The 72,089-nt window shown below is 34.5% G+C and overlaps 2 protein-coding genes across 2 annotated transcripts in view; both read left to right on the top strand.

Moving 5' to 3' along the window:
- The window catches only part of LOC125828321 (ATP-dependent Clp protease ATP-binding subunit CLPT1, chloroplastic-like), an 11,050-nt gene extending 6,739 nt beyond the window's left edge, over positions 1 to 4,311 (top strand). Inside the window, exons 5-6 of the mRNA XM_049507636.1 lie at positions 3,854 to 3,981; positions 4,053 to 4,311. Coding sequence (XP_049363593.1) covers positions 3,854 to 3,981; positions 4,053 to 4,085 — 161 coding nt within the window. The 3' untranslated portion in view covers positions 4,086 to 4,311. The remainder of the gene's footprint in view (positions 1 to 3,853; positions 3,982 to 4,052) is intronic.
- A 9,123-nt stretch (positions 4,312 to 13,434) lies between these two features.
- Positions 13,435 to 61,350, top strand: LOC125828312 (cleavage and polyadenylation specificity factor subunit 1). The gene is made up of 26 exons (XM_049507625.1): positions 13,435 to 13,804; positions 13,901 to 14,047; positions 14,596 to 14,749; positions 15,742 to 15,874; positions 18,893 to 19,038; positions 20,555 to 20,650; positions 20,751 to 20,803; positions 22,668 to 22,799; positions 23,107 to 23,158; positions 23,278 to 23,397; positions 24,005 to 24,139; positions 28,203 to 28,331; positions 36,991 to 37,068; positions 39,765 to 39,905; positions 40,053 to 40,147; positions 44,952 to 45,148; positions 46,073 to 46,863; positions 47,156 to 47,236; positions 47,317 to 47,382; positions 52,102 to 52,179; positions 52,489 to 52,710; positions 53,430 to 53,561; positions 53,655 to 53,831; positions 54,758 to 54,937; positions 56,276 to 56,661; positions 60,904 to 61,350. Exons 1-26 carry the CDS (start codon positions 13,497 to 13,499, stop codon positions 61,016 to 61,018), a joined length of 4,344 nt encoding a protein of 1,447 aa, XP_049363582.1. The 5' UTR covers positions 13,435 to 13,496; the 3' UTR covers positions 61,019 to 61,350.
- The last annotated feature ends 10,739 nt before the right edge of the window (positions 61,351 to 72,089 follow it).

The raw sequence follows: 72,089 nt of genomic DNA, 5'->3' as shown, positions 1-72,089 counted from the left end.
AGGTCTAACCCGTTCACTTTAAGAACTTTTAGGGTCGTTTGGTAGAGTGTATAAAAAATAATGCTAATAATAGAGTGTAGTAGCAATACTTGCATTAGTTGTACATAGATTATTTCTTATGCATTGTTTGGTTTGATGTATTAAAAATAGCATGTATTGTACCCTTCGGGGTGGCCCAGTGGTTTGGGCTTGGGACTTCTATGTTGGAGGTCTCAAGTTCGAAACCCCTTGCAAGCGAAAGCAAGGGGTTTGCCTTCTGGGTCGAGCTCGTCGCACCGGGCTTGCCTAGTGCGGGTTACCTCTCCTATGTGGTTTGCGAGCTATTGCATAGGGGCGGGGGTTTTACCCTGCGCATCTAAGGGGTAGCGGCTGCGGGTTTCCCTTGTCATAAAAAAAAAAAACATCTATTGTACAAAAATATCCTCCACAATTATGGTGAAAAAGATGTAAAAGTGCTTTGAGGGGTATTTGTGTCTTTTAAATATTAATGCATGCATTAAATCCCTTTGCATTACTAATACCTAGAAATCCATGGTATTAGTAATACACTCCCCAATACACAATAGAGTGTATAACTAAACAAGGTATTACTAATACACAAAGCTAATGCAAGCATTATTTTTGTTAATACACTCTACCAAACGACCCCTTAAGGTGTACCTTTTTCTTTAACTTTATGCCATAAACTCTAATAAAGTTCTTCATCCGCAAAAAGGGGAAAGCTTTGTTGAAGTTGATTTATTTTATGTATTCATTTACTTACAAATAGCATTTGTTATTCATGGACACAATATGTGCAAGCATATCCTTGTCCTTATTTCCATTTTATATAAATTTGTTGTGCTGAGCTTGAGGCAAATGGCTATACATTTTTCCCGTTTGTGACTCCTCCTTTAGTAGTAGTATACTCTCTTTAAGCTGCTCCATTTGCTAATGTTATTCTCGGCCTGATTTTGGAAGACAGACTGTACTAATGGAGTAAGACCATCTCAAACAGTAGTTTGAAGATTATACTCTTCACTTATTTTTATTTCATGTGATACCATTTGATTGAACTGAAGTTTGAAGTGTTAGTTTTTGCATCTTGAAAATTTGAAGTGATTTAAAATAATATTTATCAATGGAAGGCAGTGAATTATTTTTTGAGTTAATATTTCAAAAGAAAAAATTAAATTATTTGTGTTTTGTTAGTTTAATACTTAAAAATATGAGGTGGTGTTGTTACCTCAGAATTATAACACTTTCAAGAGTTAATACCTAAAAAAAAACTAATTCTAAATTATCCATGTTTTGTTAGTTTAATACTTCAAAATATGAGGTGGTGGTGTTACCTCAGAACTATAACATTTCCTAGCCAAAAAAAAACCCTGCAGTGCCAAATGGCATGGATAGTTGTCACGTCCCGAGCCTATACCCTGGACGTGGCCAACACTCGAAAACCATTACTGATCCCCAAGTGAACCCTTGGCCTGGCTAACTACTTAGCGGAAGACTTACTCAAGCATTTTTAATTTTAAATAACTAAAGGGAAACATTTAAGTCAAATATTGTCTTATGGGAATACTGTAAATAGTACTCCCTCTGTCTCAATTTATGTGACTTACTTTCCTTTTTAGTCAACCCCAAAAAGAATGACACATTTCTATATTAAGTAACAATTTAACTATAAAAGGTCTATATTACCCTTAATGAAATGATTTACAGCCACACAAATTTCTATTATTCATTTTGGACCACAAGTTTTAAAAGTCCTCCTTTCTTTCTTAATCTCCGTGCCGAGTCAAATTAACTCACATAAAATGGGACGGAGGGAGTAATAATTTAGCAAAATATCTAAAAATAAATATCGAGAGACTCTCTAACATTGTCTTTCTATGAAACCTCTAGTGTCTGAGATAGGCGTCGAGACAAACCTATGGCAACCTTAAATAAAACTTCTAAAGCAAATAAATAACTGGAGTCCTCCGAAAGCAAGGAGGCCTAACCAAAAACTGGTAAGACCTGGGTAATATCAACGATGTGCCTGCACGTGTATATGCATCGTAAGATGATGCAGGTCGAATGACATCAGTACATTGAATGTACGAGTATGTAATAAGGCTGAGTGAAAATAACTGGACTAAAAGACTGAAATATAACTCAACTGACATGAGGTAAAATCATTTAAGCTTCACAAATAAAATGCAATAATGGCAAATACTGAACTAAACTGAAATATATAATACAAATACTCTGGTATGAATATATGGATCGTCTTGGAATCAATAGATTAGTCGGTATTAAACAAGAAAGTCACTGAAAAACGGACCGAAACATGTTCATGCGTCAGAGTATTAGATTTGATGACTGAAAGTGGTTACAATCTGAGAAATAAAAGTATATAGGTAGGGTTGAAATGATGACACAACTCTATTGTGAAAGAATTATATGGGTAGGGTCGGAATGATGGCACGACCCTATTGAAAAATAAAAATTATCTGTGTAGAGTCGGATTGGCGACACTACCCTACAGAAAAAGAGAAATCATATGGTTAGAGTTGGATTTACGACATGACCCTACTGAAAAAGAGAAATTATATGGGTAGGATCGGAATGATGGCACGACCCTACACAAATAAGTAGTCACCTAATAAATGATGCTACGCAAATTAGACATAAAAAAGTAGTCGTTGGAAAGATTGCATGGTGCTACACAAATCGGATATGAGAAAGTAGTCACCGGAATGATGGCATGGTGCTACACAAATTAAATATGAAAAAATAGCTACTGGAAAGATGGCATGGTGCTATACAAATTAAATATGAAAAAGTAGTCACTAGAAAGATGGTATGGTGCTACAAAATTAGATATAAGAAAGTAATCACCGGAATGATGGCACAATGCTACACAAATTAAATATGAGAAAATAGTCACCTGAAAGATATACGGTGACCCAACTTTTGCTAACATAATCGTTGTCCAGACGGATGGTATATATGGGTAATAGTCACCCGCCGGCAGCGAAAGCTCTTTGATTCTCTACCAAGGTCGTAGAGACTCTGATACCATGTGAGGAATATTGGAGAAAAATATTTCTGAATTGTGTATCTACATTATACCCATTTATAGACACTAAAAAACAATCCTTGACCAAGTAGAAAACTATATATTATTCTTATTCTTATTTCTATTTCTATTTTAAGTAGGATTGTATATACCTATTCATATTCTAACCATAACAACTCCTCATATTTTAAATTTAACTAATAAAATGTGGATAGTTTAGAGGGGGTTTGAGGTATTAACTCTATTTTTATATCACCAAAATGAAAAAAATGCATAAATTAGGATATCTAGAGAATTCATTTTTGTTTTCCCCATCTTGAAGTAATAGAACCACATCATCTAACGGCCTTGTCATCTTTAAATTTTCTGAAGGTAACGCGCACCACTGGTTCTTGAGAATTTCTCGGTTATACAAAGACAGATTTGCTAACTCTTAACTGTGTCATTTTAAAAAAAGAATCAATGTTGCATCAAGTATCCAAGCCACTCTTCATATGACCTAAAGCCCGTTATACAAATTTGTTCACCTGTTTCTTACATCATCTAACACATACACTGAACTGTTATCTTTATCCACCACCGTGACACGTTATTATGGAATTGATAAATTTTGTTTTAGTGTAGAGGGTGAAACACCATAATTTCAGAATGACTACATACCATTGGAAATGCATGATGAAACACACACAAAAAGCTAAAACTGGATGCCTAACATTGAGCTAAAAATGTCAACCCAGGTTCATTTATCTGGGGATATGGCAAGTGTCATTAGACTCTTGTTTACATGTATTTGTGATGAATTTACAGGTGAAGATGGGGAAATAACCGTCACACATATTGCTCTTGGTATTTGGTCAGTAAAGGAATCAGCTGGGCATATAATAATGTCTACACTTGGTTTTGATGACGAGAAGGCTAAAGAGCTGGCCAAATTTGTAAGTTCCAAGCTAGATCTATTTTTCTTAGTTCCTCAATGGGATTCTTTACATCCTTTTCTTGCTTGCAGATGGACAAGGACATTGAGTTGACCTATAAATAACTAGTATTGGAAGCACAAGCATTATTTGATGCATCCTTCCATCACAATCTTCAGCTAGTTTCTCCTGCAGAAGAGCTTAGTAACAAATGTTCATGGCCTTGTAAGCAATTTTCCCCCATACACAATTACCATTTATTTTAACCCGTTTTCGGTAGACGACATTTTGTTATCTAAACGGCTGGGAAATTAACGCCATCAATTTCAATGTTTTAGTATTCCCCAAAAATGCAGTAGTCTCTTTGATCCTCCTTTTTCTTTGGTTTGGAGAACTGTTTTCATTTAAGGTACAGAATGCTCTCCGTTTAAAGATGGTGATTCGAGTGCCTGGGGAACAAAACTATAGCTTGATATTTTCAGTTTTACTGATGAGATCAAATCAAGTGAAATTTGATCTAGTAATACAAGTTCCTAAATGAAGTCTAATATTTAGTTTGAACACCTTATTTCAGCTTGGAGTAGTAAATTCTGAACAGAAGTTACAAGCTTACATTTTACTCGTAATTCTCACCCACTATATCTTTATGAATAGTTGTAGACAATGATCACAATGCCTCGATAGTCAGCATTGGCAATTTGATCATGTAATAACAGTCTTGATATTTTATCCTCTTAAGAAAAGTCTAACAGACATGGCCTTCCTAAGGGCTGGTCTTGATTAATTTTTTTGTCCAGCTCCGCTTAAGAAAATTTTGATGTTTTCCCATAAGGTAGAAGTTCAGGGCATTTTAAGATCGTGAACTTACTCAATTAGCCAAAAGTTGGAGCTTTGGTATGTTATTTACTAGACATTCAGGATATTTCAAGACATTAAACCTATTCACTTGACTACAAGTTCTATCTTATAGGCAAACATTAGAACTTGGGCTTGATGGGCAATATAAATTCGTTTCAACAAATCTTTTCAGGTTGAGGTCATTTTAAAAATATTTTACTAAGGAAAAATAACTTAGTTGTTCATAAGGAGCAAATTAATTACACACTATTAACATTACCAATTTTTTAGAAAAGGAACAAATTTATCACACACTCATGTCCTTTACTTTGAAGCCACTTAAATTATATAGTATATAAAGTATAGAAACTCCAACAATTTGGGCGTTAATCTTATTCGGGAAATTTCTCAAAATATAATAATTTTAGATTTTTCAGAATTTGCGAATACATTATTCCTTTGCCGGATACGTAACAAACGATACATGAGTTGTGTATAGATTTAGGTTTGAAATAATTGAGGTTAAGTATCAACAATAATATTTGTATCAGATGCATTATATACAAACAAAGTTGTAATGTATTTGATAGAGGTGGAGTGGTGATTCGGATGTTAAAACAGAGAGAAAGGAAATGGAATTTTTTTGTAATTAATTCAAATTGTGGTGATTTTTAAAGATTATGTTATCTTAATTTGATAATTACGTTAATTTCCCTAAATTATAACTACACATATTCCCCATTGTACCATTTTGTAGCTAATTATCTCCTTTTTCATTTCATTTTATTTTTTAAAAGAGAAAATACATAATTACCCTATCAAACTTAGATCCTTTTTGAAATAGACACTTTAAGTTTGCGGGAACCTATTACGCCACGAAATCATTTAACCCATTTTCTCAGCAATTGTAATTTCATACTAGAAAACCGCAATAAAGAGTAAAATTGCAGTCCCAAACCAATACAAAACTGACACATGGCATTGCCAAACCAAAGTGAAAAAAAAAACCACGTTTCTTCTTCCCCAAACCACTATTATGGTTGTTGAGGGCTCTTCTCAACAACAAAAGTTGGTTCTTTACCACGGAAGCGAATTTCTTTATTATATACTCTATCATTAAGTTCTAGCAATCCATCTTAAGGCTTTTTATTAGAAAAATCTACTTAACAACAATATAATACTTAACCAATATAACACCTAATTTTATCTGTCATCAAAGAAATTTGAACTCATTTCCGTTCATATAGTTTTTCAAGATCAAAAGTATCAAAGAAACTACCAGTACGAATTTTAAAAAATGTGAAATTTACTACTTTCAGAATACACACAAAGCTAAAAAGGATTAAACTGTATTTTTGGAGAAAAAAATTGAAATCAAACACCAAACAAACAACAAGAACACTAAAAAATAACATAGAAAACTTACACATAAATATATATTTACAAAGAAATCCAGGAAAAAAAATCTTTTGAAGTGAAGCAGGCCGGAAGAATTAGGAAAGATTTTTAAGGGTTAAAATGTGAGTATGTCAAGGTTTTACCTGACCCCACTATTAAAAATGTAAGAAAAATAAAAAATATTATTTTATTTGGGAGTGAATAACACGCACAGGTTATGAGAATTGTTGGAAATGGTTGGATGAAATAACAGGACCCCGCAAATAAGGATCCGTTTGGCCATAAATTTCTCAAATAATATTTGGAGAAAAAATTGGCAAATAGTGTTTGTCCATATAATTTGTCATTATTTGGCAAATATTCCAAATTCCCAAATACTAGTTTTTTCTAGTATTTGGGCCAAATCTCATTATTTGGGATCTTTTAAAAATTAAAATTTTACACCAAACTTTTGTTTTTTACAAAAACACCCTATATAGTAGTTGCTTGCGTTGTATTACATAATATTTTACGTGAACATCAAAATAATGATGAAATATTCAGTGAATATGAAAGTGATGTTATGGTTGTTGATGAAAATGATGAACAATTGGCTCAGGGTAACAAAGTCATGTGTTTTGTCTACTTCACAATGTATGGAATGATGCTTGTTGCATTCACTTCAAACTATCATATTGCTCCAGTGTCATGGACACTACTTGTTATTTGTTGCAACGAATATTCAGTTGACTTGTAATACAACATTATGGTTAGTTTGGATAGTTTTTAAAACTTATGGGTATAAATCATATTTTTTCTAAAAAGCGAAATATGTTTTCCAAATACTATGGCCAAACACATATTGAAATTTCACCCAAATAATATTTGCCAAAAAAATTTGGAAATCTATGGTCAAACGCTAGCTAAGTGTCTACTTTAAAAAAGGGTAGAAGTTTGATAGGTAATGGTGTATTTTCCCTTTTTCAAAAAAAATTTAGGCTTAAGTCATACACGACCCTTTAAAGTTGTCTGCATAATTCACTTAGACATTTTATCTTGGGCTTGTTCCAATTGTACACCTTCATTAGTTAAAAAAATATATCTATTGAACACTATGTGACAATCAACTAAAAATAGAAAGTATGTGTCATACACTTGCTAATGATGTAGCATAGTAACAAATAAAAAAAAAGACATGTGGCATTTCGTCCATAATAAAAAGTAAAAAATAAATTAAAAAGAAAAATAATAGAAAAACTATGTTTTTAACAAAAAGAAAAAAAAAAAACTCTTCTTTCCCTCATTTCTTCTTTTCAAGATAACCCCACCCAACCCACCCATCCACCCTGCGTCCATCCTTCCGCTTTCTTTACCGGAACACGCGCAGAGTCGCCGCGACTAAAATCAACGATAATCATCTTCGTTCCACCTTTTTTTGTCTCAACGTATTTTTTTCCGCTCATACACTTGTCCCTCTCGTTTATTCCGATATCCATCAACATTGTAGTTGTTATTTCTCTCAATCTCACTTTTTTTTTCAATCATCAATTCAGATTCTCAATTTTTTTTTCTTCTTCTATGTTGTGAGTTCTTTAGGATTTGAATTTTTTAACAATTTGAAAGAAAATAATTTCATATTCCTATTAGCCTTGCCGGAAAAAATAGAATTTTGTCAAAATTATTTTTGACGCATTTGATTTTAGTTTTTGATAATATTAGTAATTGTGGAATGCCGCTAGTAAAAATAATCATCAAGAAGTGTATGGGAAAGGGGTGTGGCGGGATCATGGCAAAGAAATTTGGCCGGATTTTTTTTTAAATAATATGACATTGAAAAATTTAATTGGGGATGACACAACCAATAATTTAACTAGCAAATTAAGTTTACCAGATTCAGGTTTTCGTTTTAACAAAAAATGAAAAAAAAAAAGTAGAACGAATATGAAGTGCAAGAGATTTTTAAGATGATGTAAAGAAGATGACAGGTAAAGGGGTGTGGGGTGGGGTTGTTTCTTTTTCTTGATTAAGAGCTTATTCTTTTATTTTATTTTTTATAGTTATTTAGTTAATGTATGCAGGTGTGAAAAAAGTAACAAATTATCTATAAAAAAAATTAAAAATTAAATAGGAACCTATTCACGAGCTCAACAGCGGTGAGGTACACTTATTTTGCCACGTAAGCACTTTGTATTTAATATGTATATGTTTTGAACAATTTAAGTGTTCAATAGATACAAGTCCTAGTTAAGATGTCTAAGCGAATTATGCGGACAACTCTATGACTAAGCCAAACTTTTATATACACCTCTACATGTTTTGTTTTTTTCTCTTCTTTCCTTCATTTTTCTTTCTTTATTCAAAAATTATGTTTTATCTTTTTTTCTTTTTTCATCACAATCTGATTCATATTCTCTGGCGCCTTCTTTCCGTACTTTTCTGTTTTCCATTTTTTCTTTTTCATTTTTATCTAGTGCTCATTTTTCTAATTTTATTTAATATTATTATTATTATTATTATTATTGTTATTGTTAATTTCTTCGTTATCTAATTTCATTTACTTTTTGCTCTTTTTCTATATCATTCTCTTTTTTTTTTTTAAATCATAGTGAATTTTCATTTGGATATGCTTTGGTTCTTCCGTGATACATTTTTCGGTCCACTATGATATTCGTATGGTATATATCATATACGGATATGACATCATCGAATTTACGCTTAATTTTGGTATTTCAATTTTATATCAATTTTAACAAGTTAATTATTGTAAAAGATAATTTTGATTTTAATAAATAAGCTAAATGGAAAATTTTCTTAACAATTTCTTATTGTAGTATATTAATTTTATTTATTTATTTTATTAATCTAAAAATAAATTTATTTATTTTTTGAAAGGCAAAAATCTACAAAGGGAGACAAAATTTAAAAGAGATAAACTAACAAAAAATGAAAACAAAAACAAAATAGAAAAAGAAGAAAATAAGTATTAAAATGTTATGAAATGATTTATTTCTAATAACGGTTAAAAGGTGACAAAAAGATAAAATAATAAATGAGAAAAAGAAAATCAATAAATGAAAGGACAAAATAAAGAAGAATCCTACACTGCTTTTGTGTGCAAACTAGAAGCATTTTCTGTAAATAGTTGGATCGACTATGTATTTGTGATATTAGTTCAAGAGGGAGATTTGTTTTTGATAGTTTGTGTATTTTACTATTTGTTTATTAAGCGGGACAAAATTTTAAATCGGATATTTTAGAAATATTAGACGCACTTTCCTCTATATCGTCAATTAATGAAGGAATTTTAAATTTTTCTTGTGTAAGTTAAAAAAGAAAATTATACATATATAAACGTTTGAAGCTATTTGATATAAATGAATTTTTCAATGTAACTGATCGCAAAGGCAGTTCAAAAATTATTTTAGGTCACAAGTTTAAATTTTTTATTTTACTTAGGGAAAAGGGTCTCTTTTTTCTTTTTTCTAAATAAAACAATTATGTACCAAAATCACTAAATTTTATTATTTTTGTTTCTATTTATGGGCCAAGTTACCTAAAGTATTAAATAAAGAGGAAATTTCACAAATAACCACTAAAATAAACTGAATACTTTGGGGATAGTAGACACACTTTCCTCTTTATCGTTAATTATGAAGGGGTTTTATAATTCTATTGTGTAAGCCAAAAGAGAAAATCATACATATAAAAACTTTTGAATCTATTTGATATAAATTAATTTCAACGTAATTGACCACAAAGACAATTCAAAAATTATTTTAGGTCACAAGTTTAATTTTTTTATTTTACTTGGGGAAAAGGATCTCTCTTTTCTTTTCTAAAAAAATAATTATGTATCAATTTTTTGTTTCTACATATGGGCCAAGTTAAATAATGTATTGAATAAATAGTAAATTTCTTAAATAGCCATTAAAATAAACTTAATTACATTCCATAACTATTATTTGCTAATTATGATTTGTAGCTACATGTTAGAGGGAGGCGAACGAGGATGGGAGAGGGAGAAGATAAGTGAATTGTATATGTATGTATGTATATCTGTCAAATGATTATATATATGTTACTGGTATACATATGTATTTGTATATCTGGCGAGAGAGATTAGAAGAGGGAGGAGAGATGTGAGCGAAAGAGGGCAAAGAGTGGAGAGGGGCGGATTATATATGTATATATGTCAGATAATTGTATATATGTAACTGGTCTACATATGTATTTGTATATCTGGCGAGCGAGATTGGGAGGAGAAAGGCGAACGAGATCGGGAGAGGGAAAAAAGTGGAGAGAGAGGCTAATTGTATTTGTATATCTATCATATAATTGTATATGTATAAGTATAATTTGTATTTGTATATGTGTAAAAGAGGAGAGAGGCGAGAGAGAGGTGACATAATTTTAACTAAAATTAAGCTGCGAGTGGTAACTAATGGAAACTACTACAGGTGTCAAATAGATTGTTTGAGTTGAAATTGGAAATATTAGAATGAGTTGAAATAGAAATTGGATTGAGTCTTGACCCACCCAAGTTTACTTTAGGCTCGAATGGGCTTAAAATGGGTTAGGTCCTGACCTGTCCAATTTGTCCCGCTTAATCTCAATAATTTTAATCTATTGTTATTAAAATTTTATAACCACATTTTGAATTTCAACTTGAGAAAAAATTTAAAAAGGGAAAAAGGACAAATATACCCCTGAACTATCGTAAATGGTATGCAGATACCTTCCGTCATACTTTTGAGACACTACTGCCCCTGCCGTCCAAAAACTATTGCAAATATGCCATTCACTCTAACATAAGACTAAATAAGGACACGTGACACAATTTTATCTATCGACCCAATATTTTTAAATGTCATATCGGTGGATAAGATTGTGGCATGTGTATGTCCGTTAGTATAAAGGGTATATATGCTTTACTTTTTGAACGGCAAGGGCACCAATATCCAAAAGTATGACAGAGGTATCTGCATACCATTTACGATAGTTCGGGGGTATATTTATCTTTTTCCCTTTAAAAAAAAAAGTTACACATGGATAGATTAAAAAATATAAAATAGATAGTAATTCATACATTCAATATAGGAACTATAATGCAAATAAAGAGTTTTAAAACGGGTTGAAATTGAAGATTAGTTTAAAAGTTGGTCAAACTTACTTTTAAGTCCGTTTTTGACTTCTGAAAATGTTTGATAAATATAAAAAATATCTTAAAATAAGTCATAAATGATTTAAAAATAAGTTAGGAAGTGTTTAACAAGGTAAAAAATGACTTAAAATAAGTCAAAACCAAAAGTTGTTCTCCCCCTACTTTTTTTTTTTTGATTTAAAAATCATTTCAGTTTTATTTTTTATTTTTGACTTAAAAACTACTCCTTTTTTAAGCTACACAAATGGGTTCTACATCAGGCTCAATTGAGAATTCTCTTAACATGGGTTAAGACTTGAATGCGTTAAGATTGAACCCAATCCTAAAAATTATAGGCAGCTTACCTATAATTGAGCTCATTTTTGACACCCTTAGAAACTATAGATATGCTAGTTAATACTCCCTCCGTCCTATTTTATGTGAGGTAGTTTGACTCGGTACGGAGTTTAAGAAAGAAAGGAAGACTTTTAAAATTTGTGGTTCAAAATGAATGATAGAAATTTGTGTGGTTGTAAATTATTTCATTAAGGGTAAAATATACATTTTATAGTTAAATTGTTACTTAATATAAAAATGTGTAATTCTTTTTAGGACTGATGAAAAAGGAAAGTAAGTCACATAAATTGAGACAAAGGGAGTAACTAGTATATGTTTGATTATCTGCGTAATTTTCCTCAAATAAGTTTCAGACTTGACCCATTTACAATCAACTAAAAATTATTTATTTAAAAAATACTCACCAACTAAATAGTCGTAGTTAAATAAATAATTCAAAATTACCATTTAAAATTTACTGGACTCAAAATGACCTAACGGGTCGTTACAAGAAAAACTTCAAATCGTTAAGAATCAGTAATCCGACAATTAAAAATAAAATCAAAATCCTTATCAAAATCGCTAAACCAATATTTTTTCCATGATTTGGTTTTGATTTTGAACAACCCGAGACAACCATAAGCAAAAGTATGAAACTAAATCATAAGTCAAAGACTTTATATATTTAATGATTTAAATATAATTTATTAATTTATCATCGGGTCATCGGTTAACTCGTTAAGAAAAACCTCAAACCTTTAAGAACCGATTATTAAATAGTCAAAACCGCTAAATTAATAGTATTTTTTTAAATTCACGTTATTGATTTCAGTTTTATTTTGAACAAATCTACTTTGAGACAATTAAAAATAAAAGTATATAACTAAACTCCAAGTCAAGGACATTATATATTCAATGATACACAATATAATTTATTAATTTATTATTGGGTTATCATTTAACCCGCTAAGAAAAAATTCTCAAACTGTTAATAAAAAAAATCAAAATCGTTAATAAAAAAAATCAAAATCGTGATCAAAATTATTAAACTAATACTTTTTTTCAATTCGAATTATTAATTTCGGTTCGATTTTGAATACCTCTAATTTGATATAATAAAAAATAAAAGTATAAAACTAAACCCTAATTCATGAACTGTATTTGTCCAATGATATTAATATAATTTATTAATTTATTGTCGAGGTTGTAGATTAATCCATTGGACAAATAAAGTCCATGAATTTTATGGGGTTTAAATTGGTTTTGATAAATTAATTAGTTTTTTTAATCGAAACCGATATATTAATTGTTTTTTTATTTGGGTTGTTGGTTTTGATTGAGTTTTGGACAGTCCTACTTTATATGACCTCCTTTATTAGTTGTTATGTTATGTTATGAAATTGTTCTAGTTGAACCGAAAGTCTTTCAAAAATAACATTTTATCAGGAAGTAGTAATATCTGCGTACATTCTTCACTCTTCACAACTAACTGATAGAATTTCACTGGGTATGTTGTTATTTGTGATGTTAAAACTAAAATTTTCAGTACATTTTTCGCTCTTCAAAACTTATTTGTGGAATTTCACTGGATATGTTGTTTTTTGGTTTAATATTTCAAAACTTAAATTTCACGCTCATGATTAAAATTTTGTCAATTGTACATTGAAAAACTAGCTGACTTCCAAACCAAATTGATAATTAAGTACGTATTTTCACGGTCACTGAACCTTCAGTTCACTCATCCTCCTGCCAAACCAAAAACAAGGGTTTAAGCTTTCCCCCCCCAAAAACCCTAGTCTTCACTCTTCAATTCGCCAAGAAACGGTTGCAGTAGAAGCTGAAAGAGATGAGTTTCGCGGCGTGTAAGACAATGCATTGCCCCACCGGCATCGAGAATTGCGCCTCCGGCTTTATCACTCACTCAGCCGCCGAAATCACCCCTCAAATTCAGACAGCCGACGTCGATTCCGATTGGCCAGCCACCAAGCCAGTCGGCCCCATGCCGAACCTTGTTGTTTCAGCTGGAAATGTGCTTGAACTTTACTTGATTAGGGTTGAACAAGCATCATCCAGGGATGCCGCCGAAGTAGTGAAACGTGGTGGCCTTATGGCCGGTATTTCTGCTGCTTCACTTGAGCTCGTTTGCACTTATAGGTATTTCAGTTTGAAATATCAAATCATATGAATTTGTTTTATTTGGATATTTTTACTGTTTCGAAAACTTGTCTTTTTCTTGTGTAACATGTGTAGGTTACATGGAAATATATATTCAATGGGTGTGATAACAGCAGGAGGAGCTGATGGTGGGAAAAGGAGGGATTCAATTATCTTATCTTTTGAAGATGCTAAAATGTCCGTTCTTGAGTTTGATGATGCCACTCATGGGCTTCGGACCAGGTAACCTGCACCTAACGCATTTAAATGAGAGATTGAGCCAAAATAACAGAAAAGATGTGTAATGGAGTAGTGGAGGTGCCAAAGATGGCAGGCACCACAATTATTAAATGAAAAAACACAAACAAGAAAAAAAAAAGATGAAGTTATTGTTGACGTCTTGTCAAGGTGGTGAACTTGTTAGCTTTAAGCACCTCCCATGTTATTCTGTTTTAGAAAACTCTGAGAGCTACCCAATTTTCATGTCTATATGCATATCTTAATGGGCTCTTAATAAAGATCCAAGAGCCTGCAATTTTTTTTATATGGCTACCTATAACATGAGTTCAATGTCATACTTGCTCTTATGTTTTTTTTTTGTGCTTTATAGTTGGAGAAATCGTAACTTTATGAGATTCATCACAATAGTAACTTTAAACGTCTACCCTATGAATTCTCAAACCATTCACTGAACATTAAGTATATTTGCCTTTGCTTCCTGTTTCTTTACTATTTAAGCATGAAAAACTGAGAAACTACATTAGAATCTCCTTTTTCTTCCTTCGTTCCAGCTCAATGCACTTTTTCGAAGGTCCAGACTGGTTTCATTTAAAAAGAGGACGAGAGTCATTTGACAAAGGTCCTATTATCAAGGTTGATCCGCAGGGGAGATGTGCTGGTGTCTTTGCTTTCGAACAGCAGATGATAGTCCTCAAGGCTGCTGAGGTTTTCTTTTGCTGTTTTTCCTCTCCTTTCCTTAGTTAACCTGAAGTTTAAATTGTGTAACGTTTTGAAGATGCATCTATCCCAATTAATCCTTCTGAAACCCTAACTGTTCTGGACTAATCATGCTCACACCATTTACTGGTAGATATTGCTGGCCAGCCTTCTTCCAATTATCTTATTCAAAAGTTACCATTATAGGCTTGTATGCACAACTACCTACCGAAATTTGAATCAAAATTACTTCATAATGTACTTTGACTGATTATTTTATTGGGTTTCGTAAGGGGATAGTTTGACCAATATTATTTATGAGGTAGCTGATTAATCTTCACACACAATACTAACAAAGAACTGTTTCAATCAAGTCAAAAAGAAACATATTTGGTGTTAGTTGCTTTGCTTTGTCAATGGTCTGTATATTCTTGATATTTGCGGGGGATTTAATGTATGGTATTGTGTTTAGCATAGTCACCAAGGGGATGATGTAGTGGATGAGGCGTAAGAGTGACCATTTGGAGATCCCAAGTTTGAATACATCTGCAATACTGGATGTTAGCCTATCTGCTAAAGTTTGGTGAGCAAGATTGCTTGGGACAAAAGCCTGGTATTTAATTGCTGGAGGGTAGAGGGGAGGGCCCATTATCCAACCGAGTTTCGGACCGTGCTCCATTGCCTACGGGGATTCCTAGGTTTAAAGATAAGATCACTTGGGAAACTTGTGGTAGTTTGTTGGACATGTTTCCCAGTGGAATAGTTTAGGGGCACACAAGTTGGTACAAATTCACCAATACCAAATTATGAATATCATCTTTATCAAAAAACAAAATTATGAATATCATGTGAAAGTGTTGTAAGGTTGTGGGAAATCTGTGGGTTCTTTTTGGGTGATTAAAAAGATCAAATCAATATGTATGAATTATTTCTCTTTCCATGGATGTGGTTTGGGTCGTCACAATTTGCTTATATTTTCGAGTGATGTATTCTGATTTTAGGTCAACTCTAGCTTAGCTGGTGAGGACAGTGCTTTTAGTGCTGGAGGTGCCTCAGCTCGCATTGAATCATCATATATCATCACCTTACGAGATCTTGATGTGAGGCATGTCAAGGATTTCACATTTCTTCATGGTAGGTATACCCTAGCTGTTTCTTGTGTATCGTTTTTTATAATTAAATTTTTTGCTTCCTCATTGATTCTTATTACTGTTCAGAGAGTACTATGACAAAGTCGTGATTTTGCTAGTATTACAAGAATAAAACTAAGGTTGAAAATTAGACAATACTGGAGTTCTGTTTTCCACAATGTTTACACCTGATAAACTTTGTTATAACCTGTATAACTCTTATCAGACACCACGACTGGTCCAACATTTTTGTTCTCTTCTGTAGTAGAATGATATCTCTTGGCTGTGAAAATATACTTCGTTAGTGCCTCCAGAGCGTTGTCTAGTTGTAAGAGTGTAGCTTGTGATATGTGGGGTAGGTGCATGCCACATGAGTCTCAACCCTACTGTGAACCAAAAACATGGTATTTAAGTGGAAGAGGGTAGAGGGGTGGACCCAATATCCTCCAAATTTTGGATTGTGTGCCAGCTGGTCATCAAAGATTTTTTTTTTGATTGTTGTTGTCACAATGGAAATTGATTCAGTTGAACTCTATTTGACGCGAAAAAGATTAATTGACTTAATGTTACCTGCCTCAAAAAAAAAAAGATTAATTGACTTCTATTTCTTTTTTTATTTTTTTTGACAAAGGTAACATAATTGACTTCTATTTCTTTCACAATCTTAATCTTTTCCTATCTAATTATTTTACTGGCCAAATACATAGGAATTCCCTAAACATGGCAGGATGTTTCAGTTAGACACCTCAACTAAAGAATCGACCTATTAAACACCTGAATGATACTCAAAATGTTCCAATTGAACACATATTTTCTTATTCTAAACAACATAAAATGCGTGAATGCAACTCACTGTGGCAAAAGCAGGTTAGCAAAGGGAAAAAAGTCAAAATCTGAAAAGAAAAAAAAGAAAGAAAATGAGTTGAGTGAATAAAGCTCCGGTGCTCTCCCTTTCTGGCAAAGTTGCAGATCTGTAGAGTTCAAAGGAATGCTTAAAGAATTTTTTGACAGCTTAGACAGCAGCTACCAATGGTCGGATAAAACTCTGTTTAAAATCAGCCATTTTGAACCATGGGATGGTCTTCAAAACTCAAAAATCTTCTCTGTTGACAAATTGCTCGTTGGAAAAACTGGTACTTTCGGCCATTCTGGAAACCTGGAAGTGATGGAATCTACTACGTTAAATCTGCATACAACTACCAGAATAGGGAAAATGCACATTTGACCCGTGGCCATGGAAGTTCATCTGGAAGACCAAGGCCCTTTACAAAGTCTCATGTTTTTCTTGGCTTGTAGCAAGAAAAGCATGTCTCACTCAGGAAAACTTCAGGAAGAAGGGGATTTCATCTGTGCTTTGGATGTTGCATGTGTGGTGAAGCCAGAGAAAATAGTAGTCGTCCAGTTCTACATTGTCCTAACTCCTATAGATGGACAATTGTGGCAACTTTTTTTGAACTTGGTAGGACTAAGATGGTCTATGCTAGCAACAAGCTGTGATTTATTGAATTGCTGGAACTCTAATGGTAGTGCAGTGTGACAAAAGAAGTGGTGGAAACTTGTCCCAACTTGTATACAGTGGACAATTTGGAAGGAGAGGAGATATAGAATTTTTAAAGACAAAAGCAGTTCTGTGCAGAGAGTCAAGATGAATGGTATTTTTTTGTTTCATTTTTGGTGGAAAGAAAAAACTATGCAGAGAGGTTCAAAACTCAGCGGAGACAAAAAACATTAGGTGATTCTTCCCATATGTTCTAGCCTTGGTGGACATAGTTACCTAGTACCTGGTGGGAGATGACAAATATCATGTGGAATTAGTCGAGGTGCGGACCATGGTCATAAAAAAAACTATGTAGAGGAGACTGAATCAGTAGTTGACATGATAAGTTCCTTGTGAAAGGGTAGTCTTAAGATGCTTGGGTTTTTGTAATTGTAAGTAGCACTTTTATGGTGCATATCTAGTATGTATATATACACACACACACGTTACCAGTTTCAAAAAAGTGCAACTCAAGCTCTTCCATTTGGTAACCCACTCACAAAGCTTAATGTGTTTTTACCATGGAACTTTTTGAATCTTGAAAATCCTTTTTCTCAGCAAGCTCCGATCGGATGATATGTCCATTCCGGTCCTGCCGAGAAATCACCTATTAGCCATCTTCTTTCGTACCCTCACCCATACAGGAAAATCATGTCTGTCCCAGCATATATCTGGTGGACAATCTGGAGAGAGAGAAACGCTAGATGTTTTGAGAGCAAAAGTTGTGATCTTCAGAAGATCAAATTGAACCGTATCAAACTTTTTTGTTTCTGGTGCAAACAGATGTACCTAGAGGATACTGAGTCAATTATTGAGATCCTTGGCACTATTTAGATTTTAGATTCAGATATCCTGTTTTGTTGATAAGTTGTATTATGGTTTTTAGTACAACCCATGTACTGGTTTTTTAGTCAATACATACGAATGTTACCTTTCTCAAATAAAGAAATATTGGAGAAGAACGGAAATCTAATTCTCCAGCAAAATTAAAAATTTTCCAGCTAAAGCTCAGGTACGTTACACGAGACTTTCCATCACCGAGGTTTGTTCAATTGACACATACAATTCATGTGTTTAATAGGTTGAGTACTTAGTTGAGGTGTCTAAATGAAATATCTGGACAAGTTTAGGGAGCTTCCTATGTAATTTGGCCTATTTTATTTTCTAACAGAAGTCCATGTCGGCCTTCAAATCTTAAAGCTTATCTTAAATGTCCACTGTTAATATAAGAGTAGAAATATGAATAATATATACAATCGTACTTAGAATAGGAATAGGAATAGAAATAGTATATAGAATCCTACTTGGAAAAGGATTATAATGTAGTGTCCTAGTTAGAAAAGGAGTCTAATGTAGTGTCTATAGATAGGTCTCAATGTAATGTAGACGCACAATTCAATAATATTCTTCTCCTATATTTCTCACATCCACCATCTGCAGTTACCACTGTAGCCAGTTTGAACTTTGAAATGTGCCTTTATGCAGGTTATATTGAGCCTGTCATGGTTATCCTTCATGAACGGGAACTCACTTGGTCTGGGCGCGTCTCTTGGAAACACCATACTTGTATGGTCTCTGCCTTTAGTATTAGTACAACGTTGAAGCAGCATCCACTGATATGGTCAGCCGCTGTAAGTTACAATGATCTTTGTTGCCAGCATTATTTATATATATTCTTATTAGCTTGAAGCAGAGAGAGAAGAGGCAACAAAGAAAGGAGATCACTCCAGTAAGAGCTATTTCTTGATGATGACTGTATCACAGTTCTTTCTATTTTGGGGTTTGGGTTTGTTGAGGGAAATAAGGTCAAGAATGCTGCTAAAGTTAAAAAGTCCTACCCCTTCTGTTTCATTGAGGTATCACTGTAATTACACTTGATGCAACCTTTAGCTCATAGTACTTCTTTTGATCTTGTTTGTCTTCCTTCTTTATTGTGTTTTCTTTTTGTCAGTCTAATTACATTAAGGTATAGAGTTGAACTTTCTAAAATTGAGAAGTAGTCTCTTATCCCTAATTTCTTTTTGGTGCATCCATGGAGTACCAGTTTGTAGAGAAGATTGGTGAAGTTTATAGAAAACCATTTTGTTTTGTAGTTTTCTACCTTTTGGAATACCTTTGGTATACATGCACTTTTTTCGCCCAAATGTTAATACAACTTGTTAACTTGTCAAAAAAGAAAAGAAAACAACCTAAACCTGAGAGTAACTTTGTTGTTGCCACTGATTAGTCATTTCCTGTGGTGCAAATATTTCTCATCTTTTGTTTCCTGCAGTACAACAGTAAACCACATTACTTAGCAAAAGAACAATGAATTTATTTTATTTTTGATTTGTTTCCTTTGTTTTGTTAAGTCTGTTAAACAGTAATTTTGAGCTTAAGGTTCTATAGTGTGGAGCACAAGATGTTTCAAACATGGCCTCGGTAATGAAAATGTGATTCCAACTTATCACGAGAGAGTTGATTTGGTGGACAGCGGGTACTAAAAGGCTGATGATTCAAATATATATCATGAAATTTCACAAAAAATATTTGACGAGAATAATGCAAAAGTACTTTACCTCTTTAAAGGGGTCGTTTGGTATGCGGGATAGGATAAGCTAGGATATCCCATGTGATTATTTTATCCCACCTTCTATACGGGATAGCAATCCCACCATTTTAGCACAAATGGTGGGATACTATATGGGATTAGCTAATACCTCAAACTAAACATGAGGTAAAGTTAATCCCAAATCCTATCCCGGAATTATCATATCCTTATCCCATGTACACCTACCAGAATTATGGCATTTCTATTCTGCAACTTTAGAAAATGTACAACGGTGAACTTGCTGTTTCATTTTCTAGAGAGAACTTCAGCCTGCTGTTGGTTTTATGACATCTTAGGCTGAGTTAAATGTTGTATTAACTCTTTGTTTCTATTATCCGAATTGTTTTCCATTTTCCTTAAGTTTTTCCTCTCTCATGTTCTTCTTGCCTCTTCACAACCTGTGCTGAACTGTGTCACTAAGACGACATTCATTTTAATTTCTCATTTCAAGACTTTGACATGCTCACTTCTGATAACTATCAATGTTTGCTTGAACCTTACTCCATTTAATTATATATTTCCTACAGTAGACTTCATTTACTTTTTTTTTTCTCCAGAATCTTCCTCATGATGCATATAAACTTCTTGCTGTGCCATCTCCTATTGGTGGAGTACTTGTAATTGGTGCAAACACTATCCATTATCATAGCCAGGTCTGTTATCTTCGTGACACACTGCTTATTCCTTCATGATATTCTTACAACTTTTTGGTACTATGTTTCATGTGCTGACTTTGATCTGCCTATTTTGCAGTCATCTTCTTGTTCGTTGGCGTTGAACAATTTTGCCTTCTTTGGTGATAACAGGTTTCTTCCTGAGCTCTCAGTATCTCCGCCCTCTCCCTCTCTTTTTTTGCTTACAAAAATCATTCACCCAGGCTTTCACCCCCTGTTGTGTGTGTGTGTGTGGTGTGGGAGTTTGGCATAAACTTGTACCATGTTTATTAGTAGAGAGGTTACGAGTGGGAGGGGAACATAAGGCTAAATACCTCGGTAACAAGGTGGCTTGATACAATCAATTTAAGAGTAAAACTACTATAGATGCTCCTTTCAGACACAATTCAATAATATTCTTCTCCAATACTTTCTCACACATACGTTGCACTCTAGAACATTTAATTGAACACTTTAAAGGCATGCCATTGTGAGAAAATAGCATTAGTGAAGACATATCTTAACCCACCTCACTTTCTTCCTTATGAACAATGTGTGCTCCAACTCAATCCAAACACGTCAACGACCCACCATCTAAATGGGTAACATTATGCCATATCAATTCATACTCTTTTAGAGTTCAACAATATCTATAGTCACTTGTTTCTCCTTTACTGAAGAATCTCAACTTTATGAAGTTCAACATCTAGGTTTCATGTAAGTTTCTAACTTTGTAGTGTTTTTCATATCCCTAACACCCTTTATAATCTCAACTCATAACAACATTTAAATATGGGGTGAAGGCATTACCTTTTGCCTTTTTAGTTCAAATCCTAGCTTAGCCCCTTTTTGTTTTTCTTAGTTCTCTTGCAAATCTAAATTTTTTTCCAAGGATTCTAATGTTAGGGCTAGCATAAGAATTGTAATTACACCAAAACGCTGTTAAAAACTTACCTCGATGTTGGTAAAAAATTTTGGGATAAAAGAATGACTTCCAAGTCGTGCCCTAGCCTGGGGTTTTGTTTTTGAACCAAAAATCCTGGTTCAATACCTATAGACTTTCCCAGGTGTGCTGCTGCGCAGCTACGTGCGCTAGTGCACAATTTTGGCTGTGAGCTACCTCTGATGCACTCTCAAGTGTGCTATAGCGCAGTAAGTGCACAGGCTGGTTCCGACACACAATAATGTTTTTCACATACTCCAAAGTCTTTGATACCCTTGTGTGGGCTGTGGTTCTCATACACCTCCATGCTTCTTTTCTTACTTCATTAAAGCTATAATTAGCCTGAATAAACGTTCAAAATTATGGGGTTTTACAAAGATTGCCAGAAACGATATAGGAAGACAACAATCCATGCTGTCAACCTATATACTTGCACTTCCAGGTATGGACATCTTGGAACGTAGACAACATAGCATAGGGTTCAACATTGGGTCAACCAAGAGCAAGGATTGGTAGGGATGGTTCTAACTTTGCTACATTTAAAGAACTGAATCTTAAGCTTAACTTAGCGCTAAATGTTAGCTCACAAGGCAATGATTGTCCAAATCATATAGGGAGAGACAATCATTGTATCCTTAACAAGTGTGGGACTTTTAACAGCTATAATGGTCTTGAAAATGGTGGTTGTTTGCTTCATAAGGCCTAATTCTCACAGGTAGTCTATGGATTTGTCATATTTGAATTGATCTTCGAATTGTTAAATGAATTAGATTCATTTTTATGTGTTTTGTCATCCAAACTGCCCATTTTGCAGCTATGATATTTTCTATGTGCTTGCTGTTTCTGATTTACAACTTTCTTTTTACATTTAATTTGGTTTCATTTGTACTCCACTATAAGTGCTGTTCTTTGATGCCATTTTCATGCTCTTTACCTTTTCTTTAGTAATTGTGCGCAGATCCATTCCTTTGATTGCTCATTCAATGCAGTGTGTTGATTTGTTTAGTTCCTACAATGAGAATAGGTCCCAAACCTGTATCTAATTTTGTAATACGTCCTTGCGATTACTTTCAGTCAAGAAATGCCAAGATCATCTTTTAATGTGGAGTTAGATGCAGCTAATGCAACTTGGTTAACAAGTGATGTGGCAATGCTGTCGACAAAAACAGGCGAACTACTTCTTCTAACGATTATATATGATGGGAGGTAATGTCTTTTCATCCTGTTATCCACTAATTTTAGGAACTGGAAATCAGGAACTCATCACTATTTGCATTTTTTGTTTTTTCGAGACTTGTTTATTTTGTTGACTTGAGAGTTGAGACAACATTCTTTCTTATCCTGATACATTGAATCTAAGTGGTAATCTAGTTGAACATATACAGTTTTATTACTTATCATCAGGAGTCACGAAATTTTCTGGCTTTACGACATTTTTACACTGTTAATCGTCTATTACCTAGACTTTGAAGAGATGAACTGGGATTTTGAATTTATTTTAATTATTTTGCAGAATTGTCCAAAAGCTCGACCTTTCAAAATCAAGAGCTTCAGTACTTACATCGGTTGGCGACCTCTTGAATTCTATATACACACACACACACACACACACACATACATATATTATCTAGGGTGTTTATGTGTGTGTTTATTTATTTATTAAACGTTTTTCTTGTATTTTTAGGGAATTACAACAATTGGAGACTCATTATTCTTTTTGGGCAGTCGCCTTGGTGATAGTTTGCTCGTGCAATTTTCTTGTGGTCTTGGAGGGTCAAATTTGCCTCCTGGGGAGCAGGAAGAGGTTTGTGTCCTGATTTTTGCTGAAGTAGCTTCCTGATTTTTTAGCTGGTACCTTTTTTTCTTCTTCTTCTTCTTCTTCTTCTTCTGCTTCTTCTTCTTCTTCTTCTGCATATTCCTTACTTATACGCACTCTGTTTTTTTATACCTACATTATAAATTTATACCCTTTTGATTAGCTATCTTTGTTCATTTTCTTTTTCCTGAATGCTTTACACCAGGTTGCTCCAATGATCCCACTGCCGTCATAAAAAAATATATGGCTCATCAATACTGCAGTCCCTACCTTTTGCTTACTCTCTCCTATTCTTTTTATTTTTCTTGAAAATTATTACTTGAAAATTATTTTGCTTTATAATTTGAACTATTTTTACTTGTAATGAAAGTAATATGTTAGAAAGAACATTTAAAATGATACACATTCATCGAGGGTGTTACTATTCCTAGTCGTTTAAGCTCCTCAGTCCATGGGGGTATTAGTAGGCTAGCAGCCTTTTCCAGTTGCTCTTCGCCTACTAAGGGTTGGTTCTACTCATTTCTTGCCTTTCTGCCTCTCATCCAGTGGTACTGACTTTGTTTTCTGGAAACCTATTGCTATTCTACATGTGTAGGTTGGAGATATTGAAAGTGATGCTCCTTCTGCAAAGAGGCTAAGAATGTCATCCTCGGACGCATTGCAAGACATGATTAATGGTGAAGAGCTTTCCTTGTATGGAACAGCTCCAAATAATGCACAATCAGCACAGGTGAATTATGTTCTCTGCAAACTATTCTGTTATGATATATGATTTTAATTGAGGATAATTAGTAAAATGACAAGAACATGTTTTTGTATCAAGTACATTTTTGCACTCGGGTGACATCATTTGATAATTTTGTAAGCAGTGTTGTCAAAAGAGTAAAGCACAAAAAAGCGCTAAAGCGTCAAGCACACTAAAAGCATGGGCTTCACTGGAAAACAACACACTATGAAGAATATATATATGTATATATATTGCTTATAGTTAGGGGATTGGTGGGCCAAGTCGAAAATGGGTTGGTCGAAAATGAGTTAGGTGAAAACAGAGAAAATATCCGACTCGACCCATATTTGGTACGGATAATAAGTATTTCTCTTTTTAGGGTGTGTTTGGTATGAAGGAAAGTATTTTCATGTTCTCCTAGGAAATATTTTTTTGGTAAATGAGTGGTCTTGAGTCTATGTCAGGAGGCCAAAATCCGGGTCTCGGGTTGGAATTGGGAGTCAGGGTAGTGTTCAATGTCTGGACCCGTTTCGGAAGGTGAGGTTTAAAGAAGTCATATTTTCCTTATTGAAGGGAGGTTTTTTCTTAAATTCAAGGAAAATAGTCTTTGAAAAATATTTGAGCCTACCAAACGTGAGGAAACTGAAAATTGTTTTTTTAAAGATCTTTCTCTTCATACCAAATATAGCTATTGTAAGTGTACTTTGTTGAGGGTCTACACTCTTACATACTTTAAGGAGAGTGCAATTGGTGGATACCCATGAGTTATCCATATTTTGTGGTGGATAAATGGGTTGATCCATATTTGACCCACTTTTAAATGATTGGATGACTAACTCATTTAAAAATGGTTGAATTGAGCAGATAACCATATATTTTACCCATTTTACCACCCCTACTCATAATGAAGTATAAGTTCATCAAATCATCAACTTAAGTCTTAGTATGGAAAGATAAACCCATTCTTGATTTTACTTCTATTCACTAAAATAATATTTTGCATGCAGTTTTAACTTTTAAATAATAATATACAACATAAGGTAGACAGATCCACTGCCCATTTCAATTCCGAAATTCAAAAAAATAATGTAAGGCATTTTGCATGGAATTATAATTGTTAAATAATGATATACAACAAGAGTATAAAGGTGAACACCATTGGGTGCAGCACTATGGCCATGACTTCAAAAAAAATATTTAGTCCACCATTTTGTATCTTTATTATTGTCCCCTCTTAGTCTCTTTACAACTGTCATATGTATAGTGACAGTTATAACAGTTGACACCATGGATGGACAAGTGTTCCGTTGATTTCTACAAAATTTCTACAATGAAAAAAAACAATACAGATATAGAATTTCAGTATCAGAGCCATTATTTTTAACTTCACTAGTTTATCCACTTTATACAAAAGGAAAAAAGGCAAAATACCAAATCAAAAGAAAAAGTCAACTAAGTCGGAAGATATTTTTTTTTTTTTGGGTTTATATCTCTTACTAAAGATAGATATGAGATGTGGGACAAGGTGAGAGTGGCATCGTAGAGTGTCTCTATCTTCTGTTCTTGAACTGTTCTGTTATGCTTTTTCTTGAGCCGATGGTCTATCGGAAAAATCTCTCTACCTTCCAAGGTAGGGGTACGGTCTGCATATACACTATCCTTCCCATACACCACTTGTGGGAATACATTGGGTTTATTGTTGTTGTTGTATCTCTTATTAAAAATAACAAACAAAAAGAATAAAAAAATGAGTAGGAGAGAGAGACATATAAAAAGGACAAGAGAGAGAATCAGAGAAGAGAAAAAGCTACCCATGATGAAGGCTTGTTCCGCTGCACTTGTCCCAAGTTTAATTGATTTTAACTTTTTCTTATAATTTCATCCATTCTTTGTTTTAAATTTTTGGGCAGTCTAATTTTCTCCCTTGATTAATTTTCTATATATCCTTTGCGATTTTCCATAAATATGGTCTAGGAAAGTCTGGCAGACTAACTTAGAATTTTAAAAAAAGGAATTGTTAAGGGCCCTCTGGCACGTGCACCTCGCTTGAGGTCATGCAGAGCGGCAAAGTGCTTGTGCGCTTTGCTTTTGTGCACTTTAACTGTGCTTTTGCTTTCACTGCTGGTAGGATAAGTTAAAGAAAAAGGATTATTTGCAGATGACATTATATTTGTTGATGAGACATGTGGTGAAGTTAATAATAGGTTGAAAGTTTGGAGAGAGGCCCTAGAGTCTAAAGTTTTCAGGTTATGCAGGACTAAGATAGATTACCAGATTACAAGTTCACTGATGTGACGCATGAGGCAGAAGTGAAACTTATGATCGATGCACTAGTCATACCCAAGATAGAGCTTCAAGTATCTTGGGATCATAGTTCAAGGAGACGTGGCAATTGATAATGATGTCGCGCATTGTATTGGAACGGGTGGGTAATGGAGGCTTTGCGGTACCGTGCAATACGAAGCCCAAAGGCAAGTTCTACATAATAGTGGTTAGGCTAGCACTATTGTATGGGGCAGAATGCTGGCCAGTCAAGAGTGCACACGTTTAGTAAAGTAGCGAAGATGAGGATACTCAAATGGATGCGTGGCATACTAGGAGAGATATATATTAAGAACGAAATTATATGGAACAAGAGGAAAGTGGCCTCCGTGGAAGACAAGATGAGGGAAGCAAGACTAAGATGGTTCCAACATGTGAAGAGGAGGTGCGATGATGCGCCAGTGAGGAGGGAGGTTGACTGTAACAGGAGTTTGGAGATGTAGAGATAGGCTGAAGAAGAACTGGGGGAGGTGATTAGACAAAGCATGTCATAACTTTAGCTGATTGAGGACATGACATTAGATTGAAAGTTATGGAGGTTAAAGATTAAGGTAGAAGGCTATTAGGCATTCGAGTGTTGTCATACTTCTAGCTGTATAATTTAAGTATCAGATAGTTTCTTTTTCCCCAATGTGTATTAATATCTATTTGCTACACTTGTTTTGTACAATTGCTATTTTGTTGTCTCTTTTTCTTTCGTACTTTCCCCTGCCGGTTACATTTGTTTTGAGCCGATGGTCTATTGGAAACAACTTTTCTACCTTGTGAAATTCTAACCTCCCCAAAATCCACTTGTGTGATTATATTGGGTGTGTTGTTTGATAAGTTTAAAAAAAGGAAAATAAAAATCTTGGACTGTGTCCAATGAATTGTCCCTGCTTTCATTTGGTGAATAGTTTGGCAGGAGAGGAACTGCTCTAAATGTTTTAAGAATGTAGAGAATAGTATGTAAATGATCAAGCTTAAATCGTCTCTTGATCCTGTGTTTTTGATGTAATCAGATATACTCAAGTAATACTGTTTCTATTATTGATGTTTTAGATTCAATTTAGTCATAGGACTGTAGAATTTGGAATCTCTTTTGTATATATGGTTTCAGTATGTACTGTTTTGATCATGATTTATATATATACTGTTACCGGTTTCAAAATAAAAAAGGAAAAAGAAAAGGGAGACATGTTCTGAAGCATTGTGTCAGTTGATGGAGCTTTGTAATGTTCAATTGTATTGTTATATTATTGTTACTGTTCTGAGGATATACCATACTGAAGTTGCATATAGCTTTTGTCTCATCATGTTTGTGTATCCAGCTTTTAGAGGTCTTTACATGACTTTTTTCTTTTCCCACGTTTGTCACATTGGAGAGATTTGCTTAACATGTCTCTGTTTTGTTCATTTTCCTGTTCTATCATGTCTATTAATCATATGACAGCTTAGTACTTGCTAAAAAAAGATCATGAAACCCTAGTATACTTGCCGAATTTTTGAAGCATTGCGTCTTAATATGGGAGAACAATAAGTTGACAGGAATAATCTGGTATTTAAGTGGAGAAGGATAGAAGGGCAACTTTAGAAGGCTACGGTTGGTCCCAGGGGTTGGCCCCATATGGATTTCTAGATCATAAAATAAGTTGTCTATGATATGATTGCAGAATGACTTCTGGCTATTTTGTTCCACCGTCTTTATCATTAATATCATCTTCTGTTATTACTCATCATATTACATGATTTTCCGTGGTCGCAGAAGACATTCTCATTTGCAGTGAGAGATTCCCTGATCAATGTTGGCCCTCTAAAAGACTTTTCGTATGGTTTGAGAATTAATGCTGACCTGAATGCTACTGGAATTGCAAAGCAAAGTAATTATGAACTGGTTAGTTCTCTTGTTGAAAGCCCACCCAGCTTGAATCCAGTTATTGGTTGAGGTTTAACTTGTTTTTTCTTTGTTTTGAGGTATGCACTTACAATTGCTCTGCTTAACACTAAAATACTCTACCAGCTTGTCGTCTCTCTACCATTTTGTAGGACTAGTTTGTCTTCAGTATATGAGGCAATCTGTCTTGTATGTAATGTTAAAGGATCAGAAAACCAGCATAAAGTTGATTATTCGGTGGTATCATGAATTCTGTTTTCATTGGTAAAATACTATCTTGATGTAGACTTGAATGCGCTGAAAAGCTGAATTAGAGGTGTTGGCCTTCTCATTTGTATTTAAAACAAAGTTTTGAAGAAATCTTTGTTTATAAGCTAGGAATACTTTTTTTTTAATGAAGTAATTAGTTCTATTGCCGGCATCAAGTATATGCATAATAGTTACAAAAGCTTAGTAGCAAAAGGTCAGCTCTCCTTTACATTGTTAATTAAGAGTCAGGGAGCTGACAAAGTTCAGAAATGAATCAGGGGAATCTAGAGGGGATAAATAAACCCAACTATACAAAAACATGGGGCAATTAACTTTTAAAGATTGGTAGGTAGTTGATATTCCATCAAAGCATCTTCTATTCCTTCGTTCCAGATACTCCAAAAAATGGCTGCAGGTATCATCTTCCGGATTCTCTTGATGCTGCTATCAACTTTCCAGCAACTCCAGCTTATCACAACATCCCCGATATTCTGAGGCATGATCCATTTGATGCCAAAAAGAGCTAAAAACATACTCCACACGTCTGCTGCTATTGGACATTGTAGAAATAGGTGGTTGTGTGTTTCTGCTTCCTTCATGCACATATAATATCTGGTAGCCATCTGAAACTTCCTTCTGGTCAGGTTGTCTTGGGTCAGGCAAGCTCCATGTAGTGCAGTCCAGCTGAAGCAGCTAATCTTAGGGGGCAATTTGATCTTCCATATAAGCTTCCTAGGCCAGTGGTCTGTAATTGCATTTTGTGGGCCTAGAAGCTTGAATGCTGCTTTAACTGAGAACTTCCCACCCTTTTTTCTCCCCAATTGAGTTGGTCTGGTGTTTCATTGTTAAATGCAACATTGTGACGTGCTGCTAGTAGGCTGACCAACTCCTCCATTTCCCAATCCTGGATGTTCCTTCTGTGGATGATGTTCCAGGAATTCCCTTCTCTATATTGCTGAATAGTAGAGTTTGGCCCCCTTGCTATCTGGAACATGTTAGGATAAGCAACCATTAAAGAGGAGTTGCCTATCCATTTGTCCCTCCAGAAATTGATATGTTGTCCATTCCCTGCTATTAAATGTTTGTATTGAGAGAACTCCTCCCATAATTTGCTTATACTTCTCCAGACACCAACTCCATATGGCTCTGTTGAAACATTAGAACACCAGTGGTTTAGGGCTCCATATTTAGCAATAATCACATCCTTCCAATGGCTCTGCTCCTCTTGAGTGTATCTCCACAGCCACTTCATAAGTAGGCATTTGTTGTGTAGTGCTAAGTCTCTAATGCCCAGACCATCTAACTGTTTTGGTAACAAGACTGTTGGTCACTTGACCAAATGGAATTTATGGCTTTTGCTATTCCCTTCCCATAGAAAATTCCTTCTGGTTTTGTCCAGTTGCTTCAAAGCCTTACTGGATATGGGATGTACTTTTTCTTTATATACTCCCTCTATTTATCTGGCACCATTTCCTTTTAGTTTGTAACAAGAAGAATGTCACCTTTCCTTATTTGGAACTATTAATGGCACCATCCTCATGTTACCTTTTTTGGGTCCCACTTGCACTTTATTGTGAAGAAAAGTCAACTAAAAGTAAGCATTATAGTGACTTTAATATGGGCAATAAACATAACAAAGTCTTCCCTTATTTCTTAAACTCTATGTCCTGTCAAATGGTGCTGCATAAATTGTGACAGGGAGTAATAATATCATCGATGGCGAGAATTAGATCCTGATGTCATGATTGACCATCTCTATTCATTGTACAAATTTTATATTACTCATACACTTTTTGATGTACTGTTAACCGACACTTTTCTGGCATGCATTAATAAGCTTTTATCGTACCTTCAATTTAATAGATTGGGCAAAAACCTCAGTATACAGTAGTCAAGTAGTAGACAAAAGATTGTAGGAGGTTTTACATTAGTCAAGTTGTGTAAAAGAAATGGTAGAAACTAACAAAACATGATTCTCCACAAAAATATCCAATCATTAGTACTCCCTGGAATCATGTGGACTCTCAAAAAGTTGACTAAAACCATAAAATACACTTAGTGTGAGAAATATAAGGGAAGAATATTATTGAATTGTTGTTGTTGTCTACATTATTACATTGAGATCCTATTTATAGACACTAGAATACAATCCTTTACTAAGTAGGATACTATTTACTATTCCTGTTCTTATTTGTATTCCTATTCCTATTCTAAATAGGATTGTATAAACCTATTCCTATTCTAATAGGATTGTGTAAACCTATTCCTATTCTAATAGGATTGTATAAACCTATTTTTATTCTAACACTCCCCTTCAAGCTAGTGCATACAATTCATGTACCTAGCTTGCTACAAATGTAATTAACACGAGGACCGATGAGGGGCTTGGTGAGATATCTGCAAGTTGATCAACCGACTTCACAAAATTGACAATCAATCTTAATGTGCTTAGTCTTCTCATGAAATACTGAATTTGATGCATAATGCCGATAAAACACAATGTTGGAACTTCCCTAACCAAGCTTGCAAAGACTGTTTCAGACCATATAGTGACTTACATAATCAACATACAAGGCTACTAAACTCCCCCTGAGCAACAAAATTAGGTGGTTGCTCCATATAGACTTCTTCACATTGCAGTGGTCGTTGTAAGTGCTCAAAATGTAGTATAAAGTATATGGATCATGTTGGAATCAATAGACGAGTTGATATTAGACAAGAAAGTCACCGAAATTGGCCGGAACATGCTCATACACCAGAGTATTAGATTTGATGGCTAAAAGTAGTTACAATCTAACAAATAATATTATATGGGTAGGGTCGGAATGATGTCAGGACCTAACTAGAAATTAAAAATTATATAGGATAGTTCGAATTGATGGAACGACCCCATTGAAAAAGAGAAATAATATGGGTAGGATCGGAATGATGGCACGACCCTACTGAAAAAGAAAAATTATACGGGTAGGGTTGGAATGATAGCACAACCCTACGCAAATCAGATTTGAGGAGTCACCGGAAAGACGAATGAAACTATGCAAATCAAATCTGAGTCACTGAAAAGACACAACTCAGATATGCAACTCAGTTATGAGAAAGTAGTTCGGAAAAATCCACGGTACTACACAAATTAAATATGAAAAGTAGTCCGGAGAGATGTACGGTACTATGCAAATAAGATATGCAAAAAGAGGTAGTCATCGGAAGGATGGCAAGGGTGCTACACAAATTAAATATGAAAAGTAGTCGCCAGAAAGATGGCACGGTGCTACGCAAACCAGATATGAAAAAGTAGTCATCGGAAAGATCGCACGGTGCTACACAAATTAAATATGAAAAAGTAGTCACCAGAATGATGGCACGGTGCTACACAAATTAAATATGAAAAAGTAGTCACTGAAATGATGGCACGGTGCTACACAAATTTGATATAAGTAGTCACCGGAATGATGGCACGGTGCTACACAGATTAGATATGAGAAAATAGTCACCAGAAAGATACACGGTGACCCAACTTTTGCTAACATAATCATTGGCCGGACATGCGGCATATATGGATAATAGCCACCCGTCGGCAATGGAAGTTCTTTGATTGTTTACCAAGATCGTAGAGGCTCTGATACCATGTGAGAAATATAGGAGAAGAATATTATTGAATTGTTGTTGTTGTCTACATTATTACATTGAGATCCTATTTATAGACACTAGAATACAATCCTTTACTAAGTAGGATACTATTTACTATTCCTGTTCCTATTTGTATTCCTATTTCTATTCCTATTCTAAATAGGATTGTATAGACCTATTCCTATTTTAATAGGATTGTGTAAACCTATTCCTATTCTAATAGGATTGTATAAATCTATTTTTATTCTAACACTTAGTATGTTCAAGTGTATTGTCAACCGCTTGGAGATCTCTTGTTTCTCGTCGCAAAGGATCCAATCTGTGCCAAAGGAACGTTCCCATGCTTTCTTTCTCTTTCTCCTACTTTTCCATTTGATGACCTTGTTGGTCAGGATATCCTTTACTCTCCATGGTGCAAGGTTTGCAACTGTCCTCCATTAGTCGTTTGCTGCTTGATGATGGATCAGTAGGTGAATCATGTTATCTCCCTACGTTCTTACACATGTAGCTCCAATTATGTGCAGACTTTGCCTCTTCTTGATAATGTATTACGTGGATATATCCTAGCCTCTAGTCATGTGAAGAAACACATATTCATTGGAGCTTTGGTTATCCAAATTGTGATATGCAGTAGTAATCCCAGTGTTTTGGACGGCGAGAGGTGACAAAAGGCGACAAGGGCCTGCCTCGCCACGCGGCGAGGCGCTCGCCTTTTTGAATCGAGGCGCCAATTAATACCAAAAATTAAAAATATTTAATTGCATATATAAATATCCAAAATCTCAATAGCAATAAGTCAATACCATATATTAGCAAATATTTCAATTCAAAAACTAAAAGTAGATACTAAAAGTCTAGAACTTTAAAGACCCAATAATTCAAAAGACAATACTAGTACTCTAAAAGTCTATTCTTCTTCAAAACTATCCAACTCTTGAAGTTCAACATCCTCTACATCATTATATTGCTCCTCATCTCCTTCCTCCTCGTAGTCTTCATCAATTAGTGTCCGAGTCCTACTTGAAGTTGAACTTGTAGATGTAGTTTCTACTCCTTTTCCCTTGTCAAGTGCTCTTGATCTTGAAGAAAGTCCCCTAAGATGATAGATACTCTCATCAGCTCCAATTGCCGTAGCAACATTACCCCAAGTAAGATCATCATCCTCATATACTAGTTCATCTTGTTGATCTTCGGGGTATCCAACTAACCATTCATTTGAATCATCAATGTTATCCAAGCGAATTGGATCAATGAGATCACAAGCATCATAACGACGTTTCAATGTTCTATTGTACTTAATGTACACTAGATCATTGAGATGTGATAGTGCAAGCCTATTCCTCTTTTTGGAATGAATCTGCGCATAAGTTATAGATACTAACTAATAGATATTGATAATAATATAATATGGAAATTAGGATATAATTTTTTTACTTACGTGTTCAAACACTCCAATTTCGCTCACATTTGGATGAGCTACAAGTTAGGCTTAATACTTTCATGGCAAACTTTTGCAAGTTTGGTGTTTCACTACCAAATAGTGACCACCATTCAACTATAATAAAATAAATTTAAAGGTTAATGAGTATAAATAAGTCAAATAATTTAAGTAAGAGCTAAATCAACTCACTTACCCGGTGACCTTGTGTCTCTAGCTCTTTTAGCCGGACCACAACCAAATAGTCCATCCGCCATTTTGTACCTAGGAAGCTCAGCGAGTAGTAAATCTTGTATTGCTGTATCGGGGATCATCTTCTCAACACATGCATAATACTCCTAGTAAAGTTCCCTCTTCTTGAGCTTTATAATACAATCCTGGGTTCAAAACATGGCCTGCAGCATGCAAAGGCCGATGGAGTTGGTCTGATCACCTTGCATCAATAATTTCAAACACTTTCTCATATTGCTTCTTAATTCCACGGACACCCCGTTCAATAGTTTCTTTGGCTCTATCCATTGCTTCATAAATATAGCTCATTGGTGGTTTTTTCTCCCCATCCACCAAACGAAGCACTTTTGTCAAAGGGCCACAAACTGTAAGTGCTCGAACAACATCATCCCAAAAGTGGGTAGAAATAATAAGATTGGCAACTTCTTTCCCCAAAGTTTCCTTTGCAAATTTACTTGAAGTCCATTCGGTTGAGAGGGCTAAAGTTCTCAAGTTTTTTCTTTGCATGTACATAGCTCTCAAAGCTAAGAAGGCCGTTGCAAATCTTGTCTTAGCCAGTTTCACCAAATTTCTTTCGTTGGTGAATTTTCTCATCAAGTTTAACAACAATGTCCTTTGACTAATGTAAGAATGGATTTTGATGGCCTTCTTAAAAACTGTTAAAAGTAAGATTATAGTAATTAGTAGCTAATAAGTATTAAATATTGACTATAAAGAAAGTTAGAGGATAGGAGAGTGATATTACCGGAAGCATATGGCTTAACCTTGAATATGTCACCAAACATCAAGTTGATGCAATGAGTGGCACATGGAGTCCAATAAATGTGTGGGTACGCACCCATCATCATGCTTCCCGCTTTAACATTCTCACTAGCATTATCAGTGACAATTTGTACAACATTTTCCGGTCCAATTCTTTCAATAGTGCTTTCAAACAACTTGTACATTTTGGTGGAATCGGTAGATTCATTGCTAGCATCAACAGAACCAAGAAATACACTACCGATTGGAGAATTCACCAAAATATTGATGATCATTTTACCATTTCGTGCCGTCCATTTGTCCATCATAATGGAACATCCAAAACTTTGTCCATTGCACTTTATGCTCATCAACAATTTTTTTCACTTTCTCCACCTCTTTTTTTAGGTGAGTAACTCTAACTTCATGGAATGTAGGAGGCTTCATTCCGGGGCCATGTTGTCCTACTGTCTCAATAAATTTATCAAATGATTTGCGATTGACACAATTAAAAGGGAGCCCCGCATCATACATCCATATTGTGAAAGCACTTACCGCACGCTCTCTTAGAATTTTCTTTGTTTCATCAATTCCTCCTCCTTTTTCAAAGCCTCCTTTTTGTGTTGATTTCTGCGGAAAATAGAGATTCATAGGGCCTTTCATCACATTCCGCGCGGTGGATGATGCACCTCCACTAGAAGATATCTTTGGAGTTTTGGATGGAGGCATCATTTCTGCATATTCATCCATATCATCAACATCATCAATATCAATATATTCTTCCGGCTGCCTCACTTGAAATTTGGGATTATTAGCGATTTTATTTTGCATATAAACCCTTACTTCTTCTCTAATCGCCAACGGACAAGCTGTACATTGTTTAACATTCTTGAAACCACCCACTAAATGTTGCTTGTGTCGAGTTATTCCACCATTAAAAGTACTCCCACAAAAGTTACAATTAACCGAGTCTTTCGTTGCTCCTTGAGTACCATAATTCCATCCAATGTCCCTCTTTTTGCTAGCATCCCCCATTGAATTCAGTCAATTCACTGTTTATGGACAAATGAATAAATAATTATAGAAGAATTAATTTTTAAAAAAATTTATAGACAGCAACCAGTGAAGGCAGTAAGCAGTAACAGTGAACTGTGAACAATAAAACAGAGGAAAAAAACAGAGCAGTGAAAGGCAGCAAGCTACTGTATCTCAAAAAGAAAGAAGAAAGTGAAACGAAGAAGAGGACTGAACTCTGAAGAGAAGAAACGAAAAAAGAAAAGAAGAAGAAGAAGAACTGAAAAGAAGAAGAAAAAAAAGAGGTATACGGTATACCTGGCAGCAACTCGTGTGATGAAGGAGGAGAAGAGACGTGAGGGGAAGAGCCGAAGAGGAGCAGCAACTCGTGCGATGAAGGAGGAAAAGAGACGCGAGGAGAAGAGATCGCAAGGAGAGAAACGCGACGGATTGCTGATGAAAGTTTGAAAATAGAAAAAAAAAAAACCCTAATTTTGACTAATATTATTAAGTCAAAGCTTTTTAAAAATTTAAAAACAAAATGGCGCCGCCATTTACGTCGCCATCTGGTCGCCTTAGGTTGCCTATTTGGGATCGCTGCACCTCAGTGTAGAATGGCTCGCCTCGCCATATCGCATTTGGCGAATGGCGCTCGCCATTCATAACACTGAGCAATCCTGCTTCTTTTGTAGGAGCCTGCACTAAAACGATATCATGGAAAAAACTCCTCTGATATGCCTGTTCCACCTCTAAGTGCACTTTCTGGAGGATTGATATCTATGTTACTTAAATCAACAACTCTACCCTGGATATATATTTGTTTACATAATGACATTTGGAAGGAAGTTATGATGAGATCCCTGTTTATTTTTGATCAAGTAAACTGATCCTTATTCGCTGTTATCTTTCTTCATGCAGAAGACTTGCACATACTTGTTCTCTGTTGTAACATGAAAAAAGATTTTAAAAATTATATGTAAGATACTTCTGTCCGATTCAAATACAACAATAGAATCAAGTTGTGGTTATAATGCTTATAATATAATATGTGAGAATTAAGCCCCTAGAGCTTTGGTTTAGTGGTAAGAGTGTAGAACATGATGTGTGGATTGGACACACTTCACGGATTTAAATCTTTCTACAACCAAAAGCCTAGTATCTAAGTGGAGTATGGTAGAAGGCCGGACCAACAATCCACTGAGTTCCGAATCTGGGCCGGACCCTTGGGGATTTTCTCGGTTATAAAATAACGAGAAATAGAAACTAAAAATTATCTTGTGGTTATCAGCTTTTGGATGCTCTATTACTCGTTTTCAGGTCCAGTATGAGATCTTTTTAATCTCTTTGGGACATTGTCAGGTATGCTGTTCAGGTCATGGAAAGAATGGTTCCCTGTGTGTGCTTCAACAATCAATCCGCCCAGAAACGATCACCCAAGTATGTTCTCTCTCTACTCCAGTTTCTTCTGGTTTTAAAGCTCTGTGAAACTTCCTAGTACTTACATCACATCACATCACATGTGATAAGTCTTGTCATTGCATGTTATTTGCTGAACTTCAAAGCTTGTATTACCTTTATAATTTCTTCCTATTTCTTTGTTAAGCTGGTTTACCGCAAGCTTCAAATGCTTATTATGCATATAGCTATATGGTAAGAACAACTATGTGGATGCAGTGACAGATCTAAGATTTTCACTAAGGGGGTTCAAAAAGGTTTGAAAAATAAAAAAGTAGTGCCCCGAGATTTGAACTTGAAACGTCAAGATGAATTTTGAAACCCCTAAACCATTGAGCCAACCTCTAAGTCTGGTGTTCAGGGGATTTAAAGTCTGTATATGCACACCAAAATTTAAAATATACTTTGTATAATAGTGTGAGTTTTTTGCCGAGGGGGTTTGGGTGAACACCCTCACCCCTCCTAGATCCGCCCCTGTGTGGATGTTCATTTCTATTTGTGGTGTGTTTTATTTTTGCTAAAATGCTAAGATATCCTCTCTTTCTGTCATCCACCCGCACTTATTCACATGGGTTTATTGTTCTTTGAAGAGGTAATGATCCGAGTCTTGCAGCATTGTGCTATAGGTTTTGGAATATGGTGTATTTAGCTTGAAGTGTTAAGAGGTTCATACATACTAGAAACAACTAGTGAGGACCTTCTTTTGTTATCTGAACGGTGGGTTTTTTCCATTATTTCCTATTGCTGTGGAGAATTAGTTTTAGTGACTGGTGTAAAAAGAGAAGAAAAAAGATCTTCTTTTACTAAATTGAATAACAATGTACAAGAAGAGCTCCTTATATATGTTCTCTTTCTCTCTCTGTTCTTCTCTCCTGCGAGGCCTTTCAGTGGCTCAAATATCCTTTAGAATGGGAGATAAAGTGTTTTTTCTTCGAGCAACAAATCTTTTCAGATAACATTATCACTGAAGGCCAAACACAGGTGGTTTTTATGTAAAGAATCAAGCAAGCATTTCTCGAGCAAGATTAAAATCGAAGAAGACATGTTGTGATGGGTCTGCAATTCAATGAAATAAGCTTTCAGGGGCACAGGGGATCCTCACAGAAGATGGGGAAAATTACAGTACGTCTACTTATACAGGGTCTACCAAAATTACAATATCTATGGGCGTTTTCTATGCATAGAAACATGGCGGGGAGATAGAAAATCAGCGATCATCATTCCAGAGGTGGACTACAATCTAGGTTGGTGCAAAATTGCTCAAAATATTATCAGTTTCTTGGGGGAGTCTCTTCGTTTCACCAGGGAAGACCTTCATGGGAGCAGCTCTGCTATCCAGAAGTGGTTGATATGAATTCTCAGTGCATAACAAACTGGAGGAGCTAGATGGGTTACTTTCATCCTGTCTTTTGGCACCTTTCATGATCCTCTCAGTTTGAACACAAATTCAAAAATCATCCATAAATGGTTTCTGAAAGATGGAGGATGACAGCAGGGCTGAGTCCCCCCCTCTCTCTCTCTATTACAGAATCAATTTTCTTTTTGAATTCCCTTCAAAGCAGGAGGCAAAGAGGGTATTAGTGGGCTAGGAATTGGAGGCGATTCACCCTAGAGCGATGGTACCCGGAACTGAATTTGCAGCACCAAAATCGAACCATCCTTGGATAAGGGCGTTGATATACCATTACATGCATGGTTGGAAAAGTTGCTTAAATTCAGAGGCGGGGGATTCATTGATATAGATGAGGGTGAGGAGAAAAGGAACCATCTCCTTTGGACTCACATCTGTGTTACTGAATCGATTTGGGATCCTCCAGCAAGGTTTATCTGGTGGTGGGAGAGTGGTCTTTTGAAATGTCAATCATTGAGACACCCACGCTAAAATCACAGCTGCCTGAAAAGCTGCTATGACACAGTTTAATGTCGAACAGTCCAAACACTTACCCTCATCAAGTCAAACACCAGTTGTATCTTCTCAATTCTAATTGCATCAGGCCTTGGGAATGGCCCATTTACTGTCTTTTACTCTTTTTTCTTGTTTAATTAGTTACATTAGTTTTGAAGTGCCTTGCTCTTCTTCCCTTTTTATTAGCAGTATGCATATTTTTAAGCCAGCTTTCATGCACCAACACAGAAATCTCAAATTCATGTTAACCACCTGCTAATCTTGCAATACATGGCACTGTATTTTTTGATTTTTGATTTATTTAGATGATTCTCCATGTGACTGCAACTTGAAGAAGATCCCATGAACCGTCTAGTTTTATGTGTAATGAGCAACACAACTGGTGGTGACTTGAAGGAATAACTACTAGTTACTTGATTATGAGTGCCTTACCAGATTGCAATTTTTATTGAAAAGCTGTTGAATTGGATTGCACTGTAATATGAGTTGTACCATGATGTGCTTGTTCTCTTTCCTTTTCTTTGTTCATATCTTGATATCAAGGAGATGTCTTTGTTGAAAGTGCTAAGCATTAAGGAATTTCGCTGTTTCTCTGCTTTCTTAGTTACACAACCTTGATTGGCATCTTAACTTGGACTAATGGAAAATGTTTTATGATGCTCTATAACTTAATATTAGATATTCAGCATATCATGACATTGCCTGTTAGTGAACAGTGTACACAAATCTAGCCGGAGAAAGTAATTTTGATGCTTAATTTTGCTTTGTGAAGGAAGCTTTACCAGGTTGCAAGGGAATTTGGACTGTCTACCACAAGAATACACGCATCCATCTCAGCGAATCCTCAAGGATGGCAGATGAAGAAGATGAATATCATGCATATTTGATTATTAGTTTGGAGGCTCGTACAATGGTACTCTTTTCACTTGTGCATAGTTCCAAATGTAAAATATCTGAGAAGAAAAATTACTTTTATTTTCCTGTCTATGCTGCTTTATAGCTGGAATTGAATCTTTTGTTGAGATACCTGTAACTTGATTTTCTTATCTTCTTCTGGCAGGTTCTGCAGACTGCAAATAATTTGGAGGAGGTAACAGAGAATGTCGATTACTATGTTCAAGGAACTACTCTTGCTGCTGGAAATCTATTTGGGAGGTGGTTTTTTTAGCTCAATCATTATGTTTGTATTTCCTATTTCCCTTCCAATAGCTTCTGTTTCCAATATCTTCTGTCATAGAGTATTTAAGTCTTCACTGAGTATGCTGCTAAACTTGATGCTTGGGAATTAGAAAGTACACACATGACCTTTCTTCCCCCTGCAACAATTTACTTCCTTCTTGGCCTGTTTGGTTTAGACTATTTTGGTTTGTTTGATTACTAGCTCAGTTCCATTTTATGTGATAATATTGTTTCATTTGATAACTACTCTCCCTGTTTTATTTTATATGATAATATTTTATTAGATACAGAGTCTGTGGTCTTAAGTTCACAAATATATACTCCCTCCGTCCCATTTTATGTGGCACCATTTCCTTTTTGGTCAGTCCCAAAAAGAATGCCACATTTCCTTATATGGTAAGTATTTAAAGGTACAATTCTTGTTTTACCCTTGTTGGTCCCACTTAATTTAAAAATAGTACTCCAATACATTTATGAGGAGAGAGAAAAGTGAGTCTACTTTTTAAAGGGCAATTTGGTAAACATTTCAAAGTCTTCATTTATTTCTTAAACTCCGTGCCCAGTCAAATGTTGCCACATAAAATGGGACGGAGGGAGTATATGATAAGTGATGTTGACTTGCGTGATGCCGGGTACTATGAAAGAGATGTTGTTCAGCTGGAATATTTCTATATATTAGAAAGGAAGGTTTCAACATGTCAGTTTGTGGGTAATAAATAAAAGTTCAAGGGTATTAAAGTCTTTAAAAATTCTTGGAAAATAAACTTGCTTAGGAAGATTGTCTTTTATGCTTTCTTATTTGTACCTTATCAAAGTTTTTTAAAAAGCTCATCCCTTACTACTAAATTACAAATCATGCCCTATAGTGCTACTGAAGTTGAAGATATGATGGGCACCATTTTTTCTATTTTCCATAAATGCAAACATGGGCCCTTACTCCTTCATAGAGTAATTTCCATTTGATTGGGCCCTTAGGTATTGCACATATTTAAATACCTTTCTTTTTTTTTGAAAAAGAATCAGCATAGTTAAATACTATTTCCTTCCTCTATTCACTTTTGCTTGTCTATTATTTTCAAAAATAGATTTTTAACTTTACTTTTTATTATTAAAATATCAGAAGTCAAAAATACCCCTGAAATATAGGAAAAGGACTAAAAATACCCTTCATTCACCTTATGGTCTAAAAATACCCTTCTACTCATCTTTTTGATCTAAAAATACCCTTCCATTTACCTTTTTGGCTCACTTTTACCCTTGAAACTAACAACCCTCTCTTTGTTTTTTTTTTTTTTTTTAAAAATATTTATTATGTGTTATTTTCTTATTTGATGAAATAAAACCCCACCTCTAGTAGATTTCCCCCCATAATTTATCCAACTCAGCACAACATACCTTTTCAAGACCCCAATTATTTTTTAAAAAAAAAATCTAGTAGTAATTTACTAATTTTTATATTTACTGCAGTTTTTTTCTCTTTTAATTTTGTTTTAGATAATTAATATACTATTAAAAATATTAGTAATGCCACAATTATAACAACATATTATATTATTCATAAATCCTAAGCAGTATCTACCTTCCATTTTTTTTTTAAAAATAACTCAAAACTTAATTTTTTTGCTGATAATTCTCTGTTATAACTAATTTCAAAGAAAAATTTCCACAGTAAATTATAATTAAAGATTAACTCATTCAAAAGGAAAGAAGAGAAGAAGATAGATGCTCATAACCTGTAGAGAAAAGAAAAGTAGGAAAAGAGAGAAATTTATACGATGTATTTATGGATAAGATAATATATTATTATGATTATGCCATTATTAATTTGTTTATGAAATACTAAGTATTTATATCATGTTTAGAATCTTGATTTAATTAATTAAATCTTAGTTGTTATTTTTTTCTTATGCCACGTGTCTTCAATCCAAGTAAGAATTTGGAGAAAATGGAGAGGAGTCGGATCCAAAAATAAATAAAAATCAAAAAGCTAAAACAAATACCAAAAAACGACTAGAATTTTAAAAAACATATGTATTTGGGGTCTTAAGAGGTATATTGTTTTGGCCTTTATAAATTATGAGAATTAATCTAGTTGAGGTGGGGTTTATTTCATCCAATAAGAGAATGAATGACACATAATAAATATTTAAAATGAATAAATAAAAAAAATAAAGAGAGGGTTGTTAGTTTCAAGAGTATAAGTGAGCCAAAAAGATGAATGAAAGAGTATTTTTAAACCAAAAAGATGAGTAGAAGGGTATCTTTAGACCAAAAGATGGATGAAGGGTATTTTTAGACCTTTTCCTCTACTATTATTTCAATTTTTTTTTTTTTTAAAACTTTACTTGTTATTACTAAAATATTAAAAAAGAATTTTTTTTTTTTCATAATTTATCCTTAGCATTAACTACTTATTCCCCAAATCATTTTTTAAGACGTAATACTAAATATTAATAAGGATAGTGTAGTAAAATAGTCATATCAATCATTATTTTTAATAGACAAATATGACAAGTAAAATTGAACGGAGGGAGTATATACTACAAAGTTATACTAAAAAGTAATTTGTGAAAGGAATAAAGAATGAGAAGAATCGATAATTTGAATCGACAAGAATGTTATCCTCCTATTGGCTGGAATTTTCCTGTGAAATCAATTCATATTAATTAATAATAATAATAAAGTAAATAAATGTTATTTTCTATTTGGATCTTTTATAAAGACAAAATTTTCTCTTAAACGTGTTCATTTTAGCAAATTAAGAAAAAAACATTATTTTCGTCTGATGTTATTCTTATCATTAAGTAATTTTATGAGATACTGAGTCAAATTTATGAAATATTTTTATAATTAATTTTTTAAAAACTAAAAAATTATCTAACGTACATTTTTAATTAAAGAAACCTAATAATTGGTCTGGTACGGTTCAATTCAGTCGTTACCTCGATTTTTAAAAATTTACTAATAATTCTAAAATTAAATCTATGGTAGAAAACATCTTCCCCGATGCTTATATACTCATAGATAATTAATATTTTAAATTTATTTTGATCATTAATAGACTACATATATATTTGTATCAGTAGTAGACTATGCATATTTTCTCTATTTTATCTTAAATATTATTTTGACAAAAATATATTGATAATTTCGTTTTAGTTTTAACAATGTTAGACCCATGCTGACATGGGCCACTCTTCCGCTAGTTTGTAAAAGAAGTAGAAGACACATGGTGTGGAATGTGGTACTGCTTGCACTTATGTGGGTTGCATGGAGAGACAAAAATAAGAGAACTTTTGAGGGTGTACACATGAATTTTGTAATTTAAGGAGTAACCTTGTGTCCCTTATTTCCTGTCGGGCACCCATGATATTCCATTTTGTATAGAAGATTGGATGTCCTTTGTAGAAATCATTTCCTCTTGTAGGTTCTCTACTTTTTGGTATACTTGTATATGAGCGCTTTGCCCATACATCAATAAAGTTTTACTTCATCTAAAAAAATTGATAAGTGATGTTGACATATATATTAGATTAGTGATAGTAGAGTATTGTATTAAATTAGTGTTGAAATACTTTTTGATAGAGAAATTAGCACAACAACAACATACCCAGTAACCCCACAAGTGGAGTATGTGGAGGGTAGTGTGTTAGGAAACGAGATTGTTTCCAATAGACCTTTGGCTCGAGAACAACAACAAGCAGTAAGAACAACAAGAAAACACAATAATCAAGGCTAGGGAAACAACCAGTAGAAACAAAAATCTAAGAATATGAAAATACTAGACTCCAAATAACACTTCTGTAAAGGGAAAGCAAAACACTCAACTACCTGTTTACCGATTATCCTAATTCTTGACCTTCACACCCTCCTATCAAGGGTAATTTCCTTGGTGAGCTGAAGTTGCGTCATGTCCTGCCTAATTCTCATGAAATTTGAAGTTTGAATAAGTTACTGAATTTTATTTCTTGAAAATTTTATAAAAGTGGAGTCATCTCAAACATATTTTGGCGTATTAAAGTAGAAAGTCACTGTGTAATTGAAATGAAAATGGCAACGTTTATACATCATTTTGTTAGTCACAACTGGTATTTGTATTCTGTATAATCACATTTCTTTGTCATTGACATTATATTTTTCAATGCAAATCATCATTTTCTAATGACCTTTTGTTTGCATAATCAAAACCAGTGATTCCTTCATTTGTTCTTGCCTCGTAAAGAGCTTTCTTGATGTAAACGTTCTGTAAGATAGAGATATTTAGTTTCTGTGCTCACTGTAACCTTTTCTTTTTCGTTTATTTATTTGTTGACTTGGTCCATTAGATTCTTGAATAGCTGAAGTCCCCCCACCCCCCCACCCCCCCCCGAGAAAAAAATGAAAAAGAAATTGTTTCCTGATTTGGTTGTGCAAGAAGTTGTACAATAATTTCCGAGGAGATTGACAAACCTTTTTTTCTCCTTAAAGGTACCTATTGCTGATTCAAAAGAAAGGGTTTGATGACGGCTCTGTTTTCTTTGTGGTCCTTAAATTATAATATGTTATACGTATAAAAAATGAGAATGCAGTATGCTCTATTCTTTTGTTTATGGTTGTTATGAATGAAAAAGTAAGAATTTAGTTCCCTGATCTGGAGTTCTGTTTTGTATATGCCACACTTTCTTTTCAAAACTTACCATTAGACTTATGTCTTGAATTTTGTTTTCTTTTCCTTGCTGATTATGTTGAGCAGTTGCATGGGTTTTTAAGTTTTTTAAATGCACTTCACGTTTCTGTGTAGACGCCGAGTTATCCAAGTGTTTGCTCATGGTGCTCGAATTCTTGATGGTGCATTTATGACTCAAGAATTGAGTTTTAAGGCTTCAAATGTGGAATCTGGCTCAAGTTCAGATACTTCTATTGTAGCTTCTGTTTCAATAGCAGATCCTTATGTTCTACTAAGAATGACAAATGGAAGTCTTCAGCTTCTTGTTGGAGGTATATTAGCAAGATAAGTTATATATGCTTTTGTAAGTTATTACCTCTCTTCTTGCAGTGGTAACCAACAAGAAAACTCATTCTTCGTTGCTTTATTTGATAAATCCTGTTCTAGCTTAATACCCTGCTGTCTTTATGCAATATTACTTATTTGTTTCGTGTTGGTTTGTGATATTTGTTGTGTACATTACGTCATAGAGTTTTTTTTTTTTGCACGCTCGTACATCAGAATGCCCTTTCTTTATCCTCAAAACTTAAATTGTTACTAAAGCATATTGATCTAGTTCGTATGAGTAACGATACAAGTGATATTTGACTAACTTAATTTAAAATAAACTTGAAACCAACTCATATATGTACTGCAATTCCCAAGGGACTTACCACTGGCCTGAATCATTATCTTACTACTAATTTGAATCATAATCTGCATTAGTAAAAATACATGCTGTAGTTATTTACTTCTTGGAACCAGAATGATGAGGCAGTTAGTCAGAAATTGGTGGAAACTTGTCCCTGCTTGCATCTGGTGGACCATTTGGAAGAGAGGAACTATAGAGTTTTTGAAATAATTTTGTGGAGAAAATCAAGATGAATTGTATATTTTTGTTTTATTTTTGGTGTAAAGAAAGCTATGCTAAGGAGGCTGAATCACTAGTTGACATGATAGGATCCTTGTGAAAGCAGTAGCTTAAGCTTGGTTGGGATTATGTAAAGTTTTCTCCACTGATATGGTGTAATTTAATATATAGTCGTTACCAGTTTCAATTTTTTTTTATTTCTGTAAGGCGTGAGCTGGTTTATTAATAACTGCACAATTCACAGTTTAAGTCTTTTTGTTTTCTGTCTTGAACCATGTCTTTTTAAGCTCAACTTTTCCATTTATCCTGTGTTTCTCTTCCATGCTGACTTTATTATTCCTTTCAGATCCATCATCATGCTCTGTTTCTCTTACTGTTCCATCAGTATTTGAAAGCTCAAAAAAGTCAATATCTGCTTGTACACTATACCATGATAAAGGTCCTGAGCCTTGGCTCAGGAAGACTAGTACTGACGCTTGGCTTTCTTCTGGCATGGGGGAGGCAATTGATGGTGCCGATGGGGTAACCCAGGATCAGGGTGATGTATATTGTGTTGTTTGTTATGAAAATGGCACTCTTGAAATATTTGATGTTCCCAATTTTACTTGTGTTTTCTCTGTTGATAAATTCATTTCTGGGAGGACCTACCTTGTTGACACCTTTATGCAAGACTCGGTCAATGGTCTTCATGCACATTCAAAGAATACCGAGGAAGTAATCCGACCTGGACAGAAAGAGAATAGTAAGGACGTGAAGATAAACGTGGTGGAGTTGATGATGCATAGATGGATAGGGAAACATTCCCGCCCTTTTCTTTTTGGGATATTGGCTGATGGGACGATTCTAAGTTACCATGCATATGTTTTTGAAGGTTCAGAGAATTCTTCTAAAGTTGAGGGATCTGTTTCATCACAGAATTCCATTAGTCTTAGTAGTACAAATGCATCTAGGCTCAGAAATTTAAGATTTGTTCGGGTTCCAGTAGACAATTATGCAAGGGAAGAGATGCCATCTGGAACCCAATTACAGCGAATGAATGTTTATAAGAATATTGGTGGTTCTCAAGGAATATTTCTCACCGGATCAAGGCCATCTTGGTTCATGGTGTTTCGTGAACGACTTAGAATACATCCACAGGTTATTGTTAACTTACTTCCATGTGTATTTCACATATTCTTGTTGTTGTTTTCTTGGTAGAGTAGAGAGGTTGGTGAAATTAGATTAAGTTGATGCCCATTTATGCTGTGGTTATTTGTGGTGCCTGGGTGAGGAATGAACCAGGAAATAATGGTCTTGCCTTGAAGCAACTTTCCTGGCACCACAACCATTTAATGTACCTGTAACCTTTGATGTCTAAGCTTAAAACTTTCACCTTGGGTCATTTACCTGTTATGTACTCTTCTTGACAAGTACTGCTTTGTTGCTGCAGCTGTGTGATGGACCTATTGTTGCCTTCACTGTCCTTCACAATGTTAACTGTAATCACGGACTTATATATGTTACGGCCCTGGTACGGTAATGAAATTGTGCTTCTTCCGACTTTCATGTGTCTGTGCTAATGTATTTCTGGATTGCTTTTTGTCACTGCAGGGAACTTTAAAGATTTGCCAACTTCCATCTTTCCTGTCCTATGACAACTATTGGCCAGTGCAAAAGGTGGGAATTCATTTTTGTAGACCAGTTAAACAATTTTCTTTTCCTTTTACTCCCTCCTTCCCTATTTTTTTTTTTTGGATTAAGTAAAAAAAAGAAATATATATATCTAAATAATTTTTTTTTTTTTTTCTTTTTTTGAAACGGGTAACTTGTATTCCTCAGCATTAAGGGGTATGCTGGCCGCCACCACCTCCAAAAAGCATTAACAGAGGAGAGAAAAAAACAAAAAAAAAAAACAGAAATACTTACAAAGAACCTACAAAATCAACTAATTGGATTTCCTCTTCTATATTTTGTTCTTTACACCAAAAACTTAAGTAATTACTTTCCATTTAATCTCCTGTATTGAGCATTCTTTTCCTTCAAAAATCCTCTGATTCCTTTCCTTCCAAATATTCCACCAGATACAAGCAGGTACTGTCCTCCACCACTTCTTTTGACTCTTGCTGCCCCCCTTCTGATCCAACAACTCAGTAAATCTGATGTGTGTTCTGGCATACACCAGTTTAGGCTTGCTAAATTGAAGAATAAAGCCCATACTTGTGTTGTTACTTTGCAATGCAAAAATAAATGTTTGTTGGTTTCCAGTGCCTCTTTGCATAGTAAGCATCTAGAGGCTATGTTGATGCCCCTTTTCTGTAATGCTTCATGAGTTAAACAGGCTCTCCTAGCTATCAACCAGACAAAACACTTCACTTTAGTGGGAGCCACACTTTTCCAAACAGCACTCCATGGTCCTGTTTCCTTCCTCCAGTTACCGATAGACCCCACTTGTACAATCTGTTGACAGAGAATCTTCCATCTGGGTGTTGTCTCCATAATAGACTGTCTGTTTCCAAATTAGTGCCTGGAAAGCTTTCTATCATATTCAGTAGTTCAATTACCCCTTCTATGTCCCAGTCATTTAACAACCTTCCAAATACCAAATTCCACCCTTGTTGAGACCACAACTCACTGATTTTGCACACTGACAGAATAAAGTCCAGGAAACAATTTTTGAAGAGATCCTTGACCAATCCAGTCTTCTTTCCAGAATAAAACCTTATCCCCCCTCCCAACTTTAACTTTTGTATTAACTTTTAGAGTCGGCCAAAAGCTTCTGATATTCCTCCAAACTCCAACTCCATAAGTGGTTGTTACTTCATCTGAACACCATTCCCCTTCTTGGCCGAATTTGTGTTGTATCTCCTCTTTCCATAGTGCATGCTCCTCTTGGTTGTACCTCCATAGCCACTTGCTTACCAGACTTTTGTTATGTAACATGTGCTTCCTTACTCCCAAACCCCCATAATTCCTCCCTTGTTGAACTTCTGCCCATTTTACTAAACTGAAACTGCTCTCAGTTTTATTTCATTGCCAGAGGAAATTCCTTCTCAAAGCATCTAGAATTTTGACCACCTCACCAGGTATAGGGAAAAGGGACATCACATAAGTTGGTAAGGAATCTAGTATAGAGTTTATTAAAATGACTACCTCCCAATGAAAGGTATTGAGACTTCCAAAGTGCCAATTCCTCTCGGTCTTCTTAATAATTCCATCCCAAATAGTAATGGCTTTATGGTTTACCTCCAATGGCATGCCTAGATAGACTGTTGGTAGCTTCTCTACCTTGCACCTCAAGATGTTTGCTAGTGTTTGTATCTGTTGAACTTCTTTTACAACTTCTTTTAGAGGAAACATATGGCTTTTTCTCCCGTTAACCTTGAGTCCAGAACAAGCCTCAAAAACTACCAGAATCACCCTTAAATAGCATAGCTGTTCCTGGTTTGCTTCACAAAGCACTATTGTATCATCGGCATACAGTAAATGTGTCATCTCCATACTCTCGTTTGCCCTGTTTCTTATATTGAAACCTACTATCCAATTATTTTCCAACGCTTTCCTCATTAAACTGTCAAATCCCTCCATAACTATAATAAAAAGGAATGGAGATAGAGGATCCCCCTGTTTAAGTCCTCTTTCTGCAGGAAAAAAACTTACGGGTTCTCCATTAACAAGGATGGAGAACCTGGTGGTTTTAATACAAAAGTCTATCCAACCGAGCCATCTATTTCCAAATCCCATTTGTCTAAGAGTGTTGATCAGGAACTTCCAATATAAATGGTCATAGGCTTTCTCAATATCCAACTTGCACATAACCACCGGTACGTCTCCTCTAATTCTAGTGTCAATACACTCACTAGCAATTGAAGCAACATCCATTATCTGTCTACCTTTAATGAAGGCCATCTGATGTTTGTTCACAAGCTTGCTTATCACCCTCTTCAATCTTTCTGCTAGAGCCTTGGCTCTGATTTTGTACACCCCTGTGATCAAACTAATTGGTCTAAAATCTCTCAGATCATTTGCCCCCACCTTCTTTGGAATCAAAGCTACAAATGTAGCATTAAAACTTTTTTCAAATTTCTGTTGAGTGTGGAAGGTGTGGAAGGTCAACATTAAGTCCTCCTTTATAGTTTCCCAGAAAGTTTGAAAAAAAATCAATGTGTAACCATCCGGGCCAGGTGCCTTGTCTGCTGCACACATTTTGATCCCTTCTAACACCTCTTCCCCTTCAAATCTTCTTGTAAGCCATTGTTGCTCCTCCATAGTAATAGTTTGAACATAAAAAATATTCAAATCTGGACGCCAACTTTTTAATTCTTTGTAAAGATTTTGATAGAAATCCACAATGGACCTCTTAATCTCCATAGAATTAGAGGACATAACCCCATCGATCATCAAAGAATCTATAGTGTTGATTCTCTTACGCGCAGTGGCCATTCTGTGGAAATACTTTGTGTTCTTGTCACCCTCTTTGATCCACTGAATTCTGGATCTCTGTCTCCAATGGATTTCTTCATTTTTAGCCGTTTGTTCATACTCCATGGCCCATTGTGCTTTCATCATTAACTCATCATCAGTAAGAGAGATCTGGCCTCTTGTATGATTTCCTAACTGCCAATTTGCTCCAGAAGTTGGTCCTTTCTAGCCCTCCAGTTACCTTTATTCTCCTTGCTCCATTCCTTGAGTTTTACTTTCAAAAGACTCAATTTTGTTGTTCACTTAAAGTCTGCTCTTCCTGTCACATCAAAAGAATTCCACCAGTCTTGTACTTTGGATTTGAACCCCTCCACATTCAGCCACCATTTTTCAAACTTGAAATATGATCTGTTGAAGACCTCATCTCCACATTACAACAAAATTGGATTATGGTCAGAACCCAAACTAGGCAAGGAACTCTGTCTGATTTGATTAAACAATTCGTCCCAAGGAAATGAATGCATGAATCTGTCAATCCGTGATGCATTTCTATGATTTGACCCTCCTCTCCAAGTGTAAGATCCTCCAAATAAAGGGGGGTCAAGTAGCTCTAGTTCATTGATACAACTAGAGAAGTCTTTCATTGCTCCTGAAAGTTTGGTATGATTTGTCTTTTCTGAAGGGGATCTAGTAGTGTTGAAATCGCCACAAACCACCCAAGGTTCTTCACAAAAGCTCTTCATTGCACCTAATTCTTCCCATAACTCATTCCTTTCATTTCTATCACATGAAGCATATACTGCTGTCTATGTTGCTCGGACTCTTCAAAAATGACACGGGTGCGGCATCAAAAGTGAAGAGTCCGTGCAACTAAGACTGCTGTAAGAAACCAAGTGAGATCTACATTAATGCCACTCAACTTGCAAGTGATCATCTGATTTCCACTCTCCGCCATCTCCCCCTTCCAAGACCTTTTATCCCACATAATAATTATATTCCCTTTACTACCTAATGCCTCCATCCAAATTCCCCCCCACCCATCTATTACCCTCTAATTGTTGACTACGATCTCTTACTGCTCCCTTTAATTTTGTCTCCACCAAAACGTTGCCTATAAAAGGTTCTTATCAAGAGTTAATTGAGAAGTTTAAAGTTAAATTGTTTCCAAATATAGTAATATGATATTTTTTTTGGAATAGACTAATAAGGAAATAGTGCCATATAAACTGGAATGGGGGAGTATATGTTCACATATTATTTTAAGCACTCCTTTAATTTTTTACTCTATGCATATAGCCATATACAAATATTGTTTTCAAATGTCATTTTTGTTTCTAATGCTCTTTCTATGTTTTTCTATTTTAAAAAACTGCAAAAAAACAAATACTTTAAAGGAAATTCAAAAGTCTTTTCTAAATTATGTCTTATTATATTGATCCTCTGGATATATTACGATTGATCTGCTTTTGATGAACTAAGGCAACACAATAATTGTGCTTGTGTCAAGTATATTTATGGATATCCAATTGAGGACAGAGGTTAGAAATTTTGGGCACTTCGCATGAGAGCTTCAACAAAGATAATATGATTGTATAATGGCTAACTAATTGATTGATGAAAGTGATTACTAACTGGAAGAATTTGTGCAGTGGCCAACTAATGGATTGATTAGAGGGATTTATTAGTAAAGTTTCAAAGCTAGGGATAATTGCATCTCGAGCAGTTCAACTACTGGTCAAGGAATGTCAATTATCCTATTATAAATATAGCATGTTGTTCAGCTTTTTCAATAATATGAAGAGCTCCTCCCTGCGAAAATAATTAAAGTAATGCATATGAACTGTTGCTAATGTTTTCCCATTAGTTAGAGTACAAAATCATTAGTACATAAAGTTGGATATTTGTTTCTCCCAATGGATATCTGAATTTTAACATTTCTCATCTTTCTTCTCTTTTATTCTTGGGACTGGGTTGCAGATACCACTAAAGGGAACACCACATCAAGTTGCTTATTTTGCTGAGAAGAATGTTTACTCAGTTATAGTTTCAGTTCCAGTGAGTATATACTCCATCTTCTGTTATCTATTTGTGGTTTGAGATTAATGTATTAACATATGTTGTTAGGCTGGTAATACAAATGCTCAGAGATGAGTCATAAAGCATACAGCAATTTGTGTACTACAGAGCTTTCCTATGCATGAATGCACAACATAGAATTGTTCTCACACACACACACAAAAAAAAAAAAAAAAAAAAAAAGAGGAACTAAGATAGAAAGAAAATGTGAATCATTGGTGGAAAAAACAGAGGCTAGCATTAATATTTACTGGCTTCATTTCATACAGTTCTACTTATTTCCGACAGGTTCTTAAGCCATTGAATCAAGTCCTATCAACTATAGCTGATCAAGAGGTTGGTCAGCAGTTTGATCCTGATAATTTAAATTATGAAGGAACCTATCCTATAGAAGAATTTGAGGTGCGGATTGTGGAACCGGAAAAATCTGGTGGGCCCTGGAAAACAAGGGCAAGTATTCCTATGCAAAGTTCTGAAAATGCTCTAACTGTGAGGATGGTTACTTTACTTGTGAGTTCAATTTTATTCCTCTTCTTTCTCTTTTTATTGTTTGTTTCCTTACAGAAGCTTATTTAAAAGAAGGGAAGAATTTAAAATTGAGTACAAGCTCTCCAAAAAGGATTTCAAACTTAATTTTTTTTCTTTATAAAAAAATTCAATGTTTACCTCTCTCAAACTTAGCTGATTCAATTATTTGAAGGTCAAGTTACCACCTTCTAGTTGGATTCTTAACATTGATAACCTCGTTTATTGAGAATAAAATATCTGGGGGGGGGGGTATCTCTTTAATAAAAAACTACAACTTTCGGAACTCCAATTTGGAAAATACAAGATACTGTTTCTAGTTGTACATTCATTAACTCATCTGTGCATTTTCTCTGTTGAATGTCACAATTACCTAAAGTAAGAGTTTCTGAAGCTCCAGTTTCCCTTTGAAAAGCTATTTCTCACCCTTAAGTCGGAAGTGTAAATGAAAATACCATGGCAAGGAAATTTGTTGGTTCCCCTAATTGTCACTTGGTCAATTGAAATGTGACCTGGGGTATTTTGTCTCCTCCCCTTTCCAAAAGAAAGAAGAAGAAGAAAATAAAACAAAACCTGGAGCACTACTTGAACACAACTTTGGTAGGAACATGAGGAGACTATTAAATCTTACCTTTAAAAAAGAGGAATATGTGGAGACTTTCAAAAATTAATCATTTCCTCTTTTTTTCAATGTTCTACAACAGAATACAACAACGAGAGAGAATGAAACACTTTTGGCAGTTGGAACTGCTTACGTGCAAGGGGAGGATGTGGCTGCAAGGGGGCGTGTGCTTTTGTTTTCTATAGATCGCACTGCTGATAATTCACGAACATTGGTATCTCCCACCACATGGCTTTTGGCTTCCATATTTCCTCCTTTGTTTTGGGCAAAATGAGTTGTTTTACTCTCTTCTTTTAAATGGTTTCAGGTATCAGAAGTCTACTCAAAGGAATTGAAGGGTGCTATACCTGCTTTAGCTTCACTTCAAGGTCACTTGTTGATAGCTTCTGGTCCTAAAATTATCTTGCATAAATGGACGGGTTCTGAATTGAATGGAGTTGCCTTTTGTGATTATCCTCCACTTCATGCTGTGAGCCTAAATATTGTAAGTACAATTTTTAGTGACTTTTCCTTCACTTTTCAGGAATATTATCAGATCAAACTCCCGTTAAGGCTTAGTACTTGGATGATTTATTCAGTACATTTTTCATTTCATCTAGGGAAGTTATGTAAATCATGGTTCGTTTAATTTGTAATTATTGAAGTTTAAGAATGTGGATCAAAGGTAGCCGATAGCCCACCCTCTTCCGAATTTGCATAGAGGATATAAAAGCTTATGAATATAATCTGAGATTTAATATTATAAGCTCACAAGGAATAGCATAATTTATAATCTTAAAGAGTGGTGAGTTCAACATTAAAAAAAAATGCCTAGTGCATATCCCATTTTTTGCACACCAGGGTTGTGAAAATCCACGAGAAGTGGCAGGGTGTGCCTAGATTGAGGAGTTCCAGTCATAATGCTGTAAAGAGTGCATAAGATGTAGTCATGATTTGGTGAATCCAAGTGCTGCAGTTCCTATTATTCTGCATTGTTGGTAACAATTACAAAATTCGATGAGATAAATCATTTTGCAGTTTATGCTTAGACCAAAAACAAAGTGGAAAATAACTTGAATGAAATGTGATGAAAGGAGCAACACTCTGCTAATAGTTTCTTTTCTCTATTGAAATATTCAGATTGGTTGTCCTATATCTATTACTTGTTGTTGGACAAATATTTTTGGTGGCTCAAGCTACAAAGAGAATCAAATAGACTGTTGGGGAGGAGCACATAATTTATTGTTTATTCTCTAAAACCTTGTCAATTTCCATAAATGAGGGATCTAATAGTACCTTTTCATTCTTGGACAAAAGATATCAAATCATGAAAGTATTTGGAGTTCTCTTTGTTTAGTTTCCTAAAGCTTCTCACAAAAAAAATATTCTGAATGTTTTCCATACCTTTTCCTTCAATGTTGTAAATCATAGGTGAAGAACTTTATTCTTCTTGGAGACATTCACAAGAGTATATCCTTCGTCAGTTGGAAAGAGCCTCAACTGAGTTTATTGGCTAAAGATTTTAGTCCGCTTGATTGTTTAGCAACAGAGTTTTTGATTGATGGTAGCACTCTCAGTCTTGTAGTTTCAGATGATCAAAAGAATGTTCAGGTATGTTCTGGTTTTATATTTTTCTGTATTGTCGATGCAATAGCTTTCGTGATAAAATACGGACCTTAGACCTAACTCAACCCCAAAAACTAGTTTAGAAGTTGAGGTTTTCCAAGACGATATAATGACAACCACCCATTTCCTCCACATACCAAGCTTACCAACCATAGCATGGACAACATAACATGGAGGCCCAACATTGAAACACACAATAACATGGATGAACCTTGCTTTGGTACCATGATAAGAAATGAATCTTGGGCCTAACTCAACCTCAAAGCTAGCTCATAAGGCGAGGGTTGTCCAAGACCATATGAGGAGACAACCTATTACCTCTACCAATGTGGGACATGTAAACCTTGAAGGCCTTTGCTCTTCTTTGAAACTTTAAGTTCACAGAACAAGTTCACTCTAATAGCATGTGTACACCCAATGTCTAGGATTAGTTGAAAACCCATAAGTTGGTTCTCTCTAACTTTTTCTTCTGATGCAAAACTTGTTGCCTATTACCTTTGTTTGAGTGGGTAAAAGTCCTACATTCATTAGCTAGCATTTGGGGTTGAGTTAGGCCCATATGCGCCATATCTTTACATGGTATCAGAGCCAGGTCCATTCCCGTTTGTTCTCCCGGTCCACGCTCTAGTGGGTCTTGGGCGTGAAGGGGTTGTTAAAGTTGGTAAAAGTCCCCCATTGGTTGGGGAATGGACTGGTGGTCTCCTTATATGTACTTGGGCAATCCTCCCATCATTGTCTAGCTTTTGGGGTTGAGTTAGTCTCAAGTGCCATATCTTTACAATCTTCAACCTGAGAGTTTTGTTTTTTTGTTCTCTATTCAGCTCCCTCCTGTACAACTTTTTTTTTTTTTTTTTAATTATTATTATTAACTTTTTTTGTGCTTCCATTCCTTTGGGTTGGAGAAGGGGCACTCACTGATTAGAAAAAGGTGGATGAGTTTGCTACGATATGACTATTCTAATGCATGAAAATGATGCAAACTAGCTTTTGCCACTGAGCATGTCGTGAGCAAATTCAATTTTGAGTCACAGAATTTTATAGTTTCCGTGGATGATATTCTAAAGTGAAATTTGTGACCTGCGACATAGTTATGGAAAGTATATAACTAGTCATACTTGCAATAGTTATTCAGATATATGTTGGTCAGTATCACTGATCTTGCATAGCATTCTGATAATGGTATCTAGCCAAGAGGTTAATAGCTTTTTTTTTACTTCCTACTGCCATTACTTTAGCAATGGTTTGAAGACCTGCGGTGTTATTCAAATTTAATCAGGGGCTTTGATATCCGACTCTAATTACTTAATATTTGCTTAAATGTAGATATTCTACTATGCTCCAAAGGTGTCAGAAAGTTGGAAAGGGCAGAAGCTTCTGTCTAGGGCTGAGTTCCATGTTGGTTCTCGCATTACAAAGTTTTTACGCTTGCAGTTGCTTCCCACTACATCTGAACGTACTGCTACCACTCCTGGCTCTGATAAAACTAATCGCTTCGCTACAGTGTTTGGCACTTTAGAAGGCAGCCTTGGCTGTATAGCCCCTCTGGATGAACTTACTTTTCGTAGGCTTCAGTCCCTGCAGAAAAAGCTTGTCACTGCTGTTACCCATGTTGCTGGATTAAATCCAAGATCTTTCCGCCAGTTCCGTTCAAATGGAAAAGCTCATCGGCCTGGTCCAGACAACATAGTTGACTGTGAGCTGCTATCCCAGTAAGTAGTCTTTGGAACTGTCTAGCACTTCTTTTTAGTTTACTCAAATTTTGTTTTGTATGTGTTGCCAACTTCCTTGTTTAGACAGTTGAGTATGTACCATATTATGTTTGGTGGTACCTTCTCAAAATAAAATTATGTTTGGTAGTGAGTGAAAAGGAAGCGTCTTGCCTTGTGATGAGATTGAAGAGCTCCGTGACCATGACTACAATAATTTGTTTCTGAAGACTGGTTTGGGGTACTCTAGATCTCACACTCATTTCTACACGGACATACAAGTCTCTGACAAGATTAAAAGAGCATTGGCTAATGCATGATGTAATATACATTCAAGAAAAAAATAGACGACCTATTAAACGTGTCACAACACCAAAGCATTCATCCTAACTGGTTAGTATAACTTTTCTTTAGATGAATTTTTAGTCTCATCTTGTCATCTTCATTTCTTAGTGTCACATTTAATGACTGGTGCATAGGGAGGTCTATGGAGAACATGATTAAATCTACCCTACTGACCTCCGAGTTTACCCTTTATATATGCTACTTATACGTTATCATATGTGATCACTTTTGATCTTGAGTGGATGTTGTATGACTGCATATCTATCTCAGTAAGTTTTGTTAGAGAGTACACATATTCTTGTTTGTTTCGTAAGAGTTCTCAAAGGGATTTATAACCTCCTAAGGGATGCACCTACTACCTTAAGATAGATGCTCCGACTCTTTCACATGGTATCAGTGCCAAACTTTGGTAAGGCCGTTTTCATAATTGTTCTTCTGTATCTATTCTTTTTACTCTGTGTTTCTCTCATCTCTCTCAATTCAAGCCCTATTGAGCCACTAGATTTGCTCCAAGCTCACTCCTATGCCTGTTGAGCCTACTCTCTTCTTGGCTCCAGGCTCCCTCTTGAGACATACTCTCTCTATATCTCTCCCTGAAAGTGTTCAAGTTTGTGTAAAATCCTAGAATAAGGTTACTTATCCCTTATTTGTTGTGTAAGGGTTTCAAAGGATTTTATTATGCCTTGGGCTGCTTCACCCATTCCTTTAAGGTTTTGAGTTGGATACTCAGCTTTTTTTCTCAGTGCCTAAGATAATTAGCATAGAGCAGTGCCAAAACTATGCAAGGGCTTAAGCTCAAAGCACTATCAAAATGTGGGTTTTAGTAGAGATGCACAATGAAGGAAAAATAAAAATTGTAGTATATATATATAATGCTTGAAAAGGAGGAGCAAGATGGCCCAGTGAGGTGCGAGAGGTTGGCGGTGATAGGTTCGAGGGGAGGTAGAGGTAAACTGAGGAAGAAGTGGTGAGAGGTGATTAGATGGGGCATATCACATCTTCAACTCACTGAGGACATGATCTTAGCTGGGAGAGCATATAGGTCGATGATTAGGGAAGATGGTCAGTAGGTAGTTGAGCTTCTCCTCTTCTCCCAGTGGTAGAGCAGGGTTTTAGTCTGGAGCACCTATCTGTTTCCTTACCAGTGGCATCATCCTATTCTTCAATTCTATTACTACTGTTGTTTCTTTTACTTTTGTTATCTTCACTATTTTTACTTTTTACTGTCAGCATTTCTCTTTCTTCAGTATTTCCATCATAGCTTTTGTCTCTTGCATTTCTTTCAAACCTATTCGGAAAATACTTTTCTTGAGTTGAGGGTTTATTGGAAACAGCCTCTCTTCCCTACAAAGGTAGGGTTAGGGTCTTCGTATATCCCTACCCTCTACAATCATACTTGTGGGACTATACTGAGAATGTTATTGTCGTAATGCTCGAAAAGAATATAATCACAAAAAAAAACAATTTTAAGACCAGTGTAATTGAAAAACGATAATTTAAAGAAATAGATGAAGTAAAAAAGAATGTAGGTTCAGAAACCAGTTAAAATTTGGATTTAGATGAAAACATGTAATTTTAAGTTTCTTATTAAGTTACTACTTTTCTTAAATACAATCTCTAAATTCCTTTTTCTATTCTGATTATGTTATTGTTTAGTGTCTACATTTTAAATCATCTTATGGGTGTGTTTTAGCTTTTGAGGCCTAACGTTTCCTTCCATATTGTTGGTTTTACTATTGTTTTTGAACTTCCTTTTGAGAATTGATAGTTGTATTGATTAAAAAAACACCAAGAAGGTGCAAGCAGAATTTTTTACAGATCAAAAACAAAAGTATGTCCCTCTTCTTCTTAGGGATCCTATCAGATCTTGTAAGGTAAGGAGCATTAGTTTTCCAGATCTGTTTCCACTTTCCAGAAATCAAGCTATCATAGTAAGATTTTCACTGTGAATTGATATCTGATTTTACTTTTTTCTAAATCCTTGCACTGTGATAGAACATCGGAAGTTCTCCAGAATTGGTAGCAGTTTACCATCATTTCCTCTGGATTCTAGAGGACACTGTGCTTGCTTCTAGCATTACAGAAAGTCTATGTATGTCAGGGAACAACTTTTTGAGAGGAGCATGACCTATCCATTAGTTATTCCAGAAAGAGATAATCCTCCCATCCCCAACTTTGAAACTAATGATGTCCATAAATTGTTGCCACTGATTCCAGATGTTTATCTAAACCTCAACACCATAAGGGATGTTTATAGTTTTAGTATCCAGGGGCTATCAACTCCATACTCCTCACTAACTACTTCTTCCATAAATCTTGTTCTTCAGATATGAACCTACACATCCGTTTCATCATCTAGCTGATGTTGATGTTCTGTTGCTTCAGATTCCTAATTTTCAGTCCCTGCTCCATTTTACTAGCTATAAAAATAATGGTCCATTTTACTAGGTGAAATGTCCTCTTTCCCCTTGCCATAAGAACTCCCTTTGTTTATCCAAAGTCCAAATTTTTTTAGTCCAGCACATCATTTATCAGTACTAGTCTACCCCTCAATGGCAAGTATTGACTCTTCCACCTTGCCAATCTATCCTTGCATCTTTCCAGTACCTCTTTCCAAATTTCTGATGCTTTGTTCTTAGCTCTCACAATAAAAACCCAAATAAGTAGGGACGTGATCCTACATCAAACCCCAATGCATTTGCAAGCATGCCAGATTTTCAACTTCCTTAACAGGAAAGATTAGATTTCTACCAAATGTGATGGCGCCCTGAGATTGCTTCAAAAACTGTGACAATAACTCTGAAGTGTCTAAGCTGCTCCACTGTTGCACCACACATAACTAATGTATCATCAAGATAGTTAGATGGAACTTCCAAGCCATTCTGTTCATTATTTGAAGCTCTGAACTACCATTATGTTTAGCAGTCTCGAACATATTTCTGAAGCGTTCCATTACCAAGATAAATAAGAAAGGGAATTGGATCCCCTTGTCTCAAACAGGGGAACTATTCACTAATACAGAATGTCTACTGGTGCTTATGCAAAAGGCGATTCATGTATTCAACTTTCTCCCAAAACTCATTGATGCCAGAAACTTAAGTACGAAGCTCCATCCCCCCCTCTAGTATCCACACATTCACTGGCAATGAGAATTGCGTCCATGCTTTGTCTGTTCTTATGAAGGTCATCTGAAAATCATCAAGTAGTTTGATCATCGCCCTCCTCAATCTTTCTGTCAGAATTTAGAAAATGATCTTGTAAGCAGTGAAAATTAAATTGATGGGTGTAATATCCTTCAAACACATCACCTGGTTTCTTTGTGATCAAAGCATTGCAGGTCATATTCAATTTTTTTTCTAAATTTTCCTGTCAGCAAAAATAGATCCATTCTTTCATAAAATGATCTATGATAATAGATCAACATGTTTGAGAAAAGTCCATGGTGTGTCTATCAGGTCCCGGGGCTTTATCATAGCACACTGCTTGATGATATCCCATACATTCTGCTCCTCAAAGTCTTTGTGACCAATCATTCTCTTCTCCCATTTATTCTTGGACACTCCCTTATATTGAAATCAGGTCTGTAGAATGCATGACTACGTTAAGTCAATTTTGGGGCAAAGAATCTCCATAGAAGGAAAACTATGTTCCTTGGCTTGAAGGTAGGTATCTTCCGTTGGAAATTTTATCACCTTTTTGGTGGTGGGTGAAGGCTTATCAACGAGACTCGTGGTGCTTAATGCTGTGATGAAGTGAGAATATTTAAGATCTGGTTATGACTTGTAAAATTTTGTGAAATTTGTGATAATACACTGTGTTTCAATCTTTTTGACAACGTTGATCTGTTGTAGTAGCATCTGAATTTGTATCATTAATGTATATATCTTGTTCATTTTGCAGCTATGAGATGCTCCCATTGGAGGAACAGCTTGAGATAGCTCAGCAGATCGGAACCACTCGGATGCAAATAATGTCAAACTTGAATGACATGATCTTGGGTACAAGTTTCTTATAATGTAGCTCTAATGAGGACCTATAGATCAGAAACCAATGTAGCTAATTTGAAGGAAGTGGGGAACTGGAGCATTTCAGAAGTAATCTTCGACCAGTTAAAAGCCTTCAGTAATCATCCTCGTAGAACTAAGACGGCTTTTAACTCCCAACAAGCTGTTTCCTCACAAATCATGAATCTGAGGAGCGTTGCAGTCATCATTCTCGTCAAGAGCAGCGTTGGTTCTCTGTTGTTATTGATGGATGTATATGAATTAGGTGTATGAAACCCAGGGTCATTTATTATGTATTCCTGCTTAAGATGAAAGGTGAAGTTTGATCTTCTATAACCAATCATTGCTTATCTTGTAGATTATGTTATGATGTATAAGTGATTACACCGTCACCAAAATTAGGAATTAGTACGAAGGGTATGCAGAGCAGACATGAAGTCAAATTCAGCTTGAACTTAGATTGAATGAGAAAGTGTACTTGAGGTGATTTTTGCTTTGCATCTCGAAAATACTAGTTTGTCCAATTCTGGTGGTTAACAGTTCGCATCTATTGCATATTTTCTGCCACCTCGCTCCATATTCCGAATAACTAAGAGCAACACTTTCATTTCCAGAGTTTTTTCTTCTTTCCCTTAAAGCATCCTGTGTTTGTAGTTCATACAGATTCGTACTAGAAACATACTATGTGGTGGGTGGATTAGTGATACTCGAATCGAAAAGCTTTGTTCAAGGAAAAAAGAAACCCTTGTCACTTTCACAATACCCTTACTTCCTATTCTGATTCTTTTGTTTTATGTATGTATCCATTCTTAACGAATGATTGTTAAAAGTAGTTCAAAATCTGGGTTACAGCGTTGCACGTGTTTATAATCAGGATGGACGTGAACATTTGGAAAGAATGTTCCAATGGCCAGTCTTGAAGGAGAAAAACTCTAGTCATTGATGCCATGGCTTCTCAAAAGAGAAGAGGAGTGGGGTTTATTGGACGCATTAGTAAATACTTAATAGATGGACAACCCATATTGATCTAGGTAAAATGGTTGTCTGAAAATTTTTGTGGTACATATATATGTTTAATTTGTTTCTTTTTTCCCAAAAAAAGAGGTGTAGTATGCAATTGTCTATGAACCTAGATAATAAATACCTGATTATTCATGGTATGATTTATTCCTATTTTTACTTAAATGACACCAAGGGGATACCAAATGAATAGAATTGGGATATGAATGAAATATTCCCATTGAAATGAGGCTAGGGAGCCACTATGAAGAAGTCTTGGGAGTTATGAAGGAAGCTTCGAGCTCATACTGCTCCTGGGTTGGGAATGGGAATTGAACTTTATGAGATCAAAACATTCCTCAGTAGCTTGTGGTAGAGCGGTCGGTTTACAATCTTACACCATAAAGAAGCATTAAGCGACCATAATAATCCTTTTAAATGTTAAAACTCTATGACTTGACCAATATTTCCATGGAAAAGAATATCATAGAAATAAAGAAGTCAAAATCCATTCATATAGTTTGGGACAAATGCTTTTGGAAATGTCTAGAAAAAGAGAGACAGAATGCAATGGAGATTAGTCAAGTTATAGATAGCATATGGCCTCCTCTCCCATGATTAGTTTCTTCCTCTTTTTCCAATTTGTAGTCCCATTCATATTACATTATTGTGTATAGTCCATAATCACTAGATATTGTTGTTATATCTCTTTCAAATGCTACCAAAAAAGCCCATCATGAAGTTAACTCCTCAATTCTAAAAAGATCTTAAATTTGGTCTCATCAAGGGATACGTGTGGGAAGAAAGATTATCCATTTGTTATGGAGAGAAGGGAGAGTTCTATCTATACGTGCAATTGCGAATCCTTAATATAGTTTACGAGTGTTTACGTGTGTTTAGTTCTTCTCATTTGTCCTAGGCTTGGTGGACAGAGTTACTTGGTACCTATTGCTGGTTGGAGGTGGCAGGTATCTCGTGGATTTAGTCGAGATGTAAAAGTTGATCCGAACACAACGATCATAAAAAATAAAAATAAAAAGGGCGTTAGGTTTCTTTGGTGGATAATAACGTGAAATTAATCATCGTCCATTTTTTGTTGTTAGAGCTATGTTCAACGAGTTACGTATATAAAGTATGAACAAAAGTTACTGGTTCCCAAAAGTTGGTACCTTAAGCATAGCTTCATCCCCTGCTTATAATAGGGAAAGAGCAATTGGTGGCTTGTTTATTCTTTCCACCTAAAAAAATGAGAAGTAGAATGTCAAGTCTCACATAGATACCATCAAAAGTTGTGATGAGATGAAATAGAATCTCTCTACTACTAATTAGAGGTTTCGAATTTAAAAACTAGAATAAAAATTAGTCGAAGCCCAAATAGTTGAAACTTGAGACACCGTGTAGAAAACAAAAAGAAAGTTCACGTTGATTGATGGAACATGTATAATATATTATGTATAGTCTCCTTATGAGATCTTAAACAATAAAAATATTATAACTAATTTTCAAGTTGAATTAGATATAAAAAGGTACAATTGAAAGTCACTGACTAAGGAAGTACTATTAGAATTCAAACTCGTGACACTATGATTTAAAAAAAAAGAAATGAAGAAAAAGAAGACCTTATTATTACACTATTCCATTGAAGATGAAAGAAAGTAATGCATGCTGCTAAGGCAAATTTTACGCCTTGCTATATGACTCGTGCCAAATTAAATTTAATGTCAAAAGTAGTTTTTGCTTTAGGCATGCCTTTTGTCTTCACTTTATTTATTTGTACCTAAAGAAAGAATATAACATTTTGGTCAATGTCCTTTTGTGAATACATTTTCACATGCAATTTATTTCTTTTCTAACTTTTTAAGTTTCTTTTAGTGAAGGTCAGCTATTTGCCTAATTTCTTTTGTATATAAACCTATTTAACTTTGAATTTCTCATCCCTCTTAGGTGTTTGATTGGGATTTGACAATGGGGGTCTTGATTGTGACAAAATTGTCACTTTATAGCTTCCAACAATATGGTGCTATTTATATTTCCTACTAGTCAATAATTTTGAGCATGCAAGACATTTTTATTTTAATGAGTTATGTAGGTAATATAATTTTTGGTTGGTAATCCATTGGTAGTTTGTCGCTACATTATGTGTTGAACCTAGGGGCGGAGCTACAGTGAAGGAATAGGGTTCAAATGAATTTTTCTCCGTATGTATATTATAAGTCAAAAATAATAAAATGCTTGATAAATATATTAATAGAACCCCTTTGACTTGAAATAGAGTGTGATCTAAGACTATTTCTCTAGAAGTTAAAAGGGGTAATTTTATAAATCTCCTTTTAGATTTCAATTAGTAACACTAACTTCTTTTATGATTGATGATATTACGCTTATCTTTATTTCATATTAGACAATTGAAATCTGCGAGGTGTTGGAGACTTTAGGCTACTCAATTGGATGAAAAGTGTATCAATGGCTTCACACCCCAAACAAACACAACTATTTCTATTTTTTACACTAGGGGTGTACATGGCCGGGTTGGTTCGGGTTTTTCAAATATCAAACCAAATTATTTGTGTCGGATTTTTAAATTTATAAACCAAACCAAACCAATAAAACTCGAGTTTTTCAACCTCGGGTTTTTTCGGGTTTTTCCGGTAAAGTATTCATACAAACATATAATTTACTAGTACTTCAAATATTTCTTTAGTCCTACCAAAATACAATTATTTAAGATGTTTCTTAAAAATACAACACAATATGATATGATTAATGACACTAAAATATCCAACAAAAATAATAATAATGAAATCGCGTAAAACAAATATTGCAAATTAACAAGTTATGATAAAAATGATCATAATTTAAAAGTACTACATCATGGTAAAATTAAATTTAATAAGTATTAGTTACATGACTAAATATTAAAGGAAATTAAAATTAGATTATGTATTTTAATTGTCTAAACCAATGTAAAACTAAAGAACAAATATTCAATATTATTGTCATTCTTAGTGTTGAATTGATTTTATTTTTGCATTAGTATTAATTTGATTTTGATTTAAGCTTTATTATAATTACCAACATCTGTAGACTATAATCTTTATTGGCTCATTCATAATTCTAAGTTTCAAACTTGAAATAATATATTAAAAGATAAAAACTATGAAAAAGTATAAGAAATATTTGAAAATTATATCAAAGTAAATATTTTTATGTATAAAATAAAATTTTAAAATTATATATATAATGTCGGGTTGGTTTGGTCTCGGGTTGGTTTTTTTTAGTTAAAACCAAACCAACCCAAATATAATCGGGTTTTTTTTTTCAAAACCAAACCAAGTCAAACCAAACCACCACCCTTATTTTTTTTAATCCAAACGGAATTTAATTAAATTGATTTTTAAGGTATTTTTTATATGTACCAAAAAGTTGTAAAACAAACAAATTAATTAAAATTTAATAGGAATTGAGCGAATTGGATTATGATCTACTCCATCCATTCACTTTTATTTGCCACAGTTTGATTTGACACAATCATTAAGAAAATAATTAATGATATATATATTTTATCAAATTATCCCTTAATAAATGATTTCTTGAAAAATGATTTGAAAAATAAGTATTTAATGTTGAGGGTAAAACATGGAGAAAACTATTGTTTTTTCTTGATATGTCAAAAGTGACAAGTAAAAATGAAAATCTATTTTAGGAATAAGTGACAAGTAGAAGTGGACCCAACTTAATCAGTAACGATGCACGTGCACCTGTTAACTTTGGAAAAATTATGTGTATATATGTATATCTATCTTAAGAAACTGGCAAAAACTAAGATATAATTAATAGTGCATCTATGAGGAGCATATGAGTGTTCTTGTGCTGCTTGTACAAGACAGAGGAACCACCTGCGAGATCAGAGTTTGAATCCAGCTAGAGCGCTATTTCATTATTTTTTATTTTAAGTTTTACTTTGAGATCATATTTGATGCACTCGAAGCCTTCAAATTCTGAATTCTTCTCTTGTGACAAGTAAAAATGAAATCGAGGAAGTACTATTTAATTCATTTCAAATTAAATAACTTTGAAGAGGATCAATAATCCTTCCATTTGACGTCCTATATAAAACATCACTATTTTTAGCATTGAGAAGTATTAAAGGCACTTCAATGCCACAAACTTTAGTCAACTACTGAATGCTTCTCTTAATTTGTCGTTCTTTTATGCTTTTTTATTGTTGCATGTGAAAGAAATAACAGTGAATATAGTTTCATAATTTTAAATAGAGAAACAAAAATAATAAAAGATAATTCCAAATGACAATTTGTTTTACAACTAAAATTTCTTATATACATGTTGTATTTTCTCTATGATATATACACTTCCTTCGACTTTTTTTTTTTTGGAATTTATCTATGTTGTATTTATGTAGTATTCTTATTTGACGTTTTAAAAATAAAGTATCAAAAAATTTAATTGAACTGTAATTAAATTAAAACTAAAGAGAAACCAAAATAGTTTGGACAGGTTGAAAAGCCTAAATTCTAGTTGTCTAGAGTAAAGTAATAAAAAGATACTTAAGTAATATAATATTAATTTAAAAATACAGTAAGAACTCATAAGCTGTTATCTCTTGTATTCAAATTAGCAAATTAAAAATAATAAAATATGAAAAGAAAAAGAAAAGAACTATCCGAGTCCACAGACCCCACTGTATATCCTAAAGAAATTTAAAGTACCCGAGGTTGTAGATTAATTCCTCCCAAGATAAAACGAATTAACCATTAAAGAAGTAGTGGTACCTCAAACTTCAATAATTTCAACGAACTAAAAAAGACAACAACGAGATCACACACAGAGACACGATCGCTCGATTTTGTTTTGTAAGAAATGTATACAGAAGAAGGAAAGAATTCGATGCAGAAAAGTGAGAGAAAGTCTTTGTATGTATAGTCAACAAAGGGTTCACAACTCTTTGGAAAAAAGACAATAACCCTTTGGAAAAGGCACAACCTTTCAAACGGTCACAACCCTTTAGAAAATACACAATCTTTCATAAAGGTCAATCCTTTGGCAAAATCACAACCTTTTAGGAGAGTCACAACCCTTCATTTTCTATTCATACCTTTAAAACCCAACATAAACTTCAAATATTGAATTCACGATCTCCTCTCAAAACTATATAAAGATTTTAGATTCTCACTTTAACCATCATAATTCACGTACGATATATAGTTTGACATCAAACAGAACAATCAATCAATATATATTTCAACAAAAAGTCGTGTCATGTATCTTCCTCATTCATCATTCTAGAATTTGAGACAATACAATTTTGTGGCAAAAATTTGGTACACTAACATTATGAACTTTAATGATGGTCTCCAAGCGTGTAATATGACTAATCACATTAAAATGACCAAATCTAACAAGTCAAATGGCACATAATTAAAATCTACATATACATGTTCTACGTACTAAATTATATACATCGTCAATATAATTTTAGATTACTAATATCTAATATAGCTCAAGATAACAAATTTCAGAATTTAAGCAGATTTACTAGTAGATAATATCCTTTGAATGGTCGGCCTAATAGTATAAAAAGGTTTTTTTTTACAGTAATAGTGTTTATAAATTAAACTCGCCCCCAGATACTTCTAGCAGATAATAATATATTTTCCTTGTAATTATTTTCATTTCTCTAATTAAGTACTGTCTGAATTTGTATTTGGATAAAAAATGTTTAATTATTATTTGATCAATCTTTAAATAGTAATTCCACCATATATATAAGAGTAATTGATTTTGTGTTTTGACTAAAAGTCTCAAATGAGAAAAGGGAGAGGTGATGGTTATTATGCATTCTTTGGAATAAAATGGATATATATAATTGCAGAAATTCCTAAATGTTTCTTACTATTGGAACAGAAAATCCATAATTTTTTATTGACTACTTTAATTTAATTAAGTAGTGATTGCTGAACCCCCACCCCCCACAACAACAGCAACATATTCATGGTGTCTTCCACACATGCACTCTCTTTTTTTCTCTCTTCATTGAAAAATAATTTGTTGTGTGACAATATTTTTTTTGCATTGAATACTCATTATGTTTTCTTTTATTCATGAATAGTTATCGTAGAGCTATTTACTCAATCGTAGACATTCATGAAATACGTAGAAATGATTTAATAGATTAACACACTCATATGTGTGTTGTATTGCGTTACATCAGTTTTGTCATCCCGCATTTAAATGAGATGGAATTTTAACTACGTTAAAATATCACTATTATATATAGGTAAATATCAACTCTAAATTAGAAGCGTATCTAGAGGGGGTTTCGTGGGTTCACGTGAACCCATGCTCCCCTCTTTAGATTATATAGTAGTGTTATATTTTTCTTAAAAGTATTTAAGTATAGAGGTGTGAACCCATGTTAAAAGTAGCATATAATAATACGATGATGATTAGGTCCACCTCTCTAAGCAAAGATAGAAATTTAAATCTTATATTTATCTTATTTTTGTTAGTAACACCTCTCCAAGTGGTTATCGGTAACACTTTTGGCGTTTCAATCAATTTTTCTCTTTTTTTTTTGCTTTAATCTTTCAAAATTTTCAAATATGTAACATTGGAAATGTTATCAATCTGTGTTATAAAAGCAGAATTACTGATTTCAATAAACTTTGCAGAAACACGAAGTAACCAAAGTTTAATAAATCAGTAAGAATAGATGAACATAAATTAATTAACAAAACTAAAATCTGTAAAAAAACGTACCACAATCTGGAAAAAGATCAAGCCCACTGAATGCACAGTGTCCCCTTAAGGAAATTATTCCCCTCTAGTACAGCGAACCACTCAACAGCAGTAAAGTACACGAAGAAATTTTGTGCAGAAGAAGAAGAAGAAATCAGAAAATTAGTAAGGAATAAGTCTGAGGAATCAATGTATTTATAGGCAAGAGGAACTGGTTCCGAAAGGTTGCAATCCTTTCAGAATCCACACGACCATTCATGAAAGTTTGCAACCTTTCAAACGGTCATGGCTGTTTCTGAAAGTTGCAACCTTTCAGAATAGTCACTTCCAACGGTGGGAAATTTAAATAAAAATGGGAAAGATTTGAATAAAACGGGTCGCGCGTGGATCCGAGTCGGGTCAATTAACTAATTAATTGAATCGGATAATTTAACTAATTAAAACGTTGGCCATTTAATTTAATTAATTAAATGATTAATTAACTAAAATAATTAAAACAAACTTTGTCCAAAAAATAATCTCTCGATCGATCATTTTTCCAAATCCAAATCCAAAAAGCCGAAGCGGAACTCTAGCCGAGCGACGACGACGGCGCGAGGGGGGTCCCTCTTTCCAACCCTTTTAACAATTAATAGGAGTGTTTCTATATTTAAACTCTCCTATTTTTCTTTCCACCACCGATGAGGGACAAATGTCTTTTCAATAAAGCATAAGAGGACTTTTCAAGTTCTCAACTTTTCAAGTTCCCAACTTTTTCAAGTTCCTCTATCATCTTCCCTTCATTTCCCATTAACCCTTGCTACATACCCAACAGGAAATTCCTAAAAAAATTAGCATAGTAATTTTTTTTATATAATTAAATCAAATGTGTACATTAAAATTTAGAACTAGTAGTATTATATATGTTGGACCTATAATTTTTAAAATTTAACGGTTCAATGTTAAGAACGTAAAGGTCAAATCGATCAAATTTATATCTTAAATACATCTTTTCATAATAATACGTTCATCCTTCCAAAATCCTAGATACGCCTCTGCTCTAAATACTCGTATAAGTTAACACTTAGGAAACAAGGTGATCCTTTTACATGGGATCTGTCTTGCATGTGATGGATTTTCACGACATATGGCTTGAAATCAAAACAAAAATAAAAAAGGAAATACTAGACAGAAAAATAAGCAATCACTTCTTTATTATATATTATTATATATATGAGTCCCATACTCTTTACAGGGTGTTCTGTTTAATTAATTAATTTCAATTTACACGTCTCCTAAAGAAAAGAAAAAAAACTTCTTAATTGAAAGTATTGTGAAGCTAACATGCCATATTTTTCTACAACATTACTGTAATATACTTTCTTAGTAAAAAAAATTATATTTCCTTGCAACAGTCCAGGGTTAATGTCAGTCAATAAAAAAATTGAAATAACTTCGTAAATACATCTTAAGTATGAAAATCAAAAGAATTCAATTCAAGCAAATTTCAAATTAAAATTTTTATTGGAATTGATCAAGCTTTTTCGATCCAAAATATCCATTTTAGCATATATATAATCAAGAGAAAGAGAATTTATTTTTCCTATTTTATCCTTATTAGGCAATATTAACTACTCTTTCCACATCATAATATGCACAAATTCATTTATCATTCCTTATACAACTTGTTTGGACGGTTGTTATCTGTTGTATCATATTTTGTTGTTATTTTAATTTGAATATAATATTTATTTTGGTTGCTACTTAAATATTAGAGTTGAGGGTTTATTTGAAACAACATTTCTTATCTACATCACCTCTGGGATAAAGGAAAGAACTGTGTACACAGTCCCTAGATCCCACTATATGAGACTACACTGGATATGTCTTTATTTTTTTGGAACCCCAGGATAACCCGCAGCTAGGGGTGTACAAAACCGAACCGAAAACCGAATTAAACCACAAACCGAGTCAAATCGAAAATAAAACCCGACTAGTGGTTTGGTTTGACTTGGTTTGGTATTGGAAAAAAAACCCGACTATATTTGGATTGGTTTGGTTTTAACTATAAAAAACCAACCCGAGACCAAACCAACCCGACATTATACATGTAGTTTTAAAATTTTATTTTATACATAAAAATAAAAATATTTACTTTGATATAATTTTAAATTAATTCTTATACTATTTCATAGTTTTTTATCTTTTAATTTATTATTTCAAGTTTAAAACTTAGAATTCAGAATGGTCCAATAAAGATTATAGTTCATAGATGTTGATAATTATAAGGCGAAATGGTCTGATGAACCCTTATACTTATATGAATTTGTATTCTGGACCCTCTTACTTAATTATTTGTCAACTGAACTCTTAAATTCAAATAAAATAAGACTTTCAAACCCCTCCAATCATGTGTGTAACTCACTCTCCCTTACAAAATGACATGTCATATCCCCATCAGATATATTAACGCCATGTCATAATGCCACATCAGATATTATCAACCAAAATGTTAAATAATAATTTTTCTATTTAAAAAATAAAATAAATATATTTCTCAACTTCCCTTCACCTCCACAACCACCATAAATGGATTTTGGAGATCCTTCAGCCATAGAAGAAAAAAATGGATATATATAGAACAAGAACAAAGCAAGAACAAGAAAAGAAAGAGTAGCCAAATTGATGATACTTAGCATCTTCTTATTCTGTCTAACCTATGCAAGAGGGTAATCAAAATCTAATAAGATAGTTGGCAGTTGGCATCAACAAATTACTAATCTCAAATCAATACAAATTTAGTATCCACTTTCCCAGCAAAATTGCAGTAAAACAAAGTACTAGTATTATTAGAAAACATAAAAATAAGTTCATTAGTAGACATGTAAACAAGAGAATCCAGATCTACTCCTCTATAGCTGAACTTTTTAATCGTTCTCTTCTTTGGCTATCAATCGCAACATCAGCTTCAACTTTCGCCATGGATTTGGGACGTACTAGGGCTTAAGAAAGTGACAACGGCTAGAGTTTTGGGGACGATGATGGAAGGCGGGATTGGGGACGATGACGATGACGATGACGGAAGGAGGGGTTGGGGAGGACGATGACAGAAAGAGGAGTTGGGGACGACGATGATGACGGAAGAAGGAGTTGGGGACGACGATGATGACGGAAGGAGGGGTTGGGGACAATGACGATGACGGAAGGAGGGGTGAAAGTTTAATTTGTTTTTCCTTTTTTTATCTTTATTATTTAATTAGTTTTCTAAAGCAAATTTTTGCTTCACTCTCCTTTTAGAGTGTGGATACCACGCTCTATACTGAATCAGCAAAAAAAGGTCACATAAAT

This window comes from Solanum verrucosum, unplaced genomic scaffold (genome assembly GCF_900185275.1).
Source record: "Solanum verrucosum unplaced genomic scaffold, falcon-dt-bn FXZP01000047.1, whole genome shotgun sequence".
Classification (NCBI taxonomy): domain Eukaryota; kingdom Viridiplantae; phylum Streptophyta; class Magnoliopsida; order Solanales; family Solanaceae; genus Solanum; species Solanum verrucosum.
This window is presented reverse-complemented; position numbering and strand designations above follow the sequence as displayed.

Excerpts from the sequence above, each read along its gene's own strand:
- LOC125828312 (XM_049507625.1), top strand. The coding sequence starts at position 13,497 with ATGAGTTTCGCGGCGTGTAAGACAATGCATTGCCCCACCGGCATCGAG. Across the intron at positions 15,875-18,892 it reads GGATTTCACATTTCTTCATG|GTTATATTGAGCCTGTCATG; the intron begins GTAGGTATACCC and ends GCCTTTATGCAG. Across the intron at positions 47,237-47,316 it reads TTATATATGTTACGGCCCTG|GGAACTTTAAAGATTTGCCA; the intron begins GTACGGTAATGA and ends TTGTCACTGCAG.